Below are 72,089 nucleotides of genomic sequence, written 5' to 3'. Positions count from 1 at the left end.
GTAACTAAGATTGTGAATTTATAAATGTTTAGTTACTTAGTATTTATCATTAATACTTTTAACGAAGGGAGAATTATAGTCCTTGTCCTACCCGTTCGGCTAACGACCCTCCACCGGTCAAGGAAGCGGTGGGTGAGAGTGGGCACCTATTAAACTGTCATTTTATAGGCAGTAACCTTATATCCACTTATAGACCGGCTTCGTGAATGAGACCTACTAATGGTAACACGGCCTTTTGTTCTTATACATATATAAATATTATTAAACTTGTAATATTATAAAGTATAAGGGTTGAATTTAACTTATTTAAAATTCTAGGGATTGGAACTAAAGTTTTAATTATGACTTTACATGTTCCAAAACTTGAGGGCAAGTTTTGTAAACTTCCAAAACTTTTCATTTCTCATAACTTATGAGTTAAAGGCTTATTAAAATGAGTCACTTTTCATCTTATGTAACCATTGTGTTCATTTTAATGGATTTAATGAGTTGTGACTTTTGGTTATCTATAACTTGAGGACAAGTTAATGACTCCGTTAAAACACATAATGATCAAGAATTAAACTACCAAGAAGGTTACAAATAATTCCTATGATCATCTAAGCTCATAAGTTCAAGAACATGCATATCAATATATAATTTCAAGAATCATAAAATTAACCATATAAAACTTGAAATTTTGATAACAACTCTGAAATTGGTTTACCATAATCATTACCATATCAAAAAAATAGTTTTTATAAGTCCAAAACAGTTTAAGATAATGATTCTAGACCAGTTCCAGCACCAAAACTCGAAAATATGTTGTCAGGGGGTCCAACTCGTCGAGTACATGAACCAACCCGACGAGTTGGTTGCATTTTTCCTTGGACTCGTCGAGTCCATGAGTGAACTCGGCGAGTCCATTGTCCAGACAGCAACATAACTTCGATTTTTCAGCAATTGCATCAAGTATATAAGAAAACAAGCCTAGGCTCTGATACCACTGTTGAGTTTTGAGCATTCTAACACTCCTATGGTGTACATGCAACCCTATAAACCTTGGATCTATGTTTTCTCTATTATACATGCAAATATTCAATATTCCAAGGTTTCATCCTAACTAGCATATTATGAAGCACCTATACTATAAAGTTCTAGTTAGATGACATACCTTTTGATGTAGCTTGATGTCTTCAAACTTTAAGAGCTTAGCCCCAATGGTGTGGAAGCCTCAAGTGGAATCACAAATCACCAAAACACCTTGGAAAACCTTTTGAGAATATGGATACTTGGCTCACACTTATGAAATCAGTTATTGCCCTCTTTAGTGTATCCATACTAGCCACTATCACAATTTCACAAACCATAAGACCCTTTATATAGTGTGGAGGATTAGAGTTAAACCCTAATACCCATGACCTTTCATTTCCTAGGATCCATGGGTTAAAGCTCCATGGACTATCCATGAAGACTTAGCCCAACCTAAATGAACTTGGCCCACTACTCATATATATCTAAGAGTCCATATTTAATTAGTTCATTTTGATCACTTAATTAATTATAAATTAATTCTTGATCAATATTAATTAATTAATATGATTATATATTAATATATTAGAACTTATAATATATTCATATAAATCATAAGCATGTTATTCTCAAAGGATTATCCATATAAATTGTTTCGGTGAAGTGTAACCCAAATGGACAATGCCAAGTTGGATCAAGTACATACCAATTATAGTTATGAACTTAGACATTAATCCAACAGTTTAATAATTTTCAAATGCTTCATGAAACTAAAAAAAATTCTAAAGTTCGGGAGTCATAGTTGTAAGCATGATGCAAGCCACTTTTGTCGAATCATTTACATGTTTCGCCCGAATATCTTTCAATGCTTTGGCATCATTGGCCGGGAGTTCTTCTCGGATAGGTTCATCAAGGACATAGTCTTTTTCCTCAAGCTTGAGGAAAATTCTTAGTTGTCTGAACCAATCAAGAAAGTTGGGTTCACTTAGTTTTTCTTTTTTGAGGATGGATCGGATGGTGAATGATGAGGTGGTTACAGTTGGAGTAGTCATCTACAAAATAATAACATTCATTTTAATATCTTTTATATAAATTCTTTAAAAAAAATAATTACCCTTCAAATTAATTTTTGAAAAGCTAAGATCTATATCACCTAAAATAACTTAAGGCGGTGACCCACAACACAAGTGATTTTGTTGATCGGTAGGTTACGATAACCAATTACAACTTGTATGTAATTATTAGATTTATGGGATCCAAAAAACATTACTTTGTTTTTAATGCCATGTTCATCCCATCTATGCATCAAAACTCTTATGCTTAGGTGATATTTATCACATAAGAAATTGATTAAATCATCCATTTAAAAAACATGTGAGTTATATTTCACAAATAGTTTGGTGACCTGTATCCCACAAGTAAATATAAAACACATTGACTATTTTTGACAACTAAAATGAATAAGGTGACCCTAAAATCCACATGAATTGCACAAAAATCTCAAGTGATTTTTAAATAGATTGCATAAATTTGAAGTTTGGAAAATATGGGTTTTTTTTATCAATGTTTTATTATTCTAGCATTTTAAAACATTTTGTATCATGAATATTTCATGCATAACATATTACATTGTACATTTAAAGTGTCCAAAAATCATAAAGTTGAATTTATTTTATATATAATTTTACCGGTTAAAATTTATATTCAATTTAATTCGATGTTATAACGATTGTAACTGATTTCTAACTTTTTAATAAAACAACCTTTCATTATAGAGTTATGGAGTTTAGATTAAGTTAAAAAAATATATTTTAAACCTTTTATATCTTTAAAAGTTTAGCTATTCTAGAGTTTTAAAAAATTAAAACTCTTTTTAACAAAAACTCAATTTTTGACATCTTATGTTGAAACTTTTATATAACACTCTAAACACAAAGTTCGATGTTATTTTTTTGTGAAAATGTTTTTATGACAACCAAAATAAACATCACAATAATGCATTTTAAAGTGTATAAACAAAGCCATTTTCTAGTAATATTTATTGTGAGCCATCACAACAAATATTAATTCATTTCCTAAAGGACTTAATGAGACACTTCAAGGGCTTCAAAAGGCTCCATGTCTTCATATCTTCATAAGATCTTCAAGATCCATCTTGTTACATTTTTATAAAATAAAGTACAATTAGTCTAACAACTAATTTATTACATATAAAAATAAACAAATTAAATAATACCTACTTATCTATTACATCATCATATGAATAAATAGCAACCACAAATCTCCTAATGACTTGTTTATACACAACAAACATATCAAACATGTCAACAAACAACTCTTTATTTTTTCCAAGGCAACTTTTATATAACCAAAATGCATGGAAAAATGGTTATATAAAAAAAATAAACACTTTTAACAACAAGTTGCCAAAGAAAACAATTATGGACATTTCTTTAGCTAAAAAGAAATCCATGCTTGGTTTCCAAAAACCAAAGATTATCAGAACATGAAAAATTATTCTAACATTTTAAAGATGAATCTAATACCACTGAAGGGTTTTGATACATAAAATAGTTAGTTTTTCATAAAAACCGGCAACAAAAGCTTTAAAATTTCTAGTAAATTTTAAATATATAACAAAACCAAACCATCAAGGATCCTTTTAAAGATCTTAGAATGATGTTGCAACAACCATAGGGTGTTTAGAAATAACAACCTTTGATGCCTTTGGACCTTCTTGGATTTGGGGTGTTGAAGTAGATGGAAAGAACAAGAAGCTTGATCTTCTCTACATGTAATCCAGCAACAAGAATAAGGTACTAAAATTGCTAGATTTCTTCTTGTATAACTTTGTTCTTTAAGCCTTAAGTGCTTAATCAATTAAACACTAAAGGAAGACACAAAGTGAACACTAAAAGCCAAGTATCAACTTCAAAAGTGGAGAAAGCTTCTATATAGTTTTGGCTTTTAGAGAGAAAAGGAAGAACTAGAAGACAAAAAAATTAGCCACATTTTCATGCATACGACCCTATTTATATATCTCATGCAAAGTAAGGTCTTTTGTATTAAAATACTCTAAAGTATTAGCTAGAAAGAGAGACATGGTGAACAAGAGGATGAAGGATGACAAGCAACCTCCATCCCTATATAAAGTTTCGGCCATATGGCCTAAAGAGGACAAAAAATGTTCACTAGTCTTTTTAATATGACTTATTATATGATACTATATCATATAAAGACTATTTTTCTATTTTTTATAATATTGTTGACATAAAACAATAATTTTTCTCTAATTAAATACACGAGTTGAATTTATTTATTAATAACAAATTACTTAATAAATATTCAATAGGTACCAACTTGATTAAGGCGTGATCCTATAGGATTATATGTCATTAGCAATGTCACTCAATAATGATTCTTGAGCATATAAATCTAACACTTGCATATTTTCCCAATGACACACTACAACTGTCGCGAATTACAGACTGTACAAAAAAGAGTAAACATTAAAGGAAAGTTTAGCGCTTCACTTAGACTTAATGCAGATATAACGACCTAATAGTGAAAGTCAAAGATTAGAAACTCCCATTAGATGATTTAAAAAATTAGGAGATTACCTGAATAAATGAATTATAATTTTCAATAATGTGACCAAATCTTAAAAGCAAGAATTGATGTGGTTGCAATTCTTTTGCTCTGTTCTTTAAAGGAACCCTAGCAAGCCGACCATCATTTTGTCTTGCTTCCATGGCCTACTCATGCAACTCTAGATTGGAGACCACACAAACATAACAATTTTATATAATTGTTAAAAACATACTTCTAACAAATATACATAAATATACATTTTTTTAATTCAAATGTTTTTATGTTAGGGACCTTGCGGAGAGGTACAACACAGAACACAAGCTAAGAGCTCTAAGTGATTGTAACATTCCCCTTCCTATGCCACTCGATGACTTCATTTTCCTGTATAAAAATGATAAACATTTAACAAAATTGGTAAAAAGTTAGGACTATATCTATATGGGGAAACCTTCATACATCACCATAAATCTGTTTCCCAATGAAAGGGCATTATGGTCTTTTAGCATTGGTGTCGTCTGTCTTTTAAGAAGATCCAACTTCATTGAATACAGGTGGTCATGCTTAGGTACATTGACCTCAACTTTGACCTAAAGAAGGTGACATCATTGATAATTAAGTTTAAAAGAAACACATAGAGATAATTATATGATGATTGTTTGACTCTAGAAAAACTTGATCATATTTATTGCAAGGAAGTATAAATCCAAAATCCAAAAGAAGTCTAGCATTGGAAAACTTCCCATATCTAATAAGAACCTACATAAACTTTAAAAAATGATTAAAACTATAGAAGCACTACATATATGTAAAATATTTAAGTAAGAAGGACCTCATCACCAGGGGCATAATTCTGATCAGCAATAACTTCAAACACTTGTTTAAAATCATCACTCAGAACTTCTCTTTCTAAAAATCCATCATGGTTTAAAAAATCTGCAAAACCATTAAACACCCACTTCAATTGGATCTAGTACTATTTTTCTCTTTTAACCTTGTTTTAAACAAAAGCAAATATTTAATATTTGATCTGTACATTGAATAAATAAGTAATCTTTTTTTTTGTATAATGACTTGCAGATGCTAATATGGATCAATAAATGGAAATGTACACCAAAGATCGGGCATTTGCTATGTCTATGAAAAACATGAAAAGAGATTTAAGGAAAAATTAGGACACACTTTACTAGAAGCATCCCATTTAGATAGATAAGTCTGCACATTTCATATTCTTTCAAATAACTAAAGCATATCATTTGTTTCCATTTCTCAAGCTATAGATTAATAATTAAATTCATTATTACCATGAATTAAAAAAGGTTAAATGTTCTTCAACTCCAATCTAGTCCTAGAATGCCTGACAATCAGCCTCAAATCATCTCAACGGTTAGTTGCTTACATAAATGGATAATCAACCATCAGAACAACTACTGATGCTTTTTGGGTATAATAAAAGTGATGAATAACTTTATTGTAATAAACATTTACCTTATATACTAATTTTGAGGATTGTAGGGGTAAAGAGTATTGAAGGTGCTAACTATATACATATCCTTTAGATTAAACATTAAGCCAAACACCTTGCATGTCTGATTGATTATATAGATGAATGGAAGAAAAGATTGATCAACACTCAAGTGAAATCAGCTAACCAGGGATTCGCTAAAAATTTCTAACTATTTCCACTAAAATCGAATGTAACACCTCAAATTTCAAACAAAATTTTCTATTTTTTTCATTTTTAATTTACCCAAAATATAGTTCATAAACCAAACCATCAAAAAATCACAAGTATCAAGTACAAATCATCACTACAAATATTTGAGTGCCACATAATGCCCAGTAACAAAATCTTTCGGCGAGTGTATACAATCAGACCTTTGTTTTCACGTGATCTTGAGATGTACCTAAAATACATATAATCAACAACTGTAAGCACGAAGCTTAGCGAGTTCCCCAAGATATCACATACAACCCAACACAAATAATCAGCTATGGGTTATCAGCACCCCTAGAGACTACCTGAAATCTTAATGGGCAAACAGCATGTCGAGTGGGTTATCAGCTACCCTGGAGACTACTCAAAGTCTCAGCACATACAATATCACATATCACAATAGTAACACTTAGACCCAGCTGGTCATCATATATATAGATACACAACTATCCAACTAGACCTGGCAAAAGCTGGCACGACACGATAACCCTACACGAAACCGACACGAAGTTAACGGGTTAGGGTCAGAGATTTTGACCCGTTTATGTGCAAGGTATGGACTTTATACCTTCAAAAGATGCACAAGATAAAAGAGTTTTTGGATCTAAAAGCTTACATGCAACACCACCTTCTTCAAGGACCTTCTTCCTTAACAAGAATGCACAAAATCACCAAAAACACTCGAAGATCTTCACTCTCAAGGCTAGGGTTCGATACCTAGGGTTTAGAGGGAAGGGAGGATGTCTAAGGAATGTCCAAGGGAGGCATAAGGTGTTTAAATAGGGGTCACAACTCAAAATTTAGGGTTTACCACCTGCATACATATGCCCGGCATACCAACTCGTACATTGCCTCCACCCCAATCCTCGCTAAGGCTTACGTCCGGCGTACATGGCTAGTACGCCCCATGTAAACTGAAAATCCTCATTTTCTTAATATAAAATATTACTAAAATCAATAACATAAATAGATTGGTACCTCGGGATTTGGGATGTTACATTGGAACAACAAGCTAAATTGATACAAACTAAGTTCCTTTTTTAACTAAATCTGAAACAATAAAGCAAACTGATAAGATAGTAGGGCAGAGACAGGGAAGATAACAGGAAACAACCAAAAAACCCTTAAATTAAAACCATATCTTGAAAATATGTAAAAAAATAGCATGATTGACATAATTATAATAAAATGTTAGTTGAGAAAACTACATCAGGATGTCAAAAATGGATAATATGTGAACTTTGAACAAACTCCCCAAAAGTAAAAGACATTCATGTTGGAGCAGAAAAAACTGGGGGATTAGGATTACCTGGGTCGAGATATGGAGCGCAGAAAAGGGGAGTGGTGTATAAAACACACACATCTATAACATGAACCCAATGAGTGTGTGTATATGTCTTTCCTATTTATGCAGTAGATAGAAAGAGATAAATGAAGAAGGAGCATCATTCCCTTAATTCCTAAAATCAAGAATGAAATTAGGGATTTGTTGATCAAAATTGAAACACCAACACATAAAAAATTCATGTTGTGATTTCACTTGAAGTAAATGATGGAAACATTGAAACAGTGAAATCGAAGACTAATATAGGTCGGTTTCAATTTCAGTTGAAGACTTATATAGGCCAAAATTCAAGATCGTGGGTGTTACAGTTTAGATATCTTGTGTGGTTGAAGGTGGGAGCATAGGTCGTGGACTGTGGGGTGAGGAACTGGTTATAGTAACGTTGTAGAGAACCATAGAAGCAAACATGGGGATTTCATCTTGAGGAATAAGCTGATTATAGAGAGGAGTCATGGGAGTTAATGCCAGGCAGTTGAGTACAAGAAGGAGGAATCGTGGGGGAGGAGAAGGAGGAGGAATCGTGCGAGTACCTGAAGTAATGAGTCAAAACCGAATCAACTCTACTTAAACATCACGACAAGTGGTTGAATCCAATCTTCATTCAATGCAATCGATGGGATTTAGATCGAGATTATGGAATCATGGATGACAAGCTTCGTTGTTGAGAACGTGGTGGAGAAGAAGGATCATCGAAGCGGAGAAGGAGGATAAGATGGGAGTCATGGGAGAGCTAAAACGGAGAAGAACTGTCAGAGAAACTATAATTATGGAGTTTAAGCGGCCATGCTTGAATCTTATTTGGATCTAAGGTCTTATATTGAGAGGACGGTTATTCGCAACCTGATGTTAGTGATATTTATAATTCTTGGCTGGAAATGCTACCTCCAAACAAATTAACTTCCTTCTTTTTCTCTTTTATCCTAGCTAGCTTTCTTGGTAAATTAGTCGGCTTTCATTATTTTAGCAAATTTCTTGACATGCTTTCATCCCCTAAAGCTTTCCCTTTAATCTCAACAAATGCATCCATCATTTCATTCCCTACTGCAATCTCTCTAAACCCTCCCTCTAATGTCCATGCGACGAACGTACACCACCACTATTTGAAACTCAAATCATTTGAAAAGATTAGGCATTACATGCTTTGTGGATGTATGCTCCACGTTCTCTTATACTCCCTCCCATCCCCAAACGAGGCACAAGTTTAACATTTACTAGACTAAATGGAGTAAACAAAATCTTTCTATTTGCAAATATATCAGACTATTGATTAAGATGATTCTTCTGAAGACGATGCAAAAATATTTATAATGCCCTAAACGGGGGATGGTGAAATCGCAAGTAATTTTCAGTACAAGCTAGATTAATTGGATCACATCATCAAACTTAAATGCATATGATAAGTTTTCATTTTTTTAAAAATAACAAGACCATGGCCGTATCCAAACTTTTGGTCTTTGAATGTGGCAGATAAACTTCGTTATGCATATTCAAGGTTCCAGGCATGCCAAAAATATAATACATACCTCTTTATGAACTTGATAGTAGGGTTGTAAATGAATCAAACGAACGCGAACAATGGCTTGTGCATGTTCGTTAATTTAAGTTAGCCGAACAAATGAATGAACACGAAAAGATAAACTAACGAGTTTTTCTTGTTCATATTCGTTCGTTTAACAAGTTACCTTGTTCATGTTTGTTCGTTTATGTTTGTAAGCATGCTAAACGAACATAAACGACCAAAGATAAACAAACACAATTGAACACATATGAACATAACGAACATATAATATAATAATTTGATAAAAAAAATAATTGAGCATATATGAACATAAATAAACTTAAATGAACGTAAATGAAAACCATAAACGAACGTTCACAAACATAAATGAACGAACGAGATTATTATTCATGTTCGTTTGTTTAACTAAACGAACAAAAATTTATGTTCATATTTGTTCATTTATTAAATAAACGAACTTCCCGCCGAACGGTTCACAAATGGTTCGCCGAAGTTTAAAGGGTTGATTCATTGACTCTTTTTTTGTATAATATATAGATGCATTGATAAATATCTATTAAAAAATTGGTTCAAGGCTTTTTACATTAAAGAGAGAAAAAGACCTATTCTTAAAAAATAGACAAACCATGTGTTGGGTTTAGGGACGATTCTCTTTGGGTGCTCACAGTGGCACCGACAATCCCTATTTTTTTTTGTACGCAGTGTAAATTTTTCGATTTTTTTTCTTTTTTCTACTTACCGGCAACACCTACTACGGACAGTGACGAATCTAGACCAAAAAATCACGTGGTTCCCAAATTAAGTGAAGCCACTAAAAAAAATCAACAACACTTGCGTGGGTTGGGTCGGGTCGGATCGTGAACCTTAAAAAAACCGGACCAATCAGTTCAACCTATTAAAACCGATCATGCACCACCGGTTAAAAATTTTAAAAAACCGATTGAAATATAAATGACAAAAACCGTACGTTTTAATGAAAAACTAATTGATTATTAGTCCATTGATAAAACGGTGAACGGAGAGTGAGAGTCTTTGGCATGTTGGCTTCTTTTTATCAGAGCGATTTATTTATTTATTGATATTTTGAGAATACCGATTAAGAGTGGTTAATTTTTTGTTATCAATCAGTAACTTATTTTTTTTCTCCTTTTAAAATGATTTTTAAGACATTTATCAAAACACAAACTCAAGGTAGGTCCTTTATATTTTTTAAGGTAGTTCCTAATTTTTCTAAGATATATATCGTAAATGAAATTGAAAATTTAGGTAGGTCCTAGGACCTACCTTGTGGCTTGGTAGATACGCCTCTGACTACGGACCGACAACACCTACTACCAAATCCTGCGTCCGTCCCTGATTGAGTTAATGGGTGGTCATGGAATTGGCGTAGAGAAGTGATGTGTGGGGATTAAGAGGCTCAATTATCGGCTATGACAAGCCTTATTTCTTCTTTTGTTCCTAGGGATCAAATACATAAATGGGTTTGAGATATTACATGAACTATATATTGATGATAGCTTCTTGATGTTCAGCAACATTCCGACTAGATGGAACATATATGTTCCAAAACATAGCAATATACTTCTTAGAATAATTTTTTGAATTGTATGCCTACACGATTAACTTTGGTTAATAAAGGGTTGATATGGATTTGGTTTTATGTACAATATATGTGGACCATTCTGAAAATTTTGTTCACTTGCTTCTGTTTTGTGAAGTAGCTTCCCAATATTTGCCCCTAGGTGGTGCAACTTTTACTTTCCAATTTGGTTTCCATCTTAGATATATTTACTTGGTTTGATACCTGATTCTTTGAGTCTTTGACCATGTCTACTACGAAAAGGATGGTCGTCGATGCAATTATTATAACGACTTTGTGGATGTTTAGAAACTAGAAATTTAGTAATGTTTGGTTCTCAAAACTACCACAAAAATTCGATTTTTAAAAATATTGTATTGTAACCTTTTTAATTGTTTTTTCTTCAAAAGGAAACTCAAGGCCAATTGGGCCGTTCCAAGAAAAAACATATCATGGTAAAATCTAGGGATAATGACTTGAAAGGGTAACGAACTTTCCATTTTTGTCATATTTAGTCACTAAATTTTTTTTCGTTATCTATTTGCCATTGAACTATTGAAACTGTTCACATTTTACCCTTATGACCGGCAACAGCTGGTCATAAGGGTAAAATATGAACAGTTTCAATAGTTCAATGGCAGATAGATAAAGAAAAAATGTTTAGTGACTAAATATGAACAAAACCGAAAGTTCGTTTTCCTCTAAAAAGTTCAATGACTAAATGTGAACAAACTTCCTCTTGTATTATGTTTTAACAAATTATTTATTTTTGTTAAATTGTAGCAACATTTGTTGATGAAGAAATCTATGAAATAAAAAATAAAAATAAAAAATAAAATAAAATAATAAAATAAAAAAAAAACCCCTGAAAATATATTTAAAAAAAACAAAAAACCAAAACCAAAATAAAAAACCAATGGTTTGACATTTTCTAAAATAAAAAATCAAAATTTTCAATCTTATTTTGGTTTTACAAAAAAATGAATCATTCTCACTGATGTTAATTATGACCATTGGTTTGGCATGCGGAATTTGTGACATCCCATGAATGTGTAGTTACAACATCGTCTGAACTCATAATTCATGATAAGGGGTTAGAGCAGGGGCGGAGCCAGAATTTTAGATTAAGAGGGACTTACTCAGTAAATAAGATGTCACATTATCACTTATGTTTTTTTCATTTACCGGAACATATCATGCGATTTGACAAACAAATTAAAATACTTTAAATGAAAATATTATTAAATAAGAGTCCAAGTTATATAATTTTTTTTCAATAGTCTGAGTTATAAGTAAAATGGTTGTTGTAGTTATTTTAGAACAAAACTTAATCTGTCTAACAATAAATAAGTATTAACATATCTCAGTTCATGTTCATAAAAAATTAACATTTTTTGTTTACACCATTTCGAACTTATGTAAGGTACTTTTATAATAATCTAAATAAATAAATAACATAAATAATCTTTAAAAAATATGAAGGTTAATTAAATTTTATAATATTTATACTATATTTACTATTATATTTATTGGTGTTCCCCTTATTCATCGTAAAAAGAATATGGAAAACAATAAATTTTAGATAAGGACAACACATAGGTAAAATCTATAAACAAAATAAGCTGTCAGAGTCTGTAATCATAGATATTCATACTTGCAAATAACCAAAGGATATTGTTTGTGAGACATAAATAAATACTGATGCACATATTAAAGAAAGAGAGATACCAGAGAACGTGAGTTTGGAATGAAAAAAATACTTACAGTATCACAGTGAGAGCCAGCATGAGGGTTGTAGACAACGAGTTGGCATTGACGAGACCTTGGGACGGCCAGGTGAAGAGTTCGTCAAAAGAGCACGACAGTGAGCGACTGAGTGGTGTTTACGACGGACTTATCTTGGGAGGCAATTGCAGGAGAAGGAAGATGATGACGGCGGCGGTTAGGTTTCTTAGATTTAGGTTGTTTGATACTTATTTTGTGAAATTGTTGTGTGTTATAAAAGTTTTAAAGAGTCCAAGAAGTTTAGGCTTATTTAGATTACAATATCTAAAATTTTGGTATTATGATTAGATTTAGGATAATGATATTCAAATTACCATTTTTAGGGTTTACTTAACTAAAATATCGTAAGAAAATATTCGAATTTATTTTTGATACTGTCACCCTTAAAATCCTCAAAATTGAGGGGTGTTATTTTATATTTTTTATGAAAAACTGAAAGTGTCATGTATACAAAGGAGATCTCGACTAACATTGAGTTTGTTCATTCAAAAGTTAAGGGGGGCAGAGCACCTGCCAACCCCCCTACTGGCTTCGCCTCTGGGTTAGAGTATCATCGCATGAATACATAGTTACAACATCGCCTGAACTTGTAATTCATCACCTAAAGGTTATGGGCCTGCTGGTGTTTCCACTGGGTTGTCTAGAATAGTCCGTGGTCGCCATCTATACTCTGGTAGATGACTACATCGCCACATTGTCGGTTAAGGTTATGGTATCTCCTTTCATCCTACATCACATATTCATCATCATCTATTTACCTAATTATCATCACCTTTCTATCATCACCTATCTTTCATCATTTTTTTTCATCACACACCAACTATTTCATCTACCCATGTTTCATCCGCAACATATTTGTAGATATAAAACTAATATACCGTTTAAATCTTTTAAAACATGTATAAAATCGTTCATCCAGCATAGACAACAAGTATTCAAATAATATGCACACATAACACGTAATTTATATAAAATACTTCATATCTATGTGTAAGATGAAAGTAACTATATATACGATAAAAATCCCATAAATGCTTCCTAACTTCGAACCCCAAGGTTTACTCTACTAAAGCTTCATATTCTCGGCTCTCTGGACCTAGAAGGGTCCAGATCAATCACACCAAAAAGCTCAAGATAGCTCTTCCTGTCACTCTACACACTCAAGCTCGCTAGGGTTCTCACTTATCGGAAAGGTAGTCGCAATTGAAGGTTATAAGTGCCTTTAAATATGGCTCGGGCCCAAAGATTTAGGGTTTCTGCCAACAGCGCGGACTCGTCGAGTCCATTCATTAATCCGAATCATCAGTCGCGACCTTACTCGACGAGTTGAGGCATCAACTCGTCGAGTCTCTCTTCTTAACTCAAAAGAAAAATACTTAAATTATGATACCTTGAAATCCGGATGTTACATTTTGTTTCTTTATTTCATAGATTTCTTCATCAACAAATGTTGCTACAATTAAACAAAAATAAATACTTTGCTAAGACATAATACAAGAGGAAGTTTGTTCACATTTAGTCATTGAACTTTCTAGAGGAAAACGAACTTTCGATTTTGTTAATATTTAGTCACTAAACTTTTTTTCGTTATCTATTTGCCATTGAACTATTGAAACTGTTCACATTTTACCCTTATGATCGGCAACAGCCGATCATAAGGGTAAAATGTAAACAGTTTCAATAGTTCAATGTCAAATAGATAACGAAAAAAAGTTTAGTGACTCAATGTGACAAAAGTCGAAAGTCCGTTACCCTTTCAAGTCATTATCCCTAAAATCTATAACATACTGTATTTATTAAGATTTGAACGAGTTGATACATCAAAATCAACCATTGATTTATTTACTATATTTGTTCATGCTGTAAATGTTTCTTCCATTTATTTCCTCGTATATTTGTCCCATAAAATCAATAAACATGGGTGTTACCCTATATTATTTATATTTATAATAATTTTTTATGTACCTGTAAAGGGCAAAATCATCTTTAACATTTTCCACCGACAAACACTATATTTTCCATCTATTTCCCTCTTTTATTAAAAATCTTTATTATCTTGTGCTTTTCTCTGGTAGATTTTGTCCACACAATGATAATGACCCACCCAAAAAGTTTGTCTATTGTAAAATCACTTACGTTTTAATCATGCCGTAAAATTTAACTTCGGCGATAGTTTAAAATTTTCTTTTGAATAAGTCGCATATTCTTTTCAATGTCACTAGTTCAGCCACATTTTTAAAATGTTCATCATTATAAAAATATCATTTAGAATAATCATAAAAAATAATATATTTTACAAAATATAACGTCCTGAAAAACTAGTTATACTGTTCAATGTTAGTTGTAATAAAGATCTGCCACCTTCTAAAATAATAAAAGTCAAAGAATCAATTGATTTTTTCGAAATTTTATTGTTCCAAAGAGCAGTCATATTTTAAATGTGTCACTAAAACTAGCCATATTTGAACTAAATCGTCATTATAAAACTATCTACATCGTTGATTTTTTTTTACCTTTTTGTCGTTAAAGAAATTAGATATACTGATATAGTTAGAAAGGTACGAATACATATTATTAATTGTTACATATACACAATTAAAAGTATACATTTTTTTCTAATACCCTTGTTGGGTTTGGTTGCTACTTTTGTTGGGCTCAATTGTCACTCTTGCTATATTCGGTTTCCACCCTTGTTGGGCATTAGATCCTATTTTGTATCCTCTTGGGTTCAGATTCAGTTGCCAATCTCCTTGCATTGCATTTCACTATCTTGGGAATGACCTTGAGTCCTTTGTAGGTTCGACCTTTCACCCTTGAGGACCGACTAGCCTTCGTGTGTGTAAAAACTATAGCCAATGTGGCTTTTGATTTTAATGATATTACATTCTAGTTTGACCCAAGCTTAGTGTGCTCCAACAAACATGTGAGGCTGTGAGCGTGACCAAGCCTTGCTATTGGTTTGTCCAACATTACTTAGGTAGTATGTCATTAGCCCCTGGTAGGAAATTATTCTATGTGTGGACACATCTTATTTCATACTTTGAAATTTCTATGCATAAATTGTGCAGAGAATTTTTCCATGCATAAATCTTAATCACATGACAATTTTTAGGAAGTAATGTGGATAAAAAAATAAAATCAAAAGCACGCATTAATATTTACGTGGTTCGATCAAGGTGACCTATGTCCACGGAAAAGAGACGATATTCTTTATTTATGGGATCTCAATCAGAGGTTAAAAGTACAATTCAACAAAGATTCATCAATCACACTAGAATACAAGACATAAACAAATGACTAGCATATATCTCTATTTATAGTGAAAAGATCAGACCTAAAACCCTAATAGGCCAAACCCATAGGACCATGAAAAGATGTCAACCAATCACAATCTGCCGTGCAAGTGCTTCTAGAACCTTCATCCTTGAGATACATTGCATTTGCATCAACAATCCACCATTGGCACATCAGGTGCCAATGCATGACATATCTTGTCAGTTAGTGGCACCTTCTATCACTCTGTGGAGCCTCCAGTGCATCATACATCTGTAACGTTCATAGATTCGAGCTAGTCAATTTAAAGACAATAAACATCAAAAATGAGTTTTTGATGGAAGATTATTTAGAAGGATTAATCTTAGCCAAGTTGTAGTATAGGTTACAAGGGTTTGGTACATATAAAGAACGTCGAAATCTAAGTTATAACGAAGAAGTTATGACCCGTCGAAGTTTTTCGGCAAAATTGACACGACACCGGGAGACGTAAATAGTGAATTTACGGTAGATGACTTTTTAGCCTTAGTAACCCAAACAAAATTCGTAGAATATGTTAAACTAAGAGTGTCCATAAAAAGAACGCACAAATCTGACTTCGTATGAGGAAGTTATGAATTTTCTACCATTTGGCATAGCAGTGCACGGCCTGAAACTCAAATTTTAGTTCGAGCGGTTTTTGGTCTACGCAACCTAAATGAGAGTTGAGTATCTCATTAATAGGAACTCAACGGTAAAAAGACAGACAAAAACGTAGTTCGTATGTAGAAGTTATGAATTTTACGCGGACATTTAACAGTATAATCTCCTCCTACTGTTAAATTTAAGATCGATCGAGAATTAGTCGACGGAGTCTAAATGAAAGTTTTAGATCTTCCTTTTAACTACGCGTGGATATAAAGAATGTCGAGAGTAGAGCTTGTATGTTAAAGATATGGACGAAACTTGGTCCCTACTCTTTGACCGCAATAAACTCGATACAGTTTAGTAAATCTGAGATAGAATGAGAATTAGTTGACGACGTCTAAATGAAAGTTGTAGTACTCGTAAATACCAACGCGTGGATATAAAGAACGTCAAAATTGGAGTTCGTATGAACGAGTTACAAATTATAATAGCATATTTATGTATTAAAATAAAGTATAAATCATATATACGTACACAAATATATACAAATGTATATATTACTATAAATGTATCGACGATGCAGTTATTATAAGACTAGTGTTGAGTACTTTCGACATTAGTTTAGTACAAATATCTTTAAATCTATTTAAAATAGTATTATGAATGGGTGTTTAGTCGTTTATATAACTATAAGATCATTAAGCAATTATGGAGGGTAGTTTTTGTAAATTCAATTACTATAAATAAGAGGCTTGGGCTCTCATATTTCTTGCATCATTCTCTTGATTCAAGAGTCTTTCTCTTCTTATCCCCCGAGCATTTCGGTCCCTCGTGATTCGACTTCTCTTTTTGTAGTTTTAGTATAGTAAGGTGAGCGCTGAAGCGCTACACAAATCTTTCTTAGAAAGATTCAGCGACGAAGTTCTGCCCCTACAAAGCCCGACTCTAGCTAAAACCCCCTTGTAAGTAAGTTATGCTTACCATATTTTAATATAGCTTGTATTTAAAATTAGTATTGTTATTATGAACTTATAATAAATATTTGAGCTATTATTATATAAGTGTCGTTATAATATCTTTTTAACTACTCGAGGTACGGAGAATCTGGTTTAAAGGGCCGCATAGGGTTGTTGGATTTCAGAAGTGCTATATGCCAAAATGGTCTTGCCCTCCGGTGTTTTATATTTGACCTCTGTCTGTACATAGTGGTTGGAAAGTATTGTTTAAACGCTTATATAATAATAATAAGACTAATAATTAGTCACGGTAAATATTAGACTAAAATCTAGTGGTAATAATACTAGGTTTCATCGAATGAAATTATTTTAAAGTAAACGAAGCACTGTCCGAGTACCGAGTCACCACCTTAGCAAGTGAGTGCATGGTCCCTTTCATCTTACACATAGATATGAAGTATTTTATATAAACTACGTGCTATGTGTGCATATTATCTGTATAATTGCTATCTATGCTGGATGAACGATTTTATACAAGTTTTATATGGTTTAAACTGTATATGTATTTATATCTACATAATATGTTGGGTAAAACATGTGTAGATGAAATATGAGTTGGATGATGAGTTGAGAGGTGATATAGACCATGAGGTAAGGGTGAAAGGTGGACAATGTGAGAAGCCTTGTTCCCAAATGCTGGCCCCATCATCTAGCAGAGTATAAATGACAACCATGGACTATTCTAGACAGTCCAGTGGAACACTAGCAGGCTCGCAACTTGTAGGTGCTGTGAACGATGTGTTCACCCGGTGTACTCTAAACCTTGGCGATCATGCATACTTGATGCCTAAACCCAGGTGACTATGCAGACTTAGTGCCTAAACCTTGGCGATCATGCAGACTTGATGCCTAAACCCTGGTGACTATGCAGACTTAGTGCCTAAACCTTGGCGATCATGCATACTTCATGCCTAAACCCTGGTGACCATGCAGACTTGGTGCCTAATCCCTGGCGACTATGCAGACTTAGTGCCTGTTGTGTAAATCGTGGCAACGATGGACTTCGTGTCGATTCCTTAGGATGATCCTTAGGAATAAATGAATGAGGAATAGCTAATTCTTAGGGTAGATCCTTAAGAGTAAAGAAGATAATGGGGATGGGTAATTGGGTTGATTATTTGATGTTTAAACATAATAATTATATTATTGTGGGTTGAAAACCCTATGTACTCACCAGGTATCCCAACTTGACCCACTCAATTTATTTATATTACAGGTGTTGATATGAAGTCAGACTACACTGAGAGATTAAGGAGATATAAATCACTAGTGGTAATGAATGTAAGTTCTGTTTATGCTTATGTTTCTGTATTGACGATGACATCCCACATGTTTTAAAATGAATAAGAATACTTTTTTTCGGAAATGCTTTGATAACGTATTTATCATGCTTTACTGGGAACAAATTCCACAACACTTTATTAAAAGAGGTACTCTGATTTTTATAAAGCATAAACAAAAACGGTCTTTTCTGATTGTGAAAATGGGGATGTCACAACATCATCGAGATGCCCTGAAGGCACATCAGTGTGCCATTGAGTGACACCTTCACACTTGGTGGCACCTTCTGTACATGACACTTCTTTGAGGTGCCATGATAACCCATTGTATCCAACTGTACCACCGTATCCAACTATGTCATCGTATCTAAGTGTGTCATCGTATCCAACTGTGTCATCGTATCCAACTATTCTACCGTAACCAACTATGTCAACGTACCCAATTGTGCCACACTATCCAAGTGTGCCACCGTATCCAAGTGTGTCATCGTATCCAACTATGACACCGTATCCAACTATTCCATGAGAATGCTCCAAAAGCTCATGTCACATTTAACAAGAATGTATTACAAATATTTCATGGATGTTATATAACATGGTAGAGAAGCATTGCGGCTTGGGTTTGGAAGGTATGGGAATAATTAAATCGTTCACCTTGGTTATAAACAGAAGAAGTGTATGCTATTCAAGTCTCCTGTAACATCCCGACTCCCAGGTATAAATTGAAATTGTTTATATTCATATTGGCAGGACAACTCGACGAGCTAGAGGCCCCAACTCGTTGAGTAGAGAATGAGATGACCGCATGGATTTTAGAATCAACTCGATGAGTTTAAGCTGAGTGTGAAAACCCTAATTTTCAGGGTTTGTACCCTATTTAAAGGACCTTAAGTCCTTTATCCCATTTCCATCGTCGCCTTATCACCCTAAGACAAACCCTAATCAAGCTACCTTCCATTTTGAGAGTGTGTAAGGCTAAGAGTGTGTGTTTTGATGCATTCTTTGAAGAAACTTGAAGATTAAAGGGATTGGAACAAGAATGAGTCATTGGATCCGACATCTATTCAATGGTAGCAACCATTTGGAGGTAAAATGCCATTACCTTGATCACTTGTTTGTTAGATCTATCCATTAGAGAGTTTATGGCCATTTCTAGCATCTTCTTGAGTTATTATTGGTTTTGAGCATGCTTTGAAGCTAAAACTTCAGATCTGGACACTATTAGGCCCTTTAGGCCTAAAGACTCAAGCTTTATCAGCCTTTGGCCAACTTCCATGCCTTGAACCCCTTGTTGAGTTTTGTTTTGGAAAACTTAGCCCCTAGATGTCATGCATGAACGTAAAGCTTGCAGCTTTACATGGTATTTCAGCCTTAGAAGGCTAGATCTAGAGTTTGGGGCCTTAGTCTCGCTCAAAAGCATCTGAATGAGTGATTGGGCTGAAGGAACTCGACGAGTTGGTTAGGGGTTTCCCCGATGTTCTAAACATTATACAAACTCGACGAGTTGGTGAGACAACTCGACAAGTTGAGTCAAATTTTCCCGATTTTTCTGAGAACAGAAGGAACTCAACGAGCACTCGACGAGTTGGGTCAACATGGACAGTTGGCTGGAGTGTCGACTTCCATTGACTTTTAGGGTTTGGTCAATTCGTGGACTTTGACCGTGGAGGGGTGAAATGGTCTTTCACCCTTTATGAGAATTAGTAAAGGAGTTATCTTAACATTTTTGGAGTTGTTATTATAAATTGTTAATTAGAGATGATTATGATATATGTAGGCGGAGTCTAGATCAACAGTTTAGTACAAGACATACTTGATTTACTTATGAGGTGAGTCTTCTCATTATACTTACCTGAGTGGTAATTACTGTGCGACCGGAGAGTGTTATCTGAGTTATTGATCGTAGGGTCTTATGTGCTTACACTGAGTAATGTGATATTATGCATTATGTCTTTGTGATTTATGATGTATATTATTCTATGCCTTATTGAGTTAGGACCAAAGGGTCCAAACCTAATTGTGAGACCGGAGAGTCTTCACTGAGATACAACATTGGAGGGTCCAACCTGAGCTATGAGAGCGGAGGGTCCTCACTGAGACACATGACCGGAGGGTCCTTATCGAGTATAGCCACAAGACGCTAATTATTTGTGTGTGGTATTTTGGGGAACTCACTAAGCTTTGTGCTTACAGTGTTGTGTGAAATGTGTTTCAGGTACTTCTTAAGATCGCGGGAAGGCGCCGACATGATTGTACACACCAGCGACTTGATTTGTGTTTTGAGGATTTTGGGATATTGACAAACAGTTTTATGTATTGTGTTTGAAACAATTTATAAATTTGGTTTGCGAAATGTTAAACTGTGTTTTGTGCGAATTTAAAAATGAAATTTTTATTTGAAAAATTAGAGTGTTACAAGTTGGTATCAGAGCATTGGTTTGAGGGATTTGGATGTATCCTCAGGTATATCTGGACTCAAACTGAGGATTTGAGGAATTTTTCTAAAAAGAAATGATTTTCTAAACGAGCAAAAGATTTTAAGAGGAAAAGAGATGAAGCAGTGTGTACAATCAGTCAGAGCCTGAGGGAACTAGATCGGCTCAGTTTTCTGCTCTACCGCCAGGGCAAGGTAGAGTCTACAGCAGGGATGCATGGGATTTTTAGCGTATGTGATGGATACGTGGGTTGCCATTGAGAGGCCATTTTCTGTTTCCGATGTTCCAGTAGTATGTGAGTTTCCGGATGTTTTCCCTGAGGAATTGTCGGGTGTGCCTCCTGAGAGACAGGTGGAGTTCCAGATCGATCTGATTCTGGGGGCGGCGCCTATTGCTAAGGCACCTTATCGCCTTGTACCACCCGAGATGTAGAAGTTATCCTCGCAACTCCATGAGCTGTTGGGGAAGGGTTTCATTAGACCGAGTAGCTCGTTGTGGGGAGCGTTGATCCTTTTTGTCAAGAAAAAGGATGGTTCACACCGGATGTGCATCGACTACCGAGAGTTGAACAAGCAGGTGGTCAAGAACCGTTATCCACTACCGAGGTTTAACGATTTGTTTGATCAGTTGCATGGGGCGTCTTGGTTTTCCAAGATTAATTTGAGATCTGGTTATCATCAGATGAGAGTCTGCGAGGAGGATATCCAGAAGACGAACTTTCAGACTCGTTATGGGCATTACAAGTTTGTGGTGATGCCTTTCGGGCTCACCAATGCATCATCAGCGTTTATGGACCTCATGAACCGGGTGTGTAGGCCTATGTTGGATCGGCCAGTGATCGTGTTCATCGATGACATTTTGGTGTACTCGAGGTCCAGGGAACAGCACGAGGAGCATCTTCGGGAGATTCTTGGATGTTGAGGATGGAGTGGCTTTATGCCAAATTCTCCAAGTGTGATTTCTGCTTACGAGAGGTCCAACTTTTGGGACACCTCATTAACCAAAATGTGATTTCGGTCGACTGGGCCAAGATTGAGGCAGGTATGCGGTGGGAGGTGCCCCCCATTCGAGATCAGAAGTTTTATGGGTCTGGCAGGCTACTATCGAAGATTTATCAGATATTTCTCGAAGATTGTTGTTCCTCTCACCAGATTGACCAGGAAGGGTGTTGTCTTTGCTTGGGAGCCTGAGCAGCAGGCATCATTCGAGACTCTTCGCCATAGGTTGTGCGAAGCTCCGGTGTTAGCCTTTACGGAGGGAGGAGAGGACTTCATAGTCTACTGTGATACATCCATAGCAGGAATGGGTGTTGTGTTGACACAAAGGGGCATGTGATAGCATATATGTCAAGGCAGCTGAAGCCTCACGAGATAAGGTATCCCACCCATGATTTGGAGTTGGGGTGGTGGTATTCTCCCTCAAGATTTGGCGTCCCTATCTTTATGGTGTCTGATGTACCATATACACGGACCATAAGATCTTGAAATACCTTATGGATAAGCCCAAACTGAATATGAGATAGAGAAGGTGGTTGGATGTAGTGAAAGACTATAACTGTGATATTTTGTATCATCTGGACAAAGCTAATGTGGTTGCTGATGCCCCGAGTCATAGAGCAATGAGTGCTCCTATCTGAGACGTGTGTATGAGGATGACGGTGATGACTCCAGTCATAGATACCATCTAAAAGGCCCAAGTGGTGGCCATAAGACTAGAGAACCGTAAGAGAGAGCGGGTGATTGGGCAGATTTTTGAGTTTGAGACTGATAGTCTGAGGCTTATAACCTTTTGTGGGCGGATATGGGTGTCATATACGGGTGGATCCTGGCGTACTTTGATGGAGGAGGCCCATAGGTCGAGATTTCTCGATCAATCATGGGGCCACCAAGATGTATTTGGACTTGAAAAAGGATTATTGGTGGCCCTGTATGAAGAAAGATGTGGCATGGGTAGTCAAGAGATGTTTGACTTGTCGTCAGGTCAAGGCAGAGCACCAACATCCTCATGGCCAATTGCAGCCTTTGGAGATTCCCCTGTGGAAGTGGGAACATATCTCCATGGATTTTATTACCAAATTACCTAGGACTGCGAGGGGTGTTGATGGGATATGCGTGATTGTAGATCGGTTGAGGAAGAGTATTTTACTTCCAGTTTCTGGAAGAAATTTCATGAGGATTTGGCTACCCGACTACATTTCAACACCGCATACCACCTGCAGACAGACGGGTAGAGCGGGCGGACGATTCAGACGCTCGAGGACATGTTGTGTGCATGTGTTATGGACTTCGGTGGGAGTTATGACACTTATTTTCCCATGGTCGAGTTCTCATACAAAAACAACCATCGCTCTAGTCTTGGTATGCCTCCATTTGAGCTCTTATATGGGAGGAGGTGTCGGACTCCCATCTGTTGGGGAGAGGTAGGGCAGAGAGTGATGAGGGGCACTGAGATAGTGTTCAAGATAACAGAGCAAATTCATCAGGTTAGACAGAGGTTATTGATGGACCAGAGTCATCAGAAGAGTTATGCAGACTGGAGACGTTCCGAGCTAGAGTTCCAGGTCCACGATTTTGTCCTCCTGAAGGTATCCCCATGAAAATGGGTGATCCGATTCAGGAAGCGGGGCAAGTTGGGCCCTAGATACATTAGTTCTTTCATAGTGATTAGCGAGTAGGTAAGGTAGCTTATCGGTTAGAGCTGCCTGCAGAGTTAAGCCAGATTCATAACACCTTCCATGTATCCCAGCTGAGGAAGTGTGTGTAGCTGATGAGACGACAATAGTACCTTTAGAGGACATTTAGGTTGATGATCATTTGAGCTACATTGAGAAGCCAGTGGAAATTTTGGATAAGAAGGTGAAGGTCTTGAGGAATAAGCCGGTGGAAATTGAGGGATCCGAGTGGACTTGGGAGCCAGAGTCCGAGATGCGTAATCAGTACTCAGAGCTATTTCTAGAGAATAACTTAGAAGGCAAAGTCTGAATCTAGTGGGGGAGAATTGTAACATCTTGAATCCCTAATATAAATTTAAATTGTTTATATTCATATTGGTAGGGCAACTCGACGAGTTGGAGGCCCCAACTCGTCGAGTAGAGAACGAGATGGCCACGTGGATTTTAGAATCAACTCGATGAGTTGGAGGACTCAACTCGATGAGTTGAAGCTGAGTGTGAAAACCCTAATTTCCAGGGTTTTCATCCTATTTAAAGGACCTTGATTCCTTTATCCCACCTCCCTCATCACCTTATCACCCTAAGACAAACCTGATGGGTTATATGTATAATATCCATATGGTGCACATACAACCCTAATGTTTTGGATCTAAGTTTTCTCTAATTATACATGCAATATTCCTTTTCCAAAGCATGAAGCCTAACCAGCATGCAACTTTGATATATGTATCATAAAAACTAGTTAGAAGATTACCTTTTGATGTAGTTAGTAGAACTTGGCCTTATAAGAACTTAGCACCCCAAGTGTGATGCCTCAAAAAAGTCACAAACACCAATAACAATTAGATGAAAATGAGGGATGTTTGGGAGATACTAAAATCGGCTATATCTTGCTTAGAATTCTAGTGTATCCGATTTTAGAGCTAAGGGAACGTACTTATAGTGTAGAATTCCAAGAGTCATATGAAAATCCTAATTCTTACACTTAGGCTTATGATCCAACAATTGACTTGGATTATCACTTAATGGACTTTCACATAAGCTTATTCTAACACAAACCAATCATGGATCATTAGCCCAAACCATATGTTTCACTGATTTACATAATCAGTCTCTGTTTATTTAATTAGTCTCTTTTGATCACTAAATTAATTTTTGATCAATACTAATTAAATAATATAATTTCTCAACTAATATATTATACTTATAATATATTAATAAATCATAAATAACCTCTTTCTCAAATATCCATCTTATCAAATTCTTTTGATGAAGGCAATCTGAAATGGACCATGCTACTATCGGGTCAAGTACACACCAATTATAGTTATGAGCTTAGACACGTAATCCAATAGTCTCCCACTTGGATAAGTCTAATAACTATAACTGCCAATGTAACTTCAAAATCCGATTAGCAATCGTAGCTCTCAAAAGCCGTTGTCGAACTCTGATGCATCCATTAGATAAGGGATCATATAATCCTCTGTTCTTCAAGATATCGTGCGGAAAAATACATGGAACATAGACATACTTATTGTCCTGCAGTTTGTTTCTTGATTTTTGATTTGTTTGACATAGAACTTAATTGAACACATCAATAGAGTTCTGACTGGGCCCGACACAAAAGTCAAAACAAAATCATCGAAGGGCCCAAGATATCGGTTTTTATCCTCTTAGGATAAATGAAACAGATAAACTTCGACTTATATGCTTGTACTAACTAGTTGTTAAATCATACACAGTAATACGTTTTATAACATCAAGTTACTTATGCGGTTTCGAATCATCAATATACAACCAAATCATAATCAACAACTCATATATCTTGGTTTGAAGATTATACAACATTATCGTCTCACAATTACTCATGATAAATTTCATGAAGTGATTCATGTGAGCGTGAGTTTAATCCAATACTCAAATCTTATTTCAAGAGCACTCATGAATGTTTGTAGCAAACTTTTGCAATGTCTAACACCTTAGACAATCTTACAAAAACCCATTCATGACAGTCTACTTTCATAACCTACTTCCAAAGTATGATCGAATGTAGATAGTGAATAATTTATTATTCTGGAAGTCAAAACATGCAAAAAGTGAAACAATAGTAAATAATTAACACAAGATAGTATCTTTACTTATAAATAAAACTCCTTTCATTCAATCATCAAATATCAATTACATTTGAGCTATTACAAGTTTCTAAATGTCTATCTAATCATTAAAACTAATATCGTCCTTCAGCCTGATACTACTAGCGTCTTGTAAGTGCTTAACCCTACTCAATCCTTTTGTCAGGGGATCTGTTGGGTTCTCCTCTAATGATACCTCCTTCATTATGATGAGTCCTTCTTCTACTCGATTTCTTATGAAGTGATATTTTCTGTCGATGTGCCTGGATCTGCCATGATCCCTTGGTTCCTTGGCTAAGGCGAACGCACCCTTGTCACAGAAAATATCCATAGGCTCCTTTATAGCCGGTACAACTCCAAGGTCTCCAATGAAGTTTTTTAGCCATATTGCCTCCTTCGATGCTTCGCTTGCTGCTATGTATTCTGATTCGCACGTTGAATAAGCTATAGTCTCCTGTTTGGAACTTTTCCAAGCTACTTCTCCTCCATTTAGGGTAAATACCCAGCCTGACTGAGAGCGGAAATTATCTCCGTCGGTCTGAAAGACGGCATCACTATACCATGTCATTCTCAAGTCATCACTCCCACCGAGGGTAAGGACCTAGTCCTTAGTCCTCTGCAGGTACTCGAGAATGTTCTTTACTGCCGTCCAGTGAGCTTTACCAGGATTCCCTTGATATCTACTAACCATGCTCAAAGCAAAGGCTACACAGGGCGAGTATGATGGGTTTTGAGCACTACATCAATCCTATGGTGTACATGCAAACCCTAAAGCTTTGGATCTAGTTTGTCTAATGAACATGCAATAATTATCCAAAGCTCATAAACCCTAGATCTATCATATAATAATCGAATTAACATATGAATTAGGGTTTAGATCTTACCTTGATTGTTATGTAGCAATAACAATCACAAATCTCCTTGATCTTGACTCTTGAAAGCTTAGTGCCTCAAATGTTGCACCTCTAATGGAATCACAAACACCATGAGCAACAAGGTGACTTAGGAGAAGGAGGAGGAGGCACCAAAAAACATCTAGGGTTCTCTTAGAAGTGTTAGCCATGTTTTTGGGAGCCTTAGGGGTCTTTATATACTTGTGAGGGCTGCTAGGGTTTCAGGTGAAACCCTAATTCTCTGCTTAGGCCTTAAGCAACCCATGGAGTCCCTCTAAAAAGCCATTGGACGAAAATCATATGGGCTTCCCATAGATTTCGTCCAATCCCCTTTCCATTAGGAATCCATAGCCCAATTGCAACTATCATATAATTGCAATCTCAGTCCCTTTATTTAATTAATCTCTTTTAGTCACAAAACTAATTCTTAATTAATTTTTGACTAATATTAATTAAACAATATGATTTCCCCTTTAATATATTATTCTTATAATATATTAATAAATCATAATTAATCCTCTTTCTCCTTAATTCATCCTATCAGTTGCTATAGTGAAGGCAACCCAAAAGGATAAATCTAATAACTATTTTTCATATGACTTCTGAACCTGATCAACAATCGTAGCTTTCAAAAGCCGTTGTCAACTCTGATCTTATTAGTTTCGCGTCCTTTAGATAAGGGATCATATATTCCACCATTCTAGATATCGTATGAACTGAGACATGGATTTTAATCATACTCTCTGTTCATGTGTTGTTTCCCGATTTCCGATTTATGACGACTGACAACAGACTAAATTTGAACACATCAACTTAATCCTGGTTTGGCCCAGCGCTTAGGGTGTCATCACTAAATCATCGAGGGGCCCACATATATCGCTTTTATCCCACTTTGGGTAAAAGGAATGGATAAAATTCAACTCAAATGCTCACTTGTACCTACTCATCAAATCACACACAACAATATGTTTTATAACACCAAGTTACTGGTGTGTTTACATATTATTAATGTGCAACCGACTTGGAGAATACAACTCACACGTCTCGGTTTCAAGAATATAAGATATTATCGTCTCACCAATCACTCGTGATAAAATCCATGAAGCGATCCAAGTGAGTGTGGGTTTAATCCAATCACAAAATCAATTGGGAAAACGAATTTCCCAATTTTTACTAATATGTCTTCTACAATGCCTCTTGGTTGTGTCACTGAACGGTTTGCCATGTGAATTGTCATTTTGGTAGCCTTCATCTTCTGAATATTAAGCTTTTTTAAAATGAGAAAGGCATCAAATTTATGCTAGCCCCAGAATCGGCGAAAGCATAAGTCTTCAGTTTGTTCCCAAACTCACATGGAAGAGTGAGGCGTCCAGGATCTCCCATCTTCTTTGGTAACTCTCCCAACACTACCCTTGAACTTTGCTCACTTATAACCATCTTGGAATTTTTCTTCAATTGTTGACGAGTATCCATTAAATCTTGTAAGAACTTTGCATACTCGGGAATTTTAGCTAACGTATCAACAAAAGGAGTATTTATAGGAATACCATTGACGTGCTTTATGAACTCCAAATGCTCCATTTCCAGTGGACTAAGATTAGCTCGGGACAGAAATGGTAAGTGAGGACGATAATCCTGAACATTTTCTAAAGTTTTTTGTTCAGACTGATCTCACGTCGTGAGCATATTGGGCTCACGTCGTGACTCTGGTATTTCAGCAGAATTTTGATTTTCGATCTTTAACTTCTTCGATTCTGGTTCATGCTGCCTTGGCTCCACTTCTAATGCTTTTAGGAGCTCATAGATGGCCTTTTCTTCATTCTTAATCATCATAACATGGGATTGAGCATTCTTTTCGGGAAATTGTGAGGATAATTTGTTGCTCACCAAAGTAGTTAGTTGACCAATTTGAACTTCGAGATTATGGATCGATGCTTGATGATTTCTTAATGAAGCTTGCTAGTCAATCATCATTGTTTGATGTTCTTTCATCATTTTCATGTGTTCCTTCAGCACTGCATTAGTATCATCGTGTCTCCTCTCGGAAGCTTCCATAAATCGGGTCAAAATGTTTTCCAAATCTACTTTCTTCTCGGCTGGTGGTTGCTCTTTGGTAGAAGCCTTGACCTGTCTGCTTATATTTCTCTTCCTTCTTCTTCTTGTATTCATCATATGATAGCCACTCCTTCTATGATTTTCTCCAATCTTCATCACACTTATCCCCACTCGAATAACAAACTTGAGCCTTTTTATACCCATTATCAGCTAAGCTGCAATCCTTAGTCAAGTGTGGACCATTACACCTTTCACATCCAACTCTTATAGCATGTATTGTTTGGTCCATTTTTGTCATCCTCCTGTCCATTGTATCAAGCATGGCCATCACAACAGCCATGTCTGCAGAATTTCCACCCCCGCTTCCTTTTACTCCCTCACTTCTTGGATTGTGATACTCATGAGAAAGCTTTGCAAATTCTTCCACTAACTCCTTAACTTCCCCCAAATTTTTCTTGGTAAATGGTCATTGGGAATCAAGGAGATGCCTTGTCATGACATTAACACCATCATAAAAGACTAACACTTATTGTTGTACATTGAGGTCATTTTGAGGATAATTTCTCAACAATCTCTTATAGTGCTCCCATGCCTCATAAAGTGACTCATCCAGATTTTGCTCAAAATTTGCTATTGCCTTTTTCAGTTTAGTTATCTTGGAAGGTGGGCAAAAATGATCTAAAAACTGTTCGCGCATTTGGGCCCAAGTAGTGATTGCACCGGGTGGTAGTGCCTTTAGCCAATCTTTAGCAGCTCCTTTAAAAGTGACTGACAGCATCCTTAGCAAGACCGTCTCTCTTGGAACTTGGGATATTGAAATAATATGCTATGTCAGTTACTTCATCCAAATGCTTGTAAGCATCCTCATGATCATTTCCAAAAATGGTACATCCCTAAGTGCAGCAAGGATGTGTCCTTTCAGTTCGAATGGGGCAGTTGCAGGAATTGCAAGTTGTATTAGGCCATGACCAACATCATCTCTAATTCGCTTTTTGTAAGCTCCCATGGACATATCCGCAATATCCGCCATTTCGTTATCAGAATCGTCTTCGGATTCACTTCCATGTAATGCAAGTTCAAGCTCGGTATCTTATTCGGTATCCCTTGGGTTTGGATCTCGCTCAAAGCTTTCTATCTTGCTTTTTTCCTTTGATGATGTACTCGACTCTCCTACTTTCTTTCCCGACTTCCTTCCAAAGACTGATTTGAGGTCTTTGAAAGATGACTTTTTTGGTGTTTCACTCACCCCCACGGTCTTATCCGTCTTCGTGTGAAGGGCTGACTCTGGATCTTCAAGTGGTGACACCAAAGGTGCGTTAGAGCCTCTGGTCATGAACTTATGCAAAATAAATAAAAATAAAAACGTAAAACTGAACTACAACAGAAAAACAAAGAAAAAAGGAAATTACTGGATTCACTTCGTGAGCTAATAAAGTTCACGTCGTGAATTCAGTTTTAAAAAAACTAAACTAAAATGTAACTTTTTACAGGTTTGACCCCACAAAAAGGATCAATCAATCTAAAGCAAATAAATCAACAGTTAAATAAGTTGTTCCCCGACAACGCCGCCAAAAACTTGATGCGTGCAAATAGCTACACCTAATTTTATATTTATAACCTAACTAACTTAACTAACTAAATTGCACCTAGGCAGTGTACCTAGTCAAATTATAGAATAGTCGGGTAGGTCAGGTGTCGATCACACAAAACGGTTTTGACTAATTAATTTATCTACTACTAAATTAACCTAATTACTAACAAAGAAATGAGATTTATCTAATTTTTCAAGTTTAGATAAACTTAATTCTTTAACACAAATTCAATCAATAAACAAAACACTTCTGTTAGTTCGAATCCACTTTCCCTCAATGGTTTATAGATTAGCTATGACAATTACTGTTGGTTATTAATTAAGATAGTATTAGCAATTCAGTTCTAAATTTACTAACATTAATTAATTCATGTAAGTCTATGTATGGTCACACAATAGTTAACACAGAATCAATTATTGAATATGATTGGATCCATGTAAGATTGATTCGGAAAACACACTTACGGTCATAATATTAGTTCTCTAACACATCTTAATTCCATAATTCAATTACTTATCTAAGATTGGTTTGATCTTAGCTCTAATAAACGTGTGTTCACTGAATTATTAGGTATGCAAATTCATGCAACTTCATATTCACTAACTACACAAAATATGAATTTAAAGCAATCAAACATTAAATCAAACATGCTAGGTTCAATCAATCAAACACAAGTCATAACCAACAAGTAAATTCAAATCTAAAGTATTAACACCATGAGTTCCAGCTTAATCTAGCTAACAGGAGCAGCTAGATTTAGCTGGACATCCTAGCAAATAAACTCAAATAACTCATACTCAAAAACATAATTAAAGTACCAAAACTAGAATCCAATTATGAACTTCTATTCTCCTTTGGTGTTGAAAGCCAATTCCAGACCTTTTCTCCTTCTGAAATTCATCTCCAGGGACTATCTTAATCAGCCAAAAAGCCCCCCAATCGTAATGAGCAAGGAAATATATATATTCTGATTTTTCCGCACTCACGTCGTGAATGGATATGTCTCACGACGTAAATAGTAGATATCCGTGTTGGCTAATGACTCTTCTTCGCGATGTCTATCTTCTCGAAGATTCGTGTTCATGTCGTGAATCTATAAGCCTCACAACGTGAAATTAGCAGATTTCGTAAGCTTCTTTCTTCTTTTATTCTCCAAGCCTCCAAAGTTCCATGTTTTGTCATTTTTAGTCCTTTTTCTAAAAAATGCTTCTATTTGGTTGCAAAATATAATTTAAGTTTATAAGTACCATTATTCTATGCTAATAACCAAAATATTAATAAAAATGTAAATAAATATTGCCTAAAACATGTATAAATATGGCAATATCAATGACTTATGATTTTATATGATGTTTGGATCACTATGGTTTTATTAATGATTTAAACGAATTTTTTGGTCGTATTTTTGGGATGTTTCAGGAGTTCTCCTACAACAACAGTTATCACTCTAGCATTGGTGCCCCGCCATTTGAGCTCTTGTATGGTTGAAGATGTCGTATCCCAGTTTGTTGGGGAGAGGTTGGTAATAGGGTCATGGGAAGGACCAAAGTAGTCCTTTAGACCATGGAGTTTATTCAGTAGATCATACAGAGACTATAAACCACTTAGATTCAGCAGAAGAGCTATGCCGACCGGTGTCGATCATAGTTGGAGTTTCAGGTTGGCGATATGGTGCTCCTGAAGGTCTCGCTTTGGAAGGGCGTGATACGCTTTAGGAAGATGAGGAAATTGGGTCCCTGGTATATTGGAACTTTCCGTATGATCGCTACGGTAGGCAGGGTGGCTTACCAGTTGGATTTGCCTTGCGAGACCGGTCAGATCCACACCACTTTCCATGTCTCTCAAGTGCGAAATTGTGTGTTAGACAGCGAAACAATGATTCCTTCATACGATATTCAGGTCGACGAGCACCTAAATTATATTGAGAGACCGGTGGCTATTTTGGAAAAAAAAAGATGAAGGTCCTATGCAACAAGGAGATACCTTTGGTAAAGGTTTAGTGGTAGCATTAGAGAGGCTCCGAGTGGACCTTGGAGCCGGAAGATGAGACGAGGGAGTATTATCCTGAGTTATTCGTTGCAGAAGACTTCGAGGACGAAGTCTAAGTCAAGTGGGGGAGAACTGTAGTATCCTGTTTTGAGGTACTTTCATTATTAACCCTAAAATTGAATTATATTGCATTTTGATCCCTAAGTTTAAGAAAGAGTGCAAAGAGGGCCCTAGTGGTATTTTCATAATTTGGGTTTTGGAGGAGTATGCCATGCGTAAGTGTGTACGCTGAGCGTACTGGGGCGCGCCCTAATACTCCAAACGTACATTTATACGTAGGGCGTACGTACCAGTCATGCAAACCTTAATTTTTAGGGTATTGCTCATATTTAAACCCCATTATAACCTCATTTCCCTTCACTTCATCAACCTCCATCCTCTTAGAATGTTTTTGCAACCCTAATACATATTGTGAAGCATTTCTAAGCTTGAGTGTGTGTGTGTGTTTTGTGCTTTTAAAGAAGAAGGAAAGAAGTAGAGACCATCTTGGAGGAGTGAAGCTCTTTAGATCCAGAATCACAACACCTTTTGGCATCATCTGGAGGTGTAAAGTTTTGAACTTGGTGAAGTTTCTTTTAGATCTTGTTTTAGGCTTGGTTTTAGGTCCTTTTTGTCCTAAATGTGGTTAATCATTAGCATAACATGTTCTTAACCCTAAAGTCGTCCTTTTAGACATTTGGAAGGGTCTTGAGTCATAAAAATGGGTTCCAAATGGTTGGTTTTGCTCTATGCAAAATTTAGAAGGTCTTAATGCATTAAGATGTTGAGTTTTGGTGTTTTAAGAACTTATTGGACATGCAAGGTCTTAAAGTTGGAAACTTTATGACTCTTTATGATATTTTGGCCATGGATCTGCAATTGGATGCATTAAGTCAAAGTATTAACCTCTTAATATTAAAAGAGAAAATAATGTGAATACGTACTACGTACATATGTGTATGCCGATCATACTCAGTTAGCCACCCCATTTCCATTCAACGCGAGTACGCCCCACGCACGCTCACTGGGTCGACTCAACCATGTTGACTCTATTGAATTATGGATTTTAACCAGTTTAACCTTAACTTTGACTAATTTGACTTAAGGTTATTTAGGGTATTTTGGATTGTGGTTGAGAATCGGCCATTTGGTTGGATAAGTGACAGTTAGATTTGAGATTCGGAGTCACGACCTCATCAACTACTGTTCGGACTGTAAGGTGAGTTTTCCTCACTGTACTTATGGGTCGAAGGCACCAAGGTTGGCTCATTGGATTGATATCCTGGTTTACCATATGTTGTTATGATGTAGTGATCTGTTAGATCTGTATCCTAGTATATAGGATGTTAGTATGTTGTAGTGATCTGTTAAATATGCTTGTTGTCTACTGACTGGTTATATGTTTATCTGTTATGTATTGTCGACATGTTATGAGCGGTTGGGTTGTCGCGGATCAGTGGAGACTGAAGGCCAAGAGACCTAGGGTGGCCCAGATAAAATGAAGGCCTGTGAGGCAGATTAGTCAGGGTGATGGCCCGGAGAACGATCCAGATAGGCTGAAGGCCCAGTGAGGCGGTCCAGTCATGCTGAAGGTTTTGTGAGCGGTCCAGATAGCGTGTAGGCCGACGGGGCACTCCAGTCAGGTTGAAGGTTCTGTATGCATGCTATTGTTTGTTTTATATATATATATATATATATATATATATATATATATATATATATATATATATATATATATATATGGTGATACTTTGGGGGAACTCACTAAGATTTGGCTTATTGTTTTTAGTTGTTGTTTCAGGTACTTCTGACGATCGCAGGAAGGCGAAGGCATGACCGTACATATCCTTTGTTTATGTACTTTTGATCTATGGGATACTATGAAATGGAACAATACTTTGAAAATAAATATTTTTTAAACATTTTACGATTGGGGTTGTTGTAAAAAGTTCAAATTTGTTGTGATTTTTATAGATGTTACACAAGACTTGCATTGGGCATGTATGACTTTAAAGTAATGATTTTTATGGATTATGTGTTGTAAGGAAGCCTTAGGGAGGATATGGGTGTATAGCTGAATGGATTAAGGGCTTAAACCATCAAGTTGCCCATGAGCCAGTTCTTAAGATATGAAGAGGTGCCTATTACATCGTGACGATTGAAGACCTCACGACTATTTTGTCTTTAGTTGGCCATGACGTGACTAAGAGATTGTCACGTTGTGGAGAGTCGTTGAATTGTTGACCGCTGACTTTTTGACCAGTTTGAATTTGGGTCAAACTTGAAACTTGAAAGAATTGGGTTGTTGTTTAAGGTTCTACCATGTTTTGGTGTTAGTCGGTTCACAGGAGCAATCGATGTAGAGGGTGAGTGTGTCGCTGTATTTCTTGGGTCTCCGATCCAAGTGACTTTCCTCAATATACTATATGTTGCAGTATATGTCCTTGTATGTTAGGATATATGAGTAGTGATATGTTGGTTAAAGTACCAATAAGATGGCTATCGTCTAGTGGGGTGCCCTAGGGGCTGTATGTAGTTACTTAGGATAACGTAAAAACTCTTGATCTAGTCTTTCTTGCCCATTCCTTGTTTGGTTGTGTCTCTAGAGTAGGATCATCTGTTCGGGTATCTATCTCACATTTGGTTACATATAGTTATGCATTCCTTGGAGATTTACCAATGGTGGTGTAATGTACTGGGAGAGGCCTAGTAAGTAGTAGTAAGTTGTTCGACATGTAGAATCATGTAGATTATCGGATGTGATTATGTGTTACTTGATTGCTTGTTTGATTATATATGTCGACAAATCGTGTTGGGTTAGGTTGAGGCAATCCTGATTCGTGTTGTAGGCCAAGATACCAGGTGCGAGCCGCCTATAAGTTGTATGCACATGAGAAGAACCAGTCGTGGGTTGGAGACTCAGGCGAGCGGTTAGGTTGAAGCGATAGGCCAACATACTCGGGGCAATCAAGTATTTATGAATGTGGGCCCAAGGGCAATCCAGTCTTCGTGACCGAGGGCCCAATGTGTAAACATTGTATATGTATTATGGTGTGTGATATTTTAGGGAACCCACTAAGCTTTGACTTACACTTGTGGATTAAATGTTTTTCAGGTAGTGTTGGTGATCGTGGGAAGACGAATGTGTGACTATACACACACATCAACAACAAAGGAGATTCAACATTATCTATCTCACCCTGATTTATAAACAACTGTAATTTGAACAAATATGTTTTCTTAATTTGGATTCTACAATGTGAAGTTTTACCTTAAATAAAAAATAAAAATTTTTGTTATGAAAATGGGATTTTATATATATATATATATATATATATATATATATATATATATATATATATATATATATATATATATATATATATATGGAAAACAAAAAAACCCTAAAAATCATAAAAATGCATAAAAAAATACTTAGAGATCACAAATCTTTTTTTTTTTACTTTATATTCTTAAAAATCACAACTTTTTATATAATATCATTGAAATTTAAAAAAAAACAAATAAATAAATAAATAAATAATAATCAATTTTTTTAATTTTTTTAGAGAATTTATAAAAAGGTGTGATTTTTAAAAATATAAAGTCAAAAAAAGATTTGTGATATCTAAGTATTTTTTTTATGTATTTTTATGTAATTTTAGGGTTTTTTTTTTTGTGTTCCATATAACCCTTCAGAGGGAGAGGGAGAGAGAGGAATGATCATTTAAAAACTTATAGTTTCCCGATAACCCAAGAACTAAAATAGGAACATTAGATAAAAAAAAAATGATGGTTAAGATGCATCGTGGCATTTTTGTAAATAAATAACATAGTAGAAGGGCGGGAGTATATTAATAAAATGTCACAGAGGTTATTTTAGGGATAACAGAAAATGACTCATTAAGGGAATCAACCGATCAGACCCTTCTTCCATGAACCAAGAGAGCGGACGATGTCACCTTCACCTCCGTCAGATGACGTTATTGCTGCCTTCGCCTCCATCAAATCAACTTCTCTCCTATTCTTTACTGACTCTCCTAATCATCTGCCTCCCTCCACCCTCTAATAGCCTGCCCTCCCTCATTAAATCAAACTCCGATGATGGGATCCATATGACTAGCAATCAAATACAATGATTTGTTGAGGAGTTCTAGGGCGGAGATGATGCATCAATTTCAAATATTGAGCGTATACCGGAGCAGGTTCTTCACAAAAGGCATCCGGTTACTGAAACAATTCACTAACTTCGATCTCTACACAAATTCTATCAACGAAATTGAATTCACAATCATAGAAACCTCATCCATTTAAAATGTTAGTTATACTACATTCCTTCATCTTTCAGAATTCAGAATTCCAATTCCAATTCCATAGCTTACATTTGTACCTAAATCTGACTTTCATGTCACTGTAAACTCAACGTCTTTATTAGTTTGATTTTTGCTCTCTACATTCAATTTATGTTTCAAATAGTATCATCTTTTGAATTTGGTCTTGCTGTAGGTATTTATAACCTTTTCATAACTTTTCTTGATGTACGAGTTCAAACTTTTGATATTATAGTTCCAATTCAGTAAATTAGTTTTTTGATTTTGTATAAATATGTTCCTTCATAGATGTTTATCTTATGATGGACAACTATTTCTAGGCTATTATTTAAGTGACTGTAAGGCCATTCCTTCATAGATGTTTCTCTTTTGATATTATAGTTCCTTTTTATTTATTCATGACTTTCTGTATTGTTGTTGATTCTTGTTTACATGATAAGCATTTTTGTCATCTTACCAATTTCCCACTCAAGGTTGTTATATTTTCCACTTTTGCCCTTTTGTATATAGGTGAGGTCTTTGGTAAGCAAGGCTAAATCAGAGCTTACATTTAATGTATCTGCAACAAGTTAAAGCCCTAAATTTGCTTGTAGCAACTCTGTGCCTCCACTTTCACCAAGAAGCCCTTCTGGTTCGCCACATGTCACAAAACAAAGGGCGGGCCCCTCTGTTTTAAGTTCTCCTTTGAAAGTAGTTAGCGAGCTAGTCAGAGAGTTCATACCTCAGGTTGACACTGCAAATAAATTAAATTTATACATTACTAAAGCAGCCTGATATGAGATATCTAACTTAGACACTGTAAATAAATTAAATTTGTTTTTTCAGTTTTAAGTGTATATATGTGGATGGCAATGGGGTGCTGACTAGGAATGAATTACAATTCTTCTATGAAGAAGAGTTTCATAGGATGGAATGCATGGATCAAGAGCTTGTTCTTTTTTAGGACATTTTATGTCAAATAATTGACATGATTAAACCACAGGTACCCTTTATTTTATTAACCAAAGTTTTATACCATCATATTAGTTTTCTTTTTAACTATATATAATTTTTATTTACAGGAAGAGGCTTATTTTACATTACAAGACTTGAAAGGAAGCAAGCTCTCTGGAAGCACTTTCAATATCCTCTTTAACCTTAATAAGTTCATGACCTTTGAATCCCGTGACCCTTTTCTTATTTGCCAGGTAAGCCATTCCATCTTTAGTAATATCATCACGGGTAGAAATGGAAATAATTTTTATTTTTAACCAACGTTTTATACAATCATATTAGTTTTCTTTTTAACTATATATAATTTTTATTTATAGGAAGAGGCTTATTTTACATTACAAGACTTGAAAGGAAGCAAGCTCTCTGGAAGAACTTTCAATATCCTCTTTAACCTTAATAAGTTCATGGCCTTTGAATCCCGTGACCCCTTTCTCATTTGCCAGGTAAGCCATTTCATCTTTAAAAATATCATCAGGGGTAGAAATGGAAATAACATTTTTTTTTAAACAGGAATGTGAGAATCCAACATTGACTGAATGGGATCGGCTTGCATACCGGGAATATATAAGGCTTTCAATGGAGGAAGATGTAGATAATGCATCTAATGGTAGTGGGGATATATGGGATGAGTCTCTTGAGGCTCCATTTTGATTTCAATTCAAAACACTACTACTCATTCAGGTAAGGTTATTCAAAAAACTATGGAATTAAATTGACATTCCATTACCATGTTTGGTTGGCCTTTAGTATTGTATTTCCATTCCATTCCTTCCATGATTCCATTATATTTCATTAGCATGTTTTGGTTGGCCTCTAGTATTGATGCGTTTTAGTAATCATTTGATAACTAAAACCAACCAAGTCTGCTTCAATTTCTCTATATGAATTACATGTGATTTACATGTAATTCACATATGAGTTACATGTGATTCACATGTAAATCACATATGAATTACATGTGATTCACATGTAAATAACATGTAATTCACATATGAATTACATATGATTCACATGTAAATAACATGCAATTCACATATTAATTACATATGATTCACATGTAATTCACATATGATTTATTTGTGATTCACATGTAAATCACAAGTGAATCACATATTAATTACATGTGATTCACATGTAAATCACAATTGAATCACATATGAATTACATGTGATTCACATGTAGACAACATGTTATTCACATATGAATTACATGTGATTCACATGTAAATCACGTGTAATTCACATATGATTCACATGTAATCATATATGAATTACATGTGATTTACAAGTAAATCACATATGAATTATAGGAACAGAACTTGGTGGAAAATATGAATTATATGTGATTCACATGTAAATCACATGTAATTAACATATGATTCACATGTAAATCACATATGAATTACATGTGCTTCATAAGTGGATCACATATGAATTATATGTGATTTACATGTAATTCACATATTAATCACATTTAAATCACAAGTGAATAACATATGAATTACATGTGATTCACATATAAATCACAAGTGAACCACATATGAATTACGTCTATATGCACACATGCATTTTGTGTGAGTGTTCTTCGTTAATTATTTTTTTTCTAATTTTTTTGTAAATTTCACATTTGAATCATAAAAGATACAATCACATGTGATATTCACATTATATAAACACATGTATCTTACATGATATAATCACATTTGAATCTTACATGATATATACATATGTATTTTTGTGAGTATTCTTGCATTAATCATTTGTTTTAAATTTTATTGTAGATTTTGAAAAATTTGTGGAGAATATTGAAGAAGTAAAAAGCGATAAAGTGGAGAAAATACGGAAATCTTGATATGAAGAAATGACATCACCGTGAATCTTCATAACATTTTATATTTTTTATATTTTATTTTGTATTGAATAAAATACTTGTACTATTATAATTATAAATTTATTAATAAAAATGGGATTTTTTATGATTACTTACGAATATTATAGTATAATAAATATGCATATATATGCACCTAAAATGATGATTTTTTTTGTTAAATAAATAGGAGTTTTTTTTTTTTTTTTTTAATATTCTAGTTTTTTCTTTTTGTTAAAATTTACTAGTTTTTAAAAATTAACTTTTTTAAAAAAATTGTTGTTTTTTTAAATGCATTTTTTTTTAAATTACAGTTCTTTTTTTGAAAAAAATACAGTTTTTATTTTAAAATTGTAGTTTTTTTTAAAAAAATGCAGTTTTTTTTTTAAAATACGTTTTTTTTTTTCAAAAGTGCAGTTTTTTTTTTTGAAAAAATTGTAGTTTTTAAAAAATATATATATATTTTTTCAATTTTTTTTAAATTAATGTTTTCTGAAAAAATTTATATATATATATATATATATATATATATATATATATATATATATATATATATATATATATATATATATATATATTAAAAAGTCAAAATTTATTTTTTTAACAAAAAATCCGAAATTAGTTTTTTTTTTTTTTAAAAAAAGTCCGAAATTTGATTTATTATGTTAATTTATAGAACTTTCATTAATATCTCCAATAACAAAAAAACAATTAAACATGAAATAAGATCGGTAAGATGACGATTATGCCCTTAATGAAATAATTTTGATCTAACGTTCCACCTTTAGTTCTTAGGTTTTCGGAAAAATATATATATATATATATATATATATATATATATATATATATATATATATATATATATATATATATATATATATATATATATATATATATATATACAAAAAAATTTCAAACTCTAATCAAAATCATTTAACAACTAATAAATATACTAATATGATATTGAAAACAAAAATCTACATTATAATTAAATAAAAACATTGCATGCTTAATAAAGGTCTTTATTGAACAACTAATCAAATGAAACATAAAAAAATCATTCGGGTAAAAAATTTACACACTACAATACCATCATAAATAATGAAAGAAACAATCAAACCAACAATGCGACTAAAGTATAAGAGAAACCAAATTATCAATTAAAATAAATATACAACAATACTAATAATTAAGAAAACAAATAAAATATATCAATGTAGTTGGAAAACACATTCTAGAATAATACTAAAAATTAAAAAACAAATAAAATATATCAATGTAGTTGGAAAACACATTCTAGAAGCTATCGTTCAAATACAATGGATAAAACAAATAAAAAAAAGTAACCAATTAAAAATAAATAAAAGGATAGCCTAATAAAAACATATGAACATAAAAAGTAATTTGATTTGAAGTGAGAACAAATTTTTTTTTTATAGAAAAGTAAGAAAAATTTAATATATATATATATATATATATATATATATATATATATATATATATATATATATATATATATATATATATATATATATATATATATATATATATATATCGCAAGCCAATGAATCATTAGATAGATCAAAAAAAGACAAAATTGTAAAAATGGTTCTTGTGGTATGTATTTTTTTGGAGCTTTGGTCTAAACCATGAGTTTTTTAAATTGATGGTCCTTTTGAGCTAGTTTGCTTGTAGTTTTAGTCACTGTCAAAACTAAAATGACTATTATACCCTTAATGAATTAAGTTTTCATTTTTCTTTTACTTTTTAAAACTGTTATTATCAATAAATATAAAAGTGGGCCTACTTCTCTCTCTCTCTCTCTCAACCTTTTATACTCATCTTTTAAAATACCGACCCTTTTTGCTGCTTTGTTTTCGACTTACACTCGACGAGAATGACATAAGGGAGGAAGGAGGAGTTGGTGGTGATCGAAATCAGTGGCTGGCGATGGTTGGAGTCCTCATAGTAGCAACGACCAAGGTGGTTCGCTAAAAGGCTTTACATATCGCTAGGAGGGAAGCCGATGTCCGGCCACCCCTATGGTTTAATCTCCAATTGGCAAGCACAGATCAAAAGAGCAAAGCAGTTTCAGTGAGGTGACTAGGCAGTGGTTTAAGGAAGAACTTTCAAGGCTGGTGATCTTCTTAGTCTCATTCAACTTATCGTCGGTGTCTTCATATGCAAGGAAGAGGAGTAGCAGAAACGGCGATCGCTTTTGCCGCCATTAATGGCGAGAGGGGTTCTTTTTGTCATGTAACACAAGCGATGAAGGAGGGGGGTTCTTCACCTTCGTGGGTTAGTTGAACAATCGAAGGTGATGGCTGGAACAGGGCAACAGTGGTGGTAAGGGGTTGAAGATGTTGGTGGCAATAAGGCTGCTCCGGTGCTCTTCTCTACTACATTCCTTTTTTGTTGTCGGCTGTGGATGTTGGGTAGCGCTCGAAGTGATTGTAGGGTGTTTGGGGTGATTAATCAATAAGAAAAAAAATGAGGGAGGAAGGGAGCTGCAGAGGTTGTGGCAATTTGTCTTATAGTGGCGATTTGCAACGGAGTGGAGGAGGAGGCGATTCTGCCGTCTGATGTGGCAAGGGAGGTTGCTCCAGCAACTCCCTCATGGTTCTTCTTTCTGCTCCGATGGCACACCCATAGAGGGGAAGCAACAACAACAAAAGGGGGTGTTTGGGTGAGGGAATCAAGGAGAGAGAGAGAGAGAGAGAGAGAGAGAGAGAGAGAAAGAAAGATAAGTGGGCCCAAATTAATTATTTATTTTCTTTTTTCCTTTAAGTCAAATAGAAAAAATATAAAAAATATATCATAAAGGGCATTTTAGTCTTTTCAGTTTTCCGAGGGACCAAAATTACAGGCAAACTAGCTCAAAAGGACCACCGATCCAAAAAACTCGTAGTTTGGACCAAAAACCCCAAAAATGTATACCACAGTGACCATTTTTGCAATTTTGTCTTAAAAAAATCCCAAAAAGAAACATATTATATATATATATATATATATATATATATATATATATATATATATATATATATATATATATATATATATATATATATAATAGTTGAAAATACATATAAAAATATGAATTATAGAAAAATAGAAGGACCATTAGCCCTGGCCCCTCCTAGCCCTTAAGAGTTCCGTCTTTGAGCATAGGTTCATTCCATTTGTCAAGACTAAGGTTCTAAATAACGGAAGACGTGACTTGGCGGCAATGTCAAGCCTCAAACTTTTCCGAGCCTTGGCGAGTCACGTTGTTTGTAAGGCGTGACTTAAGACGACAATTTTTATATGTATTTTCAACTATTATTTATTTTTATACACATATATGAGTCAATGCGGCATTTTGGTAAAGCTTGGCGACACATACAAGCCTTGGAGGCATGGCGCGCCATGACGGAGCCATGACGAGCTTTTTAAAACCTTGGTCAAGACACTTTACAATGGAAAAATAAAAGCCTATATTTGAAGAATAATTTATAATACAAACAGCTTTAGCACATGTTATGAAACTATGATACTCAATATTTTAAACCGGTTTGAATCAGTTGGACCGGGAACTAAAGAGGGGAGCGGTTCAACTAATACCGATTTTATGTTTATTTTTGAACTGGAATGAACCGGCCGGTTTTTACAAAAATCCAGTTGAACCGATTAAATTAAATCAGTTTAACCGGTTAAATTAAATAAAAACATATGTAAATAAATCATTTTCATAACAAACTTTGGATGTTTTTTTTCACGTTTATTTAGATTTTTTTGAATAATAACAAATGGTAAATGTTATAAAGTTTTGTAATACGTTTGTATTCATCTAAAACTATATTTTGTTTCTGTTCTATACTTTATTTTATTTTTTATGTAAACATTACAGATATGTGTTTTTAATGTATTTGGACTGATTTATTTGAATAATAACATATGATAAATGTTATAAAGTTTTGTAAATCGGTTGAACCAACGGTTAAATCGGTTTAAAGGTTGAATGAGGAAAAGATCATCATACCGATTCAACTAAAAATCAAATTTTAAAACATTGATGATACTGCATATAAATACCAACTATATTACAAGAAAAATGAAACTTTCACGGTTAATATTTCAAATACATAAAAAATTAAAAAGGAAAAAAATGATATGACAATGAAAATAAGGTGACAAGTGGTTTGGAGCCATGGATAGACTTCATCCATGCTAATAAAGAGTTTTTAATAAATATTTTTATTGTTTTTTTTTAAACTTTCTAAGACTTTTTAAAATAAAAATATCATATTATGTCTTTTCCTTTATATGTTCTATAAATTTTTTGATTGTTTTACAACCATAACATTTTTGTCAAATACTAAACAAGTATTTATAACTTATACCATTTTATAGGTTACTAGGTGTAAAACTTGTGTTTTACACGGGGTTGATTAAAGAAAATAAGATATTACAATGTAAATAATAAGTATTTTTTAAAATAAAATTTTGAAATAAAGAAATAAGAAATATATTAATTCAATTTATTATAATATTTATTACATTTGATACTTTACATATATAAGTATAAGATTATATTATTTTTTAATTTTAAAAATTAAAACAAATCAAAAATTGATAAATGGATAATATATATTTCAAAAATACCACAAAATGACAAATGTCAAAACTAATGAAAGATTGACATGTGACAAAAAAAAATTCATTTATTAAGGAGGAAGAAGAAGATACTCATGCTAAAATTTTGATTTTGGTATCACATAAAATCACTGTTTTAAAAACCGGTTTGAACCGGCCGGTTGAACTGGTTGGACCGGGAACTGGGAGAGGGAGCGGTTCAACTATCACCGGTTTTACATTGATTTCTGAACCGGATTGAACCGGCCGGTTTTTAGAAAAAACCGGTTGAACCGGTCAAAATAAACCGGTTGAACCGGTTAATCCGAATAAAAACACATGAAAATTAATTATTTACATAATAAACTTTGGTATTTTTTTTCAAATATATTTAGTTTTCTCTAAATAAAAACATATGTTAAATTTTATAAAGTTTTTTGATGTGGTTGTATTCATCTAGAACTATATTTCGTTTCGGTATTATATTTTATTTTCTTTTTAGCATATATGGATTGATGTAAAACACTAAAACTTGTGGTTATGTATTATTTTAATGTATTTTGATTCATTTACAACTTATTTTTATATATATTTTTAATGTTTGAACTTGTAAACATCAAATTCATAATTTATATATGTATGTACATGTAGGAAAATAGAAAAAAAACATGAAAAATATAGAAACCGGTTCACTCGGCGGTCCAACCGGTTAAACCGATCACCATAGTGGTTCAACTAAAAAACCAATTTTTAAAACATTGCATAAAATAGTCATTTATAATTTACGATTATTATTTATTTTTATAAACACAATCCCAAACACATTTTGCATCCGGCACCAAAAATACGTAAGCACAGGAGCGGCCCCACTTGGATTTTACAAAAGAAAGCGAAGGATAAAAAGCGAACAGAATCCCTTAAAATGGGGCCCACCGTTCCGCCTTTCTCTGCCAGTATAAATAACAAACCTCGATCTTCCACGTTTCCATCATCCCTCGCTAATTCACTGACTCGTCAGCACTCCTTTTCTGTGCGATTTTGCTTCCCTTTTCATTCTGTTCTTACACCGGAAGCCTCTGAAAGTGATCGTCGAAAGTAATAATCATTTATCTGTTCTTCTTTTGCTTTGATTATCTAATCGTTCATTTCGATTTTTGTTAGAATTTATCGGATTTCTAATTACTATACTGCGATTTCGCGATTGCATGATTTGTTAAGCCTTGTTAGACTTCGGTTCATGTTCTTCCCCTTCTCTATCGATGTATCATATAGCTTCATTTCGCAAGAAATGAAGTAAATTTGATTTTCGTTATTGCCTTGGACCTTTTATTCGCTTTAATTTTGAATTTCTTTTTGGCACGAATTGATACCCATAATTCCTTGATGTTCTGGCTCTGAAAGTCTCGTGATCTTGCTATAGAAGGCTTTTTCACTATTAGTCTATTACCGATAGCTCTCAATTGCATGAAGATGATGATGTTGATTATACATCTTGCTGATAGTGTTATTATGCATTTTTGTGTTGTTTGGTTTTTAGGGTTTTCTTTGCTGTGTTTTGAAGTATTACAACCTGTTTTCTGGTGTTAAGAGTTTGATTTGTGAAACTTGGAAAGATCTTGTGTTATGTTACACCAAAAAGGGACTCTTCTAGGGAAGTGATATCTGAAAGGGACAGTTTGGGTTGTAAATATGATGGTTCTTTGCTTTTCAAGCATTAACAACTATGGGATACTATTTTCTGAAAAAAGTCTAATTTTTTGGCTATTTTTTAAAAAAGTACTTAAGGTATTTGGCTAATTTTGTAATTCTCTCTATTTTGAATTCAACTTATCAAAACTATTTATCTAAATGATCTCCCTATAAATCATTCACTTTAATTATGATTATCATTAGTTTAAGCTCATTTTTGTTCCTGAAAGAGTGATGAAAAGCTGTGTAGACTAAAAACAGTACAACTTTCACTTGCAGATTAACATGAACAGAATTGGTTAAGCTCATAAAGTCTGATCAAATTCCATCAAGTTTAGTGGCTTATATTGTTTGTTCAGTTTGAAAGGTTAAATCTCTATGGGGGGAGTTAGTTCCATAAAACAGGGCCAACATACTAATGAAAATGGTGCATACAGTGGAATTTCTAGAAGGTTTTCTAGAAATGGAAGCTCAAAGTGTATGGGAGCTTCTTTTTTTGATAATAAAGAGCAAATGGCAATATGCCCATCTCTCATGGAATTGTGCACTCATATAATATGTGAAGTAAGTTATTCCTTTTGAAGGGTTGACATTCATTTCATGTTAGGATACTTTTGTCCCATGCTAATAAAATAATTTATTATGTTGTGAACAGAAAATTGATCAATATGACACATTCTCTATGCTTCCAAGAGACATTAGTCAGCAGATATTTGATCAATTGGTCTATTCTAAACGCCTTAATGAAACATATCTTGAGGCTTTTCGAGGCTGTGCTCTTGAGGTATTCAGTAACAAGTAGAAGGATATATATATTTTTGTATTTTAAATAAACTGTATATAAAAAGGTTGATCTTTAGGTTCACTGATTTACTTTTTTGTTTCTTTTTCCAGTTTGATCTTTTTAGATAAACCTGTTTTCAAACATTACATAAAGGAAAACTGTTTAGAGTTGGTTGATAAATTACAAACCTAAAGGTTTTGTACTTGTTAAATTAAATATTAAATAAAAAGCCTATTTTCACACACACAAAAAAAAAAAACATTACTTTTTGTGCCATTTACCTGAAAAGTCTTTTTTCAATTTTTTACAAAAAATCCATTGGTTACTATTATTATTTCTTTGTTTTTCGGTTTTTTGATTTCGGGTCAAACACTTTTTAAACCCTATTAAACCTATTCAATTAAATGGGTTCATTAAAGTTATCACAAATCAACCTGCTAATTTTGGGTTTCTTTGATTTATGACAAATCTAATTCAACATCTTATTTAATTTTTTTTCTTTCTAATTCAACATCTTAAATTTTTTTTTGAAGGATATTGAATTAGGAGAATATCCTGGAGTTGATGATAGTTGGATGGATGTCATATCCTCACAGGGATCATCTTTACTTTCAGCAGACATTTCTAATTCTAATGTTACTGATAATGGTTTATTCCACATTAAAAACTGTGACAACATCCAAGATTTGAACTTTAATTTCTGTGCCCAAATTTCAGACATTGGGCTTGATATCATTAGCGGTATATTCTTCTTCTCTGAGGTTATAATGGTAATTTCACACCCCCAAAATCAGATTAGCTATATACAACTTTTCATGCTTTTTGTTTCAGGTCTTTCTAACTTAACAACTTTGAGTTTGAAAAGAAACAACATCACTACAAATGGAATGAGTGTGCTTTCTAGTTTGGTCAACTTGCTAAATTTGGACTTGGAAAGATGTCCATTGATCCATGGTGGTCTTGTTCATCTAAAAGGTATGAATTATAATTTCCTTTTTCAGATTTTAAGAAATCTTTTTTTTTTTTTTATATGTAATCATGTTTGTGGTAGGTTTATCAAAGCTTGAGGTGCTTAACATTAACTGTTGCAATTGCATTACTGATGATGATATGGAACCTATCTCAGGTAACATAGTCTTAATATCAACACAAATTTATATGGAATTGTCATTTTTTCACATTACTAAAACTAATGGAAGCATCAAACTTTCAGTTAAATCAGTTATTGTTATGCTGATGATTCATATCTTTTTATGTTTTTAGAGCTAAAAAACTTGAAAGAGTTGCAAGTTTCTTCCAGCAAGGTGACAGATCATGGGGTCACATTTTTGAAAGGTCAATCCAGTTTGACTTTTACTAATTTACATTTTTGTTGTTTGATTTGCATTTCTAGTCCCCAAACAAAATAGAAATCAGATCTCTAGATCAATTTTAATTGGTAAATTAAGAGGGATTGCTTAAGATAAACAATTTGTGATTTGTATTGATTTGTATGTTAGATGTATAATTTTACTATAATAGATGGCCAAAAAATATATTTATCCAACAGTTTTTATTTTTTTTTAATAAATAGAGCAAGTTATAGAAAAACCATTATATATTGGGCAATTTTGCAGTTTAATCCCTGATATTTTATTTTTCCTGTCAAACCATAAAAGTTTCAGGGGAAATTGTCAGAAAAGTCCCAATATTTTCAGGAAAGTTACACTTTAGTCCCAAGCTTTTTTTTTTAACATAAAAGTCCCGATTATTTCATTTTGGCTCAAGTTTACAAAAAAGACTTTTTTTTTTTTTTTTTTTTAACAGGAAATGACATATTATCGTATTTTTACAAACAATCAGGACTTTTATGTTCAAAAAAAATCTTGGGACTAAAATGTAACTTTCCTGAAAATATTGGGACTTTTTTGACAATTTCCCAAAGTTTCAGATGTATTTTAGTTTAAACTGAACCATTTTGACCTGTTATATCAGGTTTCATAGGTTATTTCACAAACAATAATGTCAAAATGGTTAAATTGGAAATATGTCTAAAACTTTTATGGGTTTATTGATAAAATAAAGTATAATTGTTTAAATTGCAAAAGTTTCCAAAATATAATAGGTTTTCAGTAATTTGCCCTAAATATCAATTATCAACTTATATTTAAATACAGATGAACAGTTATACTTATCACTTATCAGTACAACATAATTAAAGAAAATTCCCAATAAAATAGAGAGTGTATTTTGTAGTTATTATTGAAAAATTAAAAATAATTTAGTTAGGATTTTGAGATTTTTTTTAAACAAGATGACACCAAAAACCAAATACATTTTTTTAAAATGTTGAATGCATCTGAATTCTGAGACCCTTCATTACATGAATCATCAGATGCATTGTTTTACATGGATTAAATTTTGTATCTTGCATCTAAATTCAAGGTTTAATTTTTTCATTACAAAACCCTAGTGAGTTGACTCTGTTGAGAATGAGTGCAATATTTCAGGATTATACAAGCTTGCAATGCTGAATATGGAAAGATGCCCTGTTACTGCAGCATGCTTGGATGCACTTTCAGGTCCATACAAAATCAATATTTCCATAATCCATATTATTATTATTATTATTATTATTATTATGTTATTTTTCTTAATCACATGTTGCCAAATCTTTTTTTTTTTTTTTTTAATTGCAGATATTGTGACTCTGCTTTATTTGAATTTAAGCAGAAGTAATTTGACTGATACCGGGTGCCATAAATTTTCAAGTAAGTCTTTGTTAGGGTGGCATAAAAGTAAATTTCTTTCTTTTTTTTTTGTCCTGAATTATGTTAGTTTTTCAGGGCTAAAGGCTTTAAGAGTACTCAATTTGGGATTCAATGATATTTCAGATGCTGTTTTGGTACATCTGAAAGGTGCTTCTTGTCCTTTCTTTGTCTTTTATTATTTTTATTTATAATAAACATAAATTGATGTATATTAAATTAGAAGATTATTCTCATATGCCAGGTTTAAATAATTTAGAGAGCTTGAATCTAGATTCATGTAGAATTCGGGATAATGGATTGGTTAACTTGGCAGGTGATTCTTTTCTTATTTATATATTTTATGCCCATCTTTTTACTTCTACATTATTTTTTACATGTCATCATATAAGTTCTTGTTCAGAATTCAAACAAACATGAATAATGTGAATACTTGACATGCTAGAATTCAAGATTTTGTGGCACATAACATCCCCAATGAAGACTTTTATAAAAGCTTTTTACTATTCTTTAATCCTTTTTATAAAAGTTTTTTACCATAAAAAATGACAGGCCTTCATCATTTGAAATGTTTGGAGTTGTCTGATACAGAAGTTGGAAGCAATGGTCTTTTCCATCTCTCAGGTTACCCATTTTTCTAACATCACTTTAACTAAAATTAAGATAATTTAATTAATTCATCTTTTATAAAATCTGTTGCAGGGTTGATGAATCTCCAAATTTTAAATCTTTCATTCACTGTTATCACTGATGGAGGCTTACCAAATCTATCTGGATTATCAGCTCTTAGATCACTTAACTTAGATGTTCGCCACATCACAGATGCTGGACTTTCAACTCTTACAAGTAACAAAAATAAAAATAAAAAACCTTTTATATCCCTAAAATTGTAAAAAAAAGTAAATTCTTATTTTTTGGATGGATGCAGGTTTGACCGGATTGACTCATCTGGATCTCTTTTGTGCTAGAATAACAGATGCAGGAACAAATTCTCTGCGCAGTATGACAATATTTATGAATTTTTAATATTTAGTAAAAAATAAAAAAACAGTCTGTGACGTTGAATGACGGTTATACCCCTGTTTATTCATCTAGATTTTACAAAACTTCAGTCTTTGGAAATCTGTGGTGGAGGAATAACGGATGCTGGTGTGAGGAATATAAAGGATCTTCGATCTCTGGCGCTTTTGAACCTGTCACAAAATAAACAAATTACAAATGCATCCTTAAAATCCATTACTGGTATTATTATTATTATTATTATTTATTATATCTCTCCTTAAAAATTAAATGAAAGGGGCTTTATAAAATATTTTAAGATAGAGGTGCGTAAATGTGTAATTGTTGTGTTTTTGTTGCAGGTTTGACAAAATTGGTGTCTTTAAACTTATCAAGTTCTCAAGTAACAGGGGAAGGATTGCAGCATCTAAAGCCATTGAAGAAGTTGAAATCTCTGAGCTTAGAGTCCACCAACGTGACTCCAAATGATATAAAACAACTCCAGGAATCTGACCTTCCAAATTTGGTAACCTTTCGTCCTGAGTAGCTTTGTAAACAAGATCCACAGATATTTTGGTATGTTGATCTCAGTGTGTTTGGTATGTTGGTGAATAAGAGAGTTATTTCTCAATATTTGTAGTTGTAATTATTGGTTATATATGACTTTTATTTGATCTGATTGACCAAGTGATTTATATTTGTGTCTTTAAGTGGACGATTATCAAAATAGTTTATGCATTCATGCCACTAAGCACTTACAATCAACATGTGTGTTATGATTGCCCTTTTAGTAATGTTATATTCTTGAGGTAAAATAAGTATTAAACACAAATCTACACTAATTATGATTAATGATGATTGGATAAATTGGATAACATTAATGGATTAAAGATGATTTGAAAATGTTAATTTCTCGATGGACTAAGGGCTATAGTTTTTTTTTTTTGCTAGAGTTGGATGCTCCAAAAAGAAAACTAAAGTAAGTCGCAATTTAGGGGTTCCGACATCAAGTTAAAAGTGTATGAGAGAATTTGGGTCTCAAATATATGAATTATAAAAGTAATATTTTACATACTCATATTTTAATTTATACAATAAAATTATAAAATAAATAAAACCACCACATAAAGACCATTTGTCGGTCATCCACGTCCACGATCTATAATATATAAGTTTTGGAAATTAATAATCATTGGAGAACATGAGCCAAACTTCAAAGGGAGACACGTGGCCTATAACAGTGCACGCGTCGAACAACCATCGATTTCTAAGCCACCTAGACAACATATGGCAGCACCATGCGACACTTTAAGCTTCTCTTATATGTTTTCCGGCGACAGAACAGATAAGGAGAGAGATCAGAGATGGGAGGAGGAGGAGGAGAAGAAGATTGGAGAAAAATGGCGGATACCCACAAAATGAGTCCGGAGGAAGTGAAGAAAATAGGGGTGGAGTCATCCAAGAGACCACCTGGCCACAACCCCGGTGGCGTTCTACACCAGCGCCGTAGTTTACCCTTCAGCACCACCACCATGACCGTCGTTGGTTTCCTTATGGCTGCCGGAATTGGCTACTCCGTTCTCTATGCCAAGAAAAAACCAGAAGCCACCGCACTGGATGTTGCTAAAGTCACAGCCGGAGTTGCCGATGCCTCCAATACCCACCCACGTGGTGGCACCACCGCCACACCACCGGAGGACACCAGTCCACGCAAATGAAGCCCATGTAATTTCTTGCTTTCTGCAAGCTTTATGTTTTCTTTTAACAGTCTTAAGTACGCACATACATTTTGTTAAGTGCGCAGTTGGTAGACTCGGACTTACAATTATCAATTGAGAATATGGCTAAAAACATTAACATGCTCTTCTTGGAATTGTTCTATATGTCAATTGTTCTATTTTTGAAAGGCGTCTAGGTGATTTGATCATTTGTCTGTGATAATGTTAATCCATTAACATGTATTGTTATGTTATTAAATTAACATGTGCTTAGATAGATTAACAAGTATCATGGTTTTATTTGAAGCAATAATATTGTTCAAAACTCGGGTCCGTTTATTACATTTATTTCATCTGATATTGCACGATTGTCATTTATATTTGGGGAGATGAATATTTTGAGTGGTTTACATATATATAAATATTAATGTTACACTAGGTAGAAAATACAGCGATTAGATATTTAGTTATTGAATATTTACATGAAGGTAATAGAATACCTGAATGAAACTTTAAATACAAAGTACAATGCGATAATGTGTGAAGCAGTGGATATATTTATTCCATGGGGCTTGCCTGAAATAGTTCATGAGGCTTGCCTCTTCTTCATAAAAGAAAATGGATATATTCACCAAGTTTAATAAGAAAACTTCGAAAGTAAATTTGGTAAATTACATTACAGCTCAAGAAATGACCACAAAATTTCAAATAATTTTTATTTCTTTCCACCGTTTTGGTTAGATGTCAAATTATTTCAGTAACAGTAATTAAAAGCCTAATGTTAATTTATGTCATAGTGATCATTATTTTATATTATTTATTATTATTATTTTTTGTAGTCGTTTATGCCATTGATTTTTTTATTTTTTGATATAGTTATTTACTATAACTTTTGAAATGATGGACAATTGATTTTATATGTTTTTTTTTTTTCATAATTTGTTTTTATGTTTTACATTTTATATTTTTATTTTTTATATATTTTTTTACAATTTTATTTTTTATTTCGTCCTAACATGTTTTTATTACTTAGCTAGCTGTACATGGTTTAGTTAGAGCTTGATATTATAGCACCATAACTCAATGCGTGACTTCAATAAGTGATTTATTTCTATAACATTTAGTTTTTTTTGAAGCAACAAATGAAATATATATTAAATAAAAGCAAATATATATTAAATTAAAGGCGCTACACTTAGCAAGAAGCAAAATACAGAGTACACATGAGTTCAAAATGACAATTACATAATAGAATTATAGAGAGAGAAATGTTGATATGCTCCATTCCGCTAGTTCCCACATCCAAACTTACTTCTACACTTGCACCATAATATGTAGAATTACAGAGAGAGAAATGTTGATATGCTCCATTCCGCTAGTTCCCACATCCAAACTTACTTCTATACTTGCACCATAAGTAGGAAATAGAAATAACATTGTCTGCCACCTTTGTGTGAGACGGTTTCAATTCCTTGAATACTCTATCGTTTCTTGCCTTCCAGTTTCTTGCCTTCCAGATGTTCCAAAGTAGACAGTACACAACGGAGTTGAAGAGTATTCGTTTCTTTGGACAATTCCCCCAGGATGCTGCAAAGTCAATGACCTCCTTAATATGAGAGAAATCCTGTGTATTGATGCCACACCATTTGAAGATCCACTCATGGGCCCTTTTTGCAAACTCACATTTAACGAAGAGATGATCGACAGATTCAGGCTCATTGTAACATAATTGACACAATTGGTTGGGGATAACACGCCTCTTTCAGCTAGTATCATTGTTGTAGGAATTCTAGATAATGAAGTTCTCCATATGAAGCATCGAACTTTCAATGGTACCATATTGTCCCAAAAGATAGGTGAACCATGTTGGGGGTTGATCTTTGCATCTATGAATCTTCGCATGATGTTGACAGAATAAGATCCATGCGAATTTAGCATAAATCTGAAATCAAAGGGGGATTGAGGTGGGATTTTCATAGAGCCGATTCATAGGTATAATTGCCAAAGCTCAGTTAAGGTTGCAGCGTCATTTGGGACCTGATTCCAGTTCTAGTTGAATCCCGAGACTGATAGTCTCTCCTCTAACCTGCAAGATTTTACCTTTTCTCTCTTGTATAGGCATGGAAACCGATCTTGAAAAGGGGAATTACCACACCAAGTGTCCTTCCAAAAGACGGTGTTGGAACCACATCTAGAAATCAGCTTGAATAACGATTTCCATTCAATGCTAAACTCATCTAAGTGACGAATCGCCTTGTATATGTTGCACCATGCCCCTGCCGATGCTTTCCTTGCAATATACGTCGCAGGTTTCTTTTTTAGGTTATGAATACTTGTTATCTCCTCTCTCCAAAGTTGATCTCGATCGTTTCGTAGCCTCTACCACCACTTTGTGAGAAGAGATATATTCTGAGCTTTTAGTGACCCAACCCCGAGGCCTCCAACCTTTTTTTTTCTGCAATTACCTTGGACCAGTCTACCCAGTGTAATTTGTTTTTGTCTTGCCCCTCCCCATAAGAATCTGCGCCTTAATTTTTCAAGAAGGTCGAGAATGCCCTGTGGCGATTTAAACAAGGACATATAGTAGGTTGGGAGGCTGTTTAGAACTGATTTTATTAGGGTAAGGTGCCCACCAAATGGAAAAGATTTGGCTTTCCAAGTTGATAACTTTGAATTAAACTTATCTACAATAGGTTGCTAATTTTTCTTCAGTGCCATATTCGCCCCAACTGGAACCCCTAAGTAGGTGAATGAGAATGTACCTTCTGTGCACCCCAGGAATCTTGTTATTCGTTGAACCTCCTGAGAAGATACTCTTATGCCAAAAAGTATGGATTTGAGGAAGTTAACTTTGAGCCCAGATGATATATGAAAACATTTGAGAATCCGTGATAAGTTCTTTATGCTTTCGCTACACCATTCACCCGCAAAAATAGCGTCATCTGCATATAACATATGAGATAGTAGTGGACCGCCATTTGGTAGTTTGATACCTTTGATTAACATTTTGCTATAGGCATGGTTGATTGCTATGTTCAAGCCTTCCATTGCTATTATGAAAAGAAAAGGCGATAGGAGATCACCCTGCCGGACACCTCGTGGGATGGGGAATTCTGTTGTTGGGGACCCGTTGACGAGGACTGAAGCCATTGATGATGCAAGATATCCCCTTATCCAAGTTCTCCATTTAGATCCAAATCCCATTTGCATCATAATTGAGTCTAAATAATTCCAGTTAATACAATCGAAGGCTTTTTCAAAATCGATGGAGGAATAATTTTTTCTTGAACTGTTTGGCCCATGAGAAGATTTCGTTGATTACAAGGGGAGCATCAAGAATGTTCCTACCAGGAACAAAAGCTGATTGAATATCACTGATTACAGATCCAATTACTGATTTTAGCCTTATGGCAAGAACTTTTGCGATGATTTTGTATATACACCCGATAAGACTGATAGTTCTATAATCTGCAAGAGAAATTGGGTCACCAACTTTGGGGATCAAAGTTATAAAATATGGGTCGCATCTTTTACCAATGATGCATTTTGCTCAAAGTATTTAACAAAATTGATGATGTCACCAGACATTAATTCCCAATTTTCTTTTATGATTTTGAAGGTAATGCCATCGGGCCCCAAAGCCTTATCGCCACCGCAGCTCCACACTACATTCTTTATTTCCTCATAGGGGTAATATCAAGTTCCAGTGACTGTTTTTGGTCCATAGATAGTTGCTTGAAGAGCGGTCTAATTAATAGGGGTCGAATTTGATGGGTTTTGGTCATAAGACATCCTATGTGCTCATACAAACCCTAATGCTTGGATCTAGGTTTCTCTATTGTGCATGCAAGTTATCCAATACTATAAACCCTATTTCTAGCATTCAAATAATCATATTAACATGAGAATAGGTTTATAATGTTACGTTGATTGTTATGTAGCAATAACAATCCCAAATCTCCTTGTATTGACTTTGGAAGGCTTAGAGTCACAAGTGTCACTCCTCTAATGGTCCACAAACACCATAAGCAAGAGGATGAAGAGGAGAGAGGATGGAGGTTGCCCAAAATGTGTTCTAATCCTAGAAGAGAAGTTCCCCACGTTTTTGAGCCTTAAGGGTTCTATATATATAGTGAGGCTATTAGGGTTATCTAACAAGGAAACCCTAATTTGGTTACTTAAGCCCTAAGCAACCCATGGACTCCTTTAATCAAGCCCTTGGACGATTTCCTTATGGGTTTCCATGGCCCAAAATGCAATTATCTTATAATTACAATTCCAGTCCCTTATGTTTAATTAATCGCTTTTAGTCATAAAACTAATTACCAATTAATTATTGACTAATATTAATTAAACAATATGATTTCTCCTTTAATATATTATTCTCATAATATATTAATAAATCATATTTAATCTTTTCTCTCCATAATTCATCCTATCAAGTTGCTTTGGTGAAGGCAACCCAAAAGGACCATGCACCATCGGGTCAAGTACATACCAAAATAGTTATGGACTTAGACACTAATCCAACAGTCTCCCACTTGGATAAGTCTAATAACTATTCTGCGTATGCCTTCAAATCCTGATCTGCAATCGTAGCTTTCCAAAGCCGCTGTCAACTCTGCTCCTATCAGATACGCGTGTCCTTGGATAAGAGATCATATATTCCTCCATTCTAGATATCATATGAGATATGATTTCAAATCATTCTCTTTGTATTATATCTCGATTTCCGATTGATGACGACTGACTAGTTGAACAAATCAAATTAGCCCTAGCCCGGCCGAGCATTTACGTATGTCATCACTAAATCATCGAGGGGCCCAAAGATATCGCTTTTATCCTACTTTGGATAAAAGGAACGGATAAACTTTGATACAATGCTTGCTTGCACTCATTCACCGAATCACACACAACAATATGTTTTATAACACCAAATTACTAGTGCGTTTACATATTATCAATGTGTAACCGATTTGCAAGATACAACTCACACATCTCGGTTTCAAGAATATAAGATGTTATCGTCTCACCAATCACTCGTGATACAGTTCATGGAGTGATCCAAGTGAGCATGGGTTTAATCCAATGCTCAAATCATATTCATAAGCACTCATGAACGTTATGTCTAATACCTTATAGACAATCCACATACCAATTCATGACAGTCTTCATTCATATCTACTTCCAACATATGAACGACTGTGGCCCGTTTGAATAATTCGATTATTCTTAATAAACTCAATTATTCTGGAAGTCAAAACATGCAAATGTGAAACACAAGAATAATACTAATCCCATATGGCCTCAAACCTTTGAGTATAAATAAAACCCATTTTATTTATCACCATATCGATTACTCATTATTTGTCGTTTCGGGTAATCAACTTCTTACTTGAATTATTACACTTGTCCCATGCTCCTAGCATGCACACAATGTTTACCTATGGTTCTCACTTTGTGAAATAGATCAATTGAACACATTTCCAATCATTCTCATTTCACAACTCCAAATCCATTTTTCATAAGTTAAAGAATATCAAAATCTTGCTACTTATAGAATATGCTAGATTCTAACATTCTATGCAACTATCCTTTCGTAATGTCACTGCACCAAAGTCACAAAGACTATTGCCAATGATATTACAAAGTCTTCTATCGGAGATTGTTACAATACAATTCCTTAGATATAATGTCTCTCACTCAAAAAACATTCCTTTGAACATCCTTTTGCATAAAAGTTTCTAATCTAGTCATAGATTTTCAATATTCAATTCCCAATATAGATACATTTCCATATTTTCCATATGACAACTTATTCTTAATAGAATCTTATCTATTCATAATAATGTCGATATGGTCCATTCAATACCATGCTTCCAACTACTCACAAGCAACCAATCCTCGTCGAACTTTGGATTGTCCTTTGGTAGTTGTTTAATTATTTTAGTCAAAACCAATTCTTGTCCTTTTTCCCTCTAAATGCACTAGACATTTGGAAAATTTTAGAATGGTCAAATATTAAAGCATTTGCAATCGATCCTATACTCGAAGCGTATGGGACACGATGCATGATGTTTTATTTGCTATGTTCTCAAAATTCGAATTGTGAAGAGGAATGCCGTAATCATAATCGAAATTTTAAGAACACACTATGTACCTTTGACTAAATTTTATTAACATTCCACAACCTAAGCCTTTAGATTTGAAATGAAGCATAATATTCTCTCCCTTAATTATAGCAAAACAACCTTTCAACTCTTACAACTTTGCAAAGTATGACTCTTGTTTTCTATAATTAATATTGCTAACCTTGCAATACTTTCCTTAATAATCATACAATCATAACATTTATGCTCCCACTATCATGATGATTATTATAAAACATAACACTTATGCTCCCACTAGCTTTGACATGTATTCATAAACATCTTAACTTTCAGAAAAACAATACTTATTAAATTTCTTAAGTTCATGTTTCTAATACTTAGTGCTTTGATAATCTTTTATCAAGGCTTCTTGAACTTATACACTTTTGCCTTAGATAGTTCATATGTGTGTCTAAAAAATTAAGACTAATTGCCAAACCTCACAATTCAAATTATGGAAAGGGATACCGTAACCATAATCGAATTCGAGAATGCAATTTTACAATCACTATCTTCTTAAAATCTTTCTTAGTGAAAGCATTTCCTCACAATCATTTTCATGAAGGAGGAAATCTTATGACACTTATATTTAAACGGTGTATGTGTTCTTATCCATGTGAATTTGTTAAAACCAAAGTTTACGACAAATTCAAACTCATATGGACCGAACTTTCTTTGCCTTATGGTAGCACAGCTGCCCACCATGTCTTCCAAGTAGTTAAGAAGCTCACCATTTCTTATCAATGTACTTTCCATTGATCAAGGTCCTGGCCTTTTATGCATTCAAATGAGAACTCATAGGACTCACATGCATAATTAACTCGATTGGATAAAAACAAAATAATATCAACACGATAGGTTGTAAACCTCAACTCGTGTGCTAGTGATGATCGATAAGGTCTAGTTTGATTTGTTCTTGAAACCTTTCAAGACCATTAAGACTCCCACTGACTCCTTGACATATAAGATTCTCTTGTCAATAAACATTTCTTGACAAACAAATATTCAAGAGTAAGTGTAGTTTTTATCAAAACACTTCATAAATTGGTCCTAGTTGGTCTTTGTCTAATCCAAGACATCACAACTTTCCACATTTGATGAATGTTATAAACCTTTTAATGCTTATCACTCAATGTCACAATCTAAACTCTAAGACTTGTTTTGGAACAACGTATGATTGTCTTCTTGATTTAACCATTTCTTCAATTCTTGATTCCTCTTCTTAGACATACAATGGTACTAAGACTCACTTAGAGGATCAATTGAGATATGGTTCTTAATCATTAAGACCTATCATAAAGCATAAAAGGTACTCTCCCTTCTTCTTAGAATGGAGAAAATTTTATCTTTCTGCCTACTTGATTCTTCTTATTCGTTCTGCTATTGATTCAAACTTTTTTCAATCAATTCAGAATTACACTTAATCTTATAAGTATAATCATATTTACTAAACCTTTAGCAAAACATGACGAATATCTTTGTTACTCTTATGGTGGACTTGATCAACACGCAACTTTGTGTACTCGATCTCCTAGTCCTTCTCTTGACACTTTGTCAATGAATTAGTCTAATTTCCAAATATGAAATTTCTCATTCATCGTGCAACCAAGTTGCATGATTCCAAGTTTCTGTCCAATTGAAACTTGGGCGATGAGAAACTCTCCCTATTTGGTAAATTTTTCGACATTTCCATAAACAACATGACTAAGAATCAAATCCATTATTTCTAATATTAGAAACATTCAAACATCAATTTTTCATATACGCCATTGCAAGGATAAATAAATAGTATAAAATCAAAATTTATTTTATTGCGGAAAAATTTGTCCTTACAATGCAATTCATTGAAAAACTATGCTAATACATATTTCTTAGCAATCTAATTCTAACTCTAAGTAGTAGCTCAAGAATCTAATCTTCGAGAAATGCGATCGAAATCCATTCCTTCACGGTTAGATTCTGCTCACTTCTTCCCTTAAGCTTCCTTTCTTTTCTTCGATCCTACAAAACATCAATTGTAATCTTATCACATTATGTATTAAGAATCTAGAAGAGAAGCTTAAAAGAGTTGGTTAATGGATTTTACCCATATTAGAGCCATACGTTTCGACTCTCCCATCTCTTAGATCTCTTAGGTAAATGGGGCAACTTCGTCTCCAATGCCCCTTCTCTTGGCAATAAAAGCAAATTGACTCTTTTGGAACAGGACATGGAACTACTTCAGACATAACCTTTCTCTTATGATCAAACTTTTCGATCATAGCATGTCTTTCGTTGCCATTGTCTATATCCATATAGGTCTTGAAGGCAGGTTCACCAATTAACTTTGCTTTTCTATTGCGCCAAACCATTGCTGATTCAGCAGCAATAAGCATATAGGTGAGATCTATAAGGGTCACGTCGCGGTTCATCATATAGTACTCTCTTACGAACTCACTATATGAGTTAGGAAGTGACTGAAGAACCCAATCAACAACCATCTCCTCACAGACAACGGATCCCAACATTCTTAACCTATCAATGTGTGACTTCATCCCTAGGACGTGTGCACACACCGACTTTCCTTCTTTATGTTTACTTGCCAAAAGGGCTTGAGTGATCTTGAACTTTTCAAGCTTTTGAACTTGTGGGTTAGGGAGAATAATTGGAGGAGGTGGAGGAAGTGAATCATGATTTCTTGTTCCTCGATCGAATCGTGGAATATCATCTTCATGTGGAAAGCTTGTTCCACGGGATTTGGGAAAACCATAGTTGTCGAACTTTGACATCTACAAAAAGAGAGAAAAACAAATTCAAGTTAGTTGATAGATTGAGTCCTTAGTAAATCACCCAAATGAGATACTAAGGCTAGGACCCAACACAATATTCTACAACTCGGGAGAGGGATGCCGTAACCCTAATTGCAAAATATTTGAAGGTAAGTGAATGACGATTCACTAATTTCCACCACGAAAAATGAAAAAGAAATTTAAGTTTTAAATCTATGAAAACTCCTAGATCCTTTGAGATTCATTGAACTTTCAATGGCATGTTTAAATCTCGATATGCCCCTCTAGTTTGTGACTGGGATCCCGAGGATCATAAAGCGGGTGTGAATAACCATGCAAACTTACATGGTGCCCTCACATGTTACAGTCACCTATTCGATGTGCCGGTAAGCCACACACGCTCCACCGAACTATGACAAACATTGAGTCACCCTTTGCTACCTTTGCTTAGAACCATTTAGTGTGCCGGTTAACCACACACGCTCCACTAACGTCATCGCAAGGGCACAAAGTGTAATTTCATGGAATTGCATCAATTCACTTTTGCCTAAGTAACTAAGATTGGGAATTTTATGAGAACATTTAGTTACTTTTATACTTCATTATACTTATAATGGAAGGTTTCGTCCTATCCTACCCGTTCGGCTAACGACCCTCCACTGGTCAAGAGTGCGGTGGGTAAGAGTGGATACCCATTTAACCGCCATTTTATAGGCAATTTCCTTAAACACCCCTTATAGACCAGCTTCGTGAATGAGGCCTACTAACGGTAAGACTGACTTTTACTCATACATATATATAATGTTAGACTTTTAATGTTATATATAGTATAGGGTGTATTTTATACTTTCAAAATACTAGGTGGTCTAATTTAACAATTATACTTTTAATTTAATTAAATTGTAAACCTAAGCTTTTATGGATTTATTAAATCTATTTTAATTATACACCTTAATTAATTAATAAAACCATAAGGGTGTGATTTGAACTTTTTCAAAACAATACTAGAGTTTTAGAATTTAACATTCCTAATTAAAGTTTTAATCAACTTTTAAATTCCAAAACTTGAGGGCAAGTTTTGAAACATTTCAAAACATTAGGGTTTAGAATTTAAATGTACGTCAAATTAAACTATTAATCCAAAATATTAAATTCCAAAACTTGAGGGCAAGTTTTGAAACCTTTTTCAAAACATTAGGGTTTTAACTATTTAAATTTCAAAACAACAAAACTTTTGGGTTCAAATTTAAACTATAAAACCTAAAGGGGAAAAATGAAACATTTCATAACATAAGGATCAAATAACAAATAATCTAAATTAACAATTAATCACATAATTATCCATATTTGATTTATTTAATGATTTCTTGCAAAACAATTTACCAATTTAATCAAAATAATTAATCAATTATCACATAAGGAAACAATTATTTTATTAATTGATAAATATCTTCAATTAGATCAAGAATATAGTCAAATATATCATAAAATCGGATTTATATTGATCTAATATGATAAGGTAACTATCCCAAAGCAAAAACAGCAAGAAATCCCGAGATATGCTCCATCTGACGAGTTGACTCGTCGAGTCAAGCTTGGACTCATCGAGTCTGCATGGACTCGGCGAGTTCATCTATGGACTCGGCGAGTCCAGTCTCCAGAACATCAAAATCGAATTTTTTTGAACATGTAAAGCATCAATACAATAGAAACCAGTCTAGGCTCTGATACCACTGATGGGTTTTGGTCATAAGACATCCTATGTGCTCATACAAACCCTAATGCTTGGATCTAGGTTTCTCTATTGTGCATGCAAGTTATCCAAGACTATAAACCCTATTTCTAGCATTCAAATAATCATATTAACATGAGAATAGGTTTATAATGTTACCTTGATTGTTATGTAGCAATAACAATCCCAAATCTCCTTGTATTGACTTTGGAAGGCTTAGAGTCACAAGTGTCACTCCTCTAATGGTTCACAAACACCATAAGCAAGAGGATGAAGAGGAGAGAGGATGGAGGCTGCCCAAAACGTGTTCTAACCCTAGAAGAGAAGTTCCCCACGTTTTTGAGCCTTAAGGGTTCTATATATATAGTGAGGCTATTAGGGTTATCTAACAAGGAAACCCTAATTTGGTTACGTAAGCCCTAAGCAACCCATGGACTCCTTTAATCAAGCCCTTGGACGATTTCCTTATGGGTTTCCCATTAGAATTCGTCCACCCCTTGATTTAAGACAATCCATGGCCCAAATTGCAATTATCTTATAATTACAATTTCAGTCCCTTATGTTTAATTAATCTCTTTTAGTCACAAAACTAATTACCAATTAATTATTGACTAATATTAATTAAACAATATGATTTCTCCTTTAATATATTATTCCCATAATATATTATTAAATCATATTTAATCCTTTGTCTCCATAATTCATCCTATCAAGTTGCTTTGGTGAAGGCAACCCAAAAGGACCATGCACCATCGGGTCAAGTACATACCAAAATAATTATGGACTTAGACACTAATCCAACAGAATTCGCCAATTTTCTTTGAACTTACTGGAAAAGAACTGGAAAGTTTCCTGTTTTATTAATTCGGGGTTCACCTCCCAGGACCCATTGATCAAGAGTCCGTGAATTTTATTTTTCCTGTTCGCGTTTGCTAGCGAGCCGTGAAAGAAGCGGGAGTTCTCGTCCCCGTCAGTCAACCATTTGATTTTCGCCCTCCTTTGAAGTTCGAGTTTGGCAATGTTTTCTAGTTCCAACAACTTAGCTTTATCCTCCCGACATGTTATTCTTTCAGATTCTGAAGTGCACCTGGTCTCTGTTGTTCTTTCCATGTGATTCACCTTGGACCTTATTGCGGTTAATGAACCATGACCATTTTTGGAGCCATCCTTCTTCCATTTTCGAATTTGGTTCTTTACATGTTTTAGTTTTGCTCTGAGGACTCGTGACACTAGAAGATGGTTGGAAACAAATGAAATTTGAGCAAACAAGGAACCGATCAATTTTGCTGAATTTATGCCCTTCCTCCATGTAATAAGTGTATTTTAAGCCACCCATTTTAAGTTCCTTTAACCCATCGTTAGCAATGAACTGGTTAAAATCTGCTGCAGTGTATTTGCAGAAGGCTGAGTTGAACCTTTCGTCCCTCCTGGGAACTGCGTTGAAGTCGCCAAAAAACACCCAAATCTCGCGACTGTTCTTGATATTTAGGAGTCCCCCCCCCCCCCCCCAGTTTTCTCTTGTCAGTGATTGATTGCGGGGCATATACATTAACAGGAGTGGTGTTTCCTAGGATTCCCATCCATTTACCTGATATTGCTAGGAAGTACCTAGAGGAGATGACATTTGATTTGAGGAAAGACTTTGGATCCCACATACAAAGTAGACCACCGAATTTCCCTTTTGGAGGTACAATTTCATATTCCACATCGGTGTTACCCCAACAACCTGAGACATCGTCTCTTGATAAGTTAGCGACGTGAGTTTCTTGTACCCCAAAGAAATCAATTTTTTTGTTTAATTCGTAGTTCCTTGATCCAGTAAATTTTCCGAGACTCACTCAACCCCCTAATATTGATGCTTAGTAAATTCATTTGGATATGTGAATACCACCTTCGCCATTAGCATCCACCTCCAAAACATCTTCCAAGATTCCAGTGTTATCCTCCCCAATCTGGAATCCGACTTCGTTCCCAATTTTAATAATGCTTGAAATTTCATTTGAGGAAGAACATATATCCACGGGATCGCCTTTGTTGCTTGCAGCTAGGAGTGCAACATTTAGATCAATGGATTCATCAGGAACTGAAGTGAGATGGTTACTTAGCTGGAATTCAAGGTCGAGATTACGAGAGACTGATGTATTGAGATAAGCATTAGAGATAAGATGGATAAGTTTCCTTTTTTGGATTGGGATTTAATGTATACGGTGTTGTTATGCATCATATGGGCTACCGAATTGGTGTGAGAGTTGTTATCCATTGGACTCAGAAATTACCTGGAGATGGTGGGTTATAAGGTCCGTTATTTGGTTGGGAGGACTTTGACCGACTCGGACTTGGGACTGCCCCTTCTTCAGACGAATTGACTTATGCATTTAATTCTTCTCTCTCATCACAACCTTTCAAAGACTCTCCTTCTCCCGCCAACCGGTTACCGTCTCTGGTGGCTATTCCATGAGCCTTAGATTCTTTCATGTTAATCTCATCGTCTTCGGGCCCTTCCATCATGTCTTGGTTAATCCACGTTTTTGAGATGCCTTCGTCATTTGAGTCTTCCCTAAAGTTGTCACCTTTTTCATTCATGGCATCATCATCCTCAGAATCACTTACTTCCGACAAAGGGGCTTCTGGAAAACTTCTAACGAGGAATGGTTCCCACTTGTTATCACACCCACTGACGCCTACTTGGAACTGTTTCCCGTTAAAGGTTGTGACCACTTCTTCATTTACAATCTTCCACGAGTTTGTAAGGATGGTTGCGTAACATGAGGAGAGATCCACCGAGTGCCAATTATGGCCTTCTACTTCAAGAACCTTCCCAAACTTACATGCAACTATAGTGATATTCTCATCAGATCTCAGAATCAGCCAGAGCCCGAGCAGTGATTTCCCAAAATACCCTTACTTGATTATGTGCTGCGATGAGTTGTTATTATGAGCTGATAGACTTGCATGCTATTTTAGGGCTAGGGATCTACTCAGTATTGCATGCTAGTATGTCTGCTTAGGAGAGATGCCTTTATGCCTGTTATGTGAACTGGTAGTGTTGCATGCTTATGATTAGTAATCTCCAAGAGTTGTGACGTAGGATTGATTGAGTTCGATGATGCCTTTTGTGCTGTGAATTGAGCATTTGGGGTTGTGTGCTAGAGTGGTTTTATGTGATGGTAGAGGTCGATTGATGCCCGAATGTTGCTTGTTTTGTGATTTTAGAGACTTCCATTAACATTGACCAAGGAAGCCCCTAGCTGTGTAGTCAATCTTAACAATTAATTAAGTGGTATAATTTCTCCTTGATAATTACGGTTTATGATCTGTGAGGATCAGTAGAAATGTATAGTCTAGGATCTGTGAGGATCGGTAGAATGGATATGTAGGATTGTAAGCATATATGGATTTAGTATGGTAATAATTAGTTTTGTGGGTCTAATAATTAAGGAATATTATCATATCAATACTGTGGGATTGAAATCCATATATATCTCACTAGGTTTCCCCAACCCGACCCACTCAGCTTATATGCATCACAGGTATCAAGGCTTAAGCTAGTGGAACTTGATTAAGCTGCCGAGTGATTAAAAGACAACCTGTAATAGTATTCAGGACAACTAGGTCTTTACGCTATGACTTATGTATCTGTATTGATTATGACATCCTTAGGGTTTTTACATTTTGGAAACAAACATATGTAATCAAAATGATCTTTGTACTGGGATTTTGCGCAAATATAAACAAATGATTTTTAAAGCGTAAAGAAAAGTTTTAATTGGTTCTGAAAATTAGAGGATGTCACAAAAACTTCATAAATGGTCTCCGTGATATCCCAAAATCTGAAGCTTAGTCCCTATGTTTAAAAAACCTCATATATGGTCCCTATGGTTTTAAAACTTTTGATGTTTGGTCCTTATGCCTCACTCTGTTAGCTTTCTACCATTAAGTGAAGGACATTTTTGTCATTTCAATACTCAAAGGACCACTTATGATATTTTCTCTTATTTTAAATAAAAAGAAAAAAATGAAATTTAATATGTAAGGGGCCCCCCTCCCCTCTCTCATCGTCTTTGACCTTCATCCTTGAAGAAGATCAAACATACACACTCTCTTAAAATTGAACCCTCTGCATACCTATCATCTTTGACATTGCAAATCCCCCCCCCCCCAAAAAAAAAAAAAAAAAAAAACCAAACACCATTTTGAATCGATTACCTGTGTTGATGGGTGTAACAAAATTATACGTGAAGAACAATAAATTATGGATGTAAGACATTCAATATATAGGTGGCGCTGGTTGTGGTGAAACTCCCAAATCACCATGACCACCATCGCATTCAGGAGAAGACATGCCAGGATTAGTGTTTCCATCATAAGTCTTCTGAAACTCCATATATGCTTTCAAATCGACTTTTCCAACACTTAAAACCTCGTCGGTAATCGTGGTCGGAGAAAGCACCTTCCTGGCATTAAGATCCTTGACTGAGACTCCACTTGTAACATGATTAATTATTAATCCCTAGGGTTCTTTCTTCGTTAGTGCGTATCCAGATTGCTGGTTTGAACGGAGTCGGGTCGAGCGTATCCGAATCTGTGCCGATAAACATAGATCTGCGATTTGCTTAAGGTGAAAATGCCATCAGATATCGATTTATGGAAGATACTTATAAAATATAATGGTGTATTTACTCACAAAAAGCAATGAAAACTTTATATAAAAAGCCAACAACGGAAATCGATTTTTAGGTGTAGCACCATTGAAAAACTAGATTTTATTGTAGCACCACCAGAACCTGAAAAATTGGGTGTGTTCCTTGTTGGAAATCGCAGAAGATGAGATATGTGACCGAAGAGGGAGACGAGGGGTGGGGATCAAGATTTGTTTGGATATTGGGTGTGGATGAACACAATTTTAAAGAGGGAACATATATGCAATTTTATTTATTTTTAATATATTTTTTTTTTGTAAATCTAGGTTTTATTGATTTACACCAGATCAATTTTTGTTCTTTTTTTCTTGTTCTTTTTTGTAGATCTAGATTTAGGTGAGGGAGTTCACCAGAGAAGATGAAATGGTTGGTGGGGAGAGAGAGAGAGAGAGAGAGAGAGAGAGAGAGAGAGAGAGAGAGAGAGAGAGAGAGAGAGAGAGAGAGAGAGAGAGAGAGAGAGAGATTATATATTAAATTTCATTTTTTTTATTAAAATAAGAGAAAACCTCATAAATGACAGAGTGAGGCATAAGAACCAAACATCTAAAGTTTTGAAACCACATGGACAATCTATGATGTTTTTTAAACTTAGAGAGTAAATTTTAGATTTCAGGATACCACAGAGACCATTTATGAAGTTTTTGTCATTTTTTTATTAAATTTTTTGTTAATTTATTATTATTATTATTATTATTATTATTATTATTATTATTATTGTTATTACATTTTTATTTAATATTTTAAGATTTAATTAATTGTTTATATTTTATTGATCAATTTTTTTAGTTTAAACCTAAAACACAAATGTTACATTAGGATAAGATTATCTAATTGTTAAAAGATGGGGTTTTTGGATTGAAATATTTGTTCTTTAAAACAATCTAAAAGGGAAACAAGTAGAGATCTTTTATGAGATTCTTAATCATTGGATCATGAAGACAAATTGTAGCCCTAACCATTGATCGTTGCTTTTGTTACTTAATTAGCTAGGAATCATTGTGTTTGAATGGTCCCTTAAGTTTGGGAGAGAGAAAAAATATATATAGAAACATGTTGGGATAATGTCTTTTAACCATACAAACTTTGTCCAAGCGGTTTAAATGGTTCCTTAAGTTTTTTTTAGTCATTCTCACCTAATTCTACGGGTTTAATACGTTAATATGCCACGTAACTATACATAATCATAATTTCTTTCACCTCCTCCGTCTTTAGCGGCCACTAGTGTTTACCTTTTGTTTCAAGTTAAATCAAAATCCTAGTCTTTAAATGATACCCGAAGCAAACCAAAGGGAATCCACTAACTGATTTGACATCCGGTTGATGTTTAATTGCTGCAGGTAGATGTGACAATTTATGACACGACACGATAAAAATACACGACATAAAACGAAATTGGGATGAAAATGTATTTCAAATTCGTATCGTGTTCGTGTTAAGTGTAAAAAACACGATGTCGTTTCGTATCGCGTTCATGTTCAAAATTAGACACGAAATTGACACGATTTACCATTTCTTTGTCGTGTTTGTTGTGTTATATATGATTAAATATTTAATTAAATAAACCAATTTTTAGTTTATGTTATATTGTCATGTTGTGTCGTGTTTGTTGTTTTTTAATTCATTCATTTTAATGTTAGTTAAAAAAAACACGACATCGTGTCGTGTCGTGTTTGTGTTACCTAAAATTTTGTCGTGTCATGTCAGACAAAAACACAAAACGATAACACAATTTGTCACCCTTAGCTGCAGGATACAGATCTAAGTAAGTTTTACTTCATTTTCATATTTTTAGTACAACTAATTGTAAACGGTTAAAATTTAGGGTTTTTAAAGCTAAAAAGGTTTGATCTTTTAGCTCCCTTGAGCTGCGATCCGGATCCGGTATAAGGTAATGGTTGAGCTAATTTTCATGGGTTCTTATTTGGGCTTACTGGGTTATTCGTTTAACCAAAAATTTCATACCTGAATCTTGTTGACTTTTTATGAAAATTCTAACTCGTGATTATGTTTAGTTGTTGAAATTTGATTGCGAACTTGTAATCAATCTTACTATTATATGTAAATTCAACTTGTGTCGTTGATCAAACATGCATTTGAAGTAGTTATTTACTAAAGCTTGAGTTATCACAAGGTTTCTCAATGTGTAATTACATTAATTAAAGATCCATAGAGGACGACTTAAATGCCTAAATTGTTATCATATTTATTTTTTAAATAAAGGGCTTCAAGCCCAACGGTATTAGGTGTTGTCTTTTCTTTTTGAGGTTGAAGGTTCAAGTCTTGTCAGAGACATATATGGATTTAGGAGTATTTATATTTGCCCGTTAAAAAAAAATGATTTTTAAAACTTCAATTTGATTCGGTGAAAGTTATTGAGCTATAAGTACAAGTTACATATATGTGAATGCATCCGATTCAACTTCAATCCCCCAATTTTGTATAATTCATCATTTGTAATTCTTTTATATTGTAAATATTACTTTCATCTCCTCAACTTTCTTTGTGTAAAATATATTTTCTACCCCTCTAGTTTTTAAAATATCACTACCACCTTTATTTTCTAAACTTTCGTGTTTATCCCACGTTATATATATAATTTGATTTTTTTAAGACAAAATTGCAAAAATGGTCCCCGTGGTATGCAATTTTTTGGGGTTTTAATCCAAACCCTGAGTTTTTTGAATTCATGGTCCTTTTGGAGTGGTTTCTATGTAAAACTAGTCCCTCCGAAAATTGAAATGATTATAATACCCTTGGGGTATTTATTTTTCATTTTTCTTTCATTTTTTTAAATTTAATATTTATTTATTTATTTTAACTATTAAAAAAATAATAAAGGATCTCTCTCTCTCTCTCTCTCTCTCTCTCTCTCTCTCTTTCTCTCTTCTTGATGATCCATCACCCAAAACACCCACTCTCATTGTAGAACCAGTGAAGAAGAAGGAAAGGACCGATGATTCTTCGCCGATAGTAGCAGGCTCAACCGTCTCCACCTATTTCCACCGAGCACCCGCTATCAAATACCCCCGAAATTGTTGTTGTACTGTCTCGATACCCCTTCACAACCCTCTCAATGACTGTCATCCCTTTCGTCTCTGTCTCCTGTCGAAGAACTAGAATCACAGGTGATGTTTTCCCGGTTCCCTACTGTCGCCACCTCTATATCCCCTTCCCTTCCTCCTTCTGCTGAGAAACACCACCACAAGAACCCTCTCTGACTGTTGCTACCCTTCTCAATCCCCACAACCCCGATTGAAAGCTTGAACCGCCAGAAAAATCGACTCCTCCTTCATGCTTCATAGCGAATCAGGAAAAGAAGAAAGAAAGAAGACTGTTGTTGCTTTCGGTCCCTTTTCGTCTCCGATTAGATGGGATTCGAAGACCGATTCCCTTTCGTTTGACTGACAGACCAAACACAACCACCACAAGTCTTGATTTTCACCCTTTTTGCTCGATTAAACTCCTCAGGACCACCGGCAGTCGATTTTCCTTCCTATGTTGCAGTTGATTTGACCAGAAGATGAAGTAGGTCGTCGGAGCGGCCTTGCAATGCCGACGCCCTTCCTCTCCCCTCTCCATGATCCGTTTTTAACCACGACCGAGTACCCGTCGATTGTGGCCTTGCTCTTCTCAGCTTTCGCCCGTCACGTTCTCGCTGCTACTTCGACCAGATGAAGTCGAAGAGGAAGAGACCCCCTTCTTATTTTGATTGTATTGCTTTATTAGAGAGAGGGGGAGAGAGAGAAAGAGAGAGAGAGGGAATGAGGTGTGGGCCCTATTTTATATTATATTAATAAAACATTAAATTAAATAGAAAAAAATATAACAAATATATCAAGAGGGTAATTTAGTCATTTCAATTTTCGGAGGGACCATTTTTACATACAAACTAGTCCAAAAGGACCACGAATCCAAAAAAGTCATGGTTTGAACTAAAACTCCAAAAAAATGCATACCACAGGGACCATTTTTGCAATTTTGTCTTTTTTTTAATAACTTTCGCTTGTTAACATAAAAAAAATCTTGTATGATGGTATAAATTAAAGGTGATCAACGTTTGTATGCATTTAAATTCGAGTTTGTCTACGTTTCAACTTAATTAATTTTATTATTTATTATTTTTATGTTTTGGTGTTTATTTTTATGTATACTTCCTATGTATGAGTCCGATCATATATAATAGGATTTTTATTATTTGAAATTTCATTCGTTAATTAAAGAGAAAAATCTACATTGTCGCTGCCTCAATGTGCGGTTGTACAAATTATGGTATATGTATTACAATGCAAGAAGATGTGATATGCTATATTGGTTGAATTAATTGTCATTCCTATAAGCAACAAAAACATATAAAAACTCACAGCAAAACACGAACTCAATTACTAGTTAGTAACATTTTAGATCTAACTTATAATTTTACAGGATCTGGTTAAAGTTCTAAACCATTCAAATGGAA

At 34.4% G+C, this 72,089-nt stretch overlaps 3 protein-coding genes and 1 non-coding gene across 5 annotated transcripts; all 4 read left to right on the top strand.

The window, feature by feature from the left end:
• The first annotated feature begins 29,468 nt into the window (after positions 1 to 29,468).
• On the top strand, positions 29,469 to 29,575 carry LOC111892347 (small nucleolar RNA R71). Its single transcript, XR_002850514.1, has one exon. It is a non-coding gene; the product is annotated as a small nucleolar RNA R71 (small nucleolar RNA).
• Positions 29,576 to 36,394: 6,819 nt separating this feature from the next.
• On the top strand, positions 36,395 to 39,839 carry LOC111892281 (probable serine/threonine protein phosphatase 2A regulatory subunit B''gamma). The gene is made up of 7 exons (XM_023888356.3): positions 36,395 to 36,863; positions 37,388 to 37,603; positions 37,703 to 37,859; positions 37,939 to 38,064; positions 38,188 to 38,313; positions 38,381 to 38,551; positions 39,651 to 39,839. The coding sequence occupies exons 3-6, from the start codon at positions 37,845 to 37,847 to the stop codon at positions 38,519 to 38,521; spliced, it is 408 nt and encodes a 135-aa protein (XP_023744124.1). The 5' UTR covers positions 36,395 to 36,863; positions 37,388 to 37,603; positions 37,703 to 37,844; the 3' UTR covers positions 38,522 to 38,551; positions 39,651 to 39,839.
• A 5,447-nt stretch (positions 39,840 to 45,286) lies between these two features.
• On the top strand, positions 45,287 to 51,253 carry LOC111892320 (uncharacterized). Of its 2 annotated transcripts, XM_023888398.3 has the most exons (17): positions 45,287 to 45,442; positions 46,316 to 46,403; positions 46,474 to 46,600; positions 46,692 to 46,820; positions 47,354 to 47,561; positions 47,652 to 47,795; positions 47,872 to 47,946; positions 48,084 to 48,155; positions 49,310 to 49,381; positions 49,499 to 49,570; positions 49,646 to 49,717; positions 49,812 to 49,883; positions 50,120 to 50,191; positions 50,270 to 50,413; positions 50,496 to 50,567; positions 50,663 to 50,809; positions 50,929 to 51,253. In XM_023888398.3, exons 3-17 carry the CDS (start codon positions 46,517 to 46,519, stop codon positions 51,111 to 51,113), a joined length of 1,620 nt encoding a protein of 539 aa, XP_023744166.1. In that variant the 5' UTR covers positions 45,287 to 45,442; positions 46,316 to 46,403; positions 46,474 to 46,516; the 3' UTR covers positions 51,114 to 51,253. The 2 variants fall into 2 exon arrangements, with proteins under 2 accessions (XP_023744166.1, XP_023744165.1); XM_023888397.3 differs by having other exon boundaries at positions 46,316 to 46,600.
• Positions 51,254 to 51,893: 640 nt separating this feature from the next.
• LOC111892282 (uncharacterized) lies at positions 51,894 to 52,447 on the top strand. Its single transcript, XM_023888357.3, has one exon. It carries the CDS (start codon positions 51,931 to 51,933, stop codon positions 52,282 to 52,284), a length of 354 nt encoding a protein of 117 aa, XP_023744125.1. The 5' UTR covers positions 51,894 to 51,930; the 3' UTR covers positions 52,285 to 52,447.
• The last annotated feature ends 19,642 nt before the right edge of the window (positions 52,448 to 72,089 follow it).

The sequence above is a fragment of the Lactuca sativa genome, chromosome 4, assembly GCF_002870075.4.
Source record: "Lactuca sativa cultivar Salinas chromosome 4, Lsat_Salinas_v11, whole genome shotgun sequence".
In the NCBI taxonomy this organism is placed as follows: Eukaryota; Viridiplantae; Streptophyta; class Magnoliopsida; order Asterales; family Asteraceae; genus Lactuca; species Lactuca sativa.
This window is presented reverse-complemented; position numbering and strand designations above follow the sequence as displayed.

What these genes read in the sequence shown, in the direction of transcription:
- LOC111892281 (XM_023888356.3), top strand. An exon ending in ACCCTTTTCTTATTTGCCAG is followed by an intron (nt 38,065 to 38,187) that starts GTAAGCCATTCC and finishes TTTTATTTATAG; the next exon opens with GAAGAGGCTTATTTTACATT. An exon ending in ACCCCTTTCTCATTTGCCAG is followed by an intron (nt 38,314 to 38,380) that starts GTAAGCCATTTC and finishes TTTTTTAAACAG; the next exon opens with GAATGTGAGAATCCAACATT.
- LOC111892320 (XM_023888397.3), top strand. Translation starts at nt 46,415, where the DNA reads ATGGGGGGAGTTAGTTCCATAAAACAGGGCCAACATACTAATGAAAAT. An exon ending in TGGTCTTGTTCATCTAAAAG is followed by an intron (nt 47,796 to 47,871) that starts GTATGAATTATA and finishes TGTTTGTGGTAG; the next exon opens with GTTTATCAAAGCTTGAGGTG. An exon ending in ATGCTTGGATGCACTTTCAG is followed by an intron (nt 49,382 to 49,498) that starts GTCCATACAAAA and finishes TTTTAATTGCAG; the next exon opens with ATATTGTGACTCTGCTTTAT.
- LOC111892282 (XM_023888357.3), top strand. Translation starts at nt 51,931, where the DNA reads ATGGGAGGAGGAGGAGGAGAAGAAGATTGGAGAAAAATGGCGGATACC.